Genomic DNA, 72,089 nt, shown 5'->3' with positions numbered 1-72,089 from the left:
AGAAATAAAAACTTTGAGGTTCGCCGATGACATTGTAATTCTGTCAGAGACAGCAAAGGACTTGGAAGAGCAGTTGAATGGAATGGACAGTGTGTTGAGAGGAGGATATAAGGTGAACATCAACAAAAGCAAAACGAGGATAATGGAATGTAGTGGAATTAAGTTGGGTGATACTGAGGGAAATAGATTAGGAAATGGGAAACTAAAAGTAGTAAAGGAGTTTTGCTATTTAGGGAGCAAAATAACTGATGATGGTCGAAGTAGAAAGGATATAAAATGTAGACTGGCAATGGCAAGGAAAGGGTTTCTGAAGAAGAGAAATTTGTGAACATCGAGTATAGATTTGAATGTCACGAAGTCATTTCTGAAAGTATTTGTATGGAGTGTAGCCATGTATGGAAGTGAAACATGGACGACAAATAGTTTGGACAAGAAGAGAATAGAAGCTTTCGAAATGTGGTGCTACAGAAGAATGTTGAAGATTAGATGGGTAGATCACATAACTAATGAGGAAGCATTGAATAGGATTGGGGATAAGAGAAGTTTGTGGCACAACTAGACTAGAAGAAGGGATCGATTGGTAGGACATGTTCTGAGGCATCAAGGGATCACAAAATTTAGTATTGGATGGCAGCGTGGAGGGTAAAAATCGTATAGGGAGACCAAGAGATGAATACATAAGCAGATTCAGAAGGATGTAGGTTGCAGTAGGTACTGGGAGATGAAGAAGTTGCACAGGTAGAGTTGCATGGAGAGCTGCATCAAACCAGTCTCAGGACTGAAGACCACAACAACAACATCATGTCCTCTGTAACATTGTATCTGTAATAAATGTGTTTTGAGGTACTATATGTTTACTAGGTAATGCAGGCCCTCCCCACTTCATTATATATCTTATCTCATCCGCACCATTTCAGTGGTAGGAGCTAGTGTGAGTTTGAATGTGGGAGTTATGAGGAGTTGATTTATGGTCAGGTAGGAAAAAGTATTTAGATTGTGGGTACTATTCTGCATGTAAATTTTCATATTTTAAATGGAGTTGATAATGGAACAGAGGGAAGCGTTGGGAGTTTCATGTTTAAATAAGTCGCAGGTGCAGTAGAAACCAGCAATCAGAAGCATGCTCACGGAACAGAAACTGGCTGAACTAGGCCAACGGTTGCGTGGCGCAGTGAATGAACCCCTAACAACAACATGTATTAGCCACGTGAGTGACGCTTGCTTTGTTTCTGACAGTTTGCTCTACAATGCGCGTATGGAATGCGGAATTATTGTAAGATAGCCTTCCCACCTGAGCTCAAGTTTTCGAATCCATGCTCAAGATTTAGATAAGTTTAATAGGAATCCAATTTAAAACCGCATGTGAAGAAATTGCGTGTGGGAAGTAATCAGTTACAACTGCAAACGAATTTACTTAGTTGGGGAAGTTGTGATAAACCGGTAGTGGGTTCACCTCCAATGCAGGATAGATTGTGAAGGGAGAAGTCGTTTGAGAATGAATAGTGATGAGAGGCTGGGTTCGGGAAACTGCCAAACCCGACCTACTCTGTAGTGCAAAAATTGAAATGTTATCAAAGATATTGATGGAAACATTCGTGCACGATTTGTGGTGCTCTGTGCAATTAGAAGAAGAGGCTATGGCCTTGTGCTTCGCTGGCTGTACAGCATTTCAAGCTATGTATCCATTAGATCAGTGGTGATAACGAAGAGTAGTTACTTTAGTTTTAAATAACAAGAATCATTGGGTTAATACCCTAAAAGAGTGTTAACGAGTGAAATAAACTGACTAATCAGTAAAATTATATAGTGCAAGAGGCGAATGAAATACTTGCATACTATAGAGAAGATATTAGAACAGTGGTTTGGATACTGTGTTTACAACAGATGGAGTCAAAGTTTATCAGTCACATTCTAGAAGGAATGCGTCCAGTAGATCGATCTCGTTTTCTTTTTGTTGCAAAACTGGATAGTTATAACGATTAAAATAGATTCAGTGACGAGAATCCCCCTGTGGGTTCGGGGGTAAGAATAGGCCCGCGGTATTCGTGCCTGTCGTAAGAGGCAACTAAAAGGAGTCTCAAATGTTGCGGCCCTTATCCAGTATGTCAGCCAGTCCTTTGTGGTGGGGCCGACATGTACCCTGTTGGTTGTAGCCCCCTGACAACACAGGGTTCGCTCTACTGATGCATGTGCCATTAACTCCCCACATAATCCAAGGAGTAGATGCCTATCTCCCTGGGGCATCGGGACGTCCGGCAATGGCCATCCTGTCAGGTTGCCCTTGCTGTGGCTGGGTGGCGCCTGTGGAAAGGGCCTTGGTTGGAGTAGGTGGCATGACATGCAATGAAGCGTGGCACATCTTCTCTTGCTGGTGGCCAACCACCAACAGTATCTAAACGATCGAGGGCCCACGTTAATTCAAGCATGTATGACTTCAAATAGTTCCCTTTCCTTGCCACACCATTGGAGGGACGAAAGGCTATGAACGAGGAGAAGACTTATTCGCTCCGATATCTAGTCTGTACAACAGCTGATGGGGAATCCTTTGTCTTCATGAAGCCTTTGTAGAGCATTTAGATGACAAGTTCGGGGAGGTGGAAGGCTTGTCAAAAATGTGGTCCGGGTCAGTCTCAATATAAGCAGCATCCTCTGCCCAGTCACGGGTATTACTCGCTTGTAAGAAGCTGGGGGATGTTTCTGAGTTTGTGTATCACTGTCCATGTTGTGTACCTCCTGATGTAGCCATGTCAAGTTCTAATTTCATTTTATTTTATTAGTTTTGTTTATTAATAGAAACTGTTATGTAGGCATGCTGTTTTTATTTTCTGTTCAGATGTTTCCAGCCTACAACATTTTTATTTATTTACTGTTCAATTTTTTACTTTTTAGTTGCATTGTCATCACATTGTAAAAGATGTTTCCAGAATGAGATTGTCACTCTGCAGCGGAGTGTGCACTGATATGAAACATCGTAGCAGATTAAAACTGTGTGCCGGACCGAGACTCGAACTCGGGACTTTTGCCTTTGGGGCAAGTACTCTACCAACTTTTTTTTATCTCATTTTGTTCGCTGCATCTGCTCGGGGCAGACGTCGTAAGACAGCCGTTGAAATTCGTTGTTGATCGATAAATTCAGTTTTTTTATCACGCAGGGAGCTAATCCTCTGACCGAACACGCTGAGCTACCGTGCCGGCGGAAGTAAACTTTTCACTCCACGGAAGACTTGAACCAAGGACCTCTCACTCAGCAGCTGCTCACGCTAACCACAGGTCCACGGCGCTCCTACCGACAGAGCTACGCAAGCACGACTCACTCCCTGTCCTCACAGCTGTACTTCTGCCAGTACCTCGTCTCCTACCCTCCAAACTTTACAGTAGCCAACCTTGCAGAACTTGTGAACTTAATCTGCCCGGAAGTTTCATATCAGCACACACTCCGCTCCAAAGTGAAAATCTCATTCTGAAAACACCCCCCAGGCTTTGGCTAAGCGATGTCTCCGCAATATCCTCTCTTTCAGGAGTGCTAGTTCAGGGTGTAAGTCATGCTTGGGTAGCTCAGTTAGTAGAGCACTTGCCCACGAAAGGCAAAGGTCCTGAGTTCGAGTCTCGGTCCGGCACTCAGTTTTAATCTGCCAGGAAGTTTCATGTCATAGATGTTACTTACTGTATGGTTCTGCTTCAGTGTAGACGTGTTTCTCCTCTTCCAATGTTGTTTGCAAACAATGTAACTTCTTTGGTAACAGTACTCTGTAAATGTCTGAAGAAGGCATTGTAAGCTGAAAACCGGTTAGCATAATAAAAGTAATATTCCAGAGGAAAAGCAATCAGTAATACTCCTTTCTTCACGAGCTGGAACTGTTGTATGGTTGTCTACTCCATACCTTTCACCTTCTTTTATATGTTCCTTAAAACTGGGCTCAGTCCCGTTACTCCACAATATCCTTCAGAGATGCCGTACTAAAATTCTCAATTGCTACCTCCTTAGTTTCTGTTAATCCTACTGGAGTCCGACATAACACATCATCCCCAATGTTTATTACACCTCCATGTGTGTTACTGTGAAGCGGAATTCTGACAGACGTACTACACATAGAGCTAACGTTTGGTATGTTATTTTCACCATCGTAAAACATCGTAATGCCTGAGGCTCTAAATTTTTTAATTCCCCATTCCTTTGGAAGCCACGTCTGCCAAACTCTGTTATGTTTGTGATTGTCTTTACTGCTTCTTCGCCTTCTTCGAAGGCAACCACACTGAAGACTGCCTTTGAGATGTCTGTTATCATGCAGAATTCTCTAGACTGATACGAGTGGGATAACATTGGCGCCACTACCATGGCTGTCCTTAGTGCTTGTACTACTGCTCATTCACATCCCATATGTAATTCCTAATTCGTCTGGATCCTTATCACCTGACAGTCTCTGCTTGGTCACATCTTCAAGATACACAAAATGATTATCAAGGTCTGAGGCCAAGGCTTCCAAATTATTGTCACTTGGTTGCATATCACTGTACTGCTTGTAACATGTGAAGATGTGTAGAGATCCTTCACATGTGTATCGTGTCTCCTAAGAATTTGACTGTAGCAAAGTCAGACTCCGATTTCTCCATGTTTTCCGTTAAACCTTCTTATTTCAATACTGTGGGCAGGCCCTTCAAAGTGCGATTGTGTTCTTTCCCTGAAGATTCAGTTGTTAGTACATCATCCACATATCATACGGCGCCATTGGGAGTCAGCTAGTACTCTGTCAATGCTTTATTAAATGCCGCTTCTTATACCTTAAGACCGAAAGGGACGCGTTTAAAACTGCGATGTGTTTCCCGCAAGACGGTTACAATTCAGTCTGCCAGCTAGCTGCCCTATGTCCAAGGGTATAGCTATTTGTACACCATGAATCTTGTTCAGCCACTTCTCTAGTTTATCTGGTCGATCTTCTCCATTTCAAATAATGTATTAATTTGCCTGTTGTCCAGTAGAAGATAAATCGTAGCATACCTCAAATCCACAACTCTCAAATGCTTCTTATGGGGATAGCATTGGTTCGATCACTCCCTGATCCAGCATCCTCCATACATCGTCACGTGCTTGGTTCTTGAATGTCAATGTGATCACTGTACAACATACAAAAATGGTTTACGAGGCTTCGCCATAAACATTCGCTTTAAATTGTACAATGCACCTACTTTAGTTGGAAATGCGTTCAAATTGTGGTTTAAAGTGTTAACTAACTCTCGTCTAGCACACAGATCGACCTCCTATATTACTTACAGTTATCCGCAATTTGTCTCCTATTTTCTTTTGTTTTTCGGTGACCAGATTGAAAATTCTCTGTCGTTTCGTCCTCTTCTCCATCCTATTACTTGGTTGTCCAACTTCACACAAGATTTCAGATAGATCTGATAGCCACACCTCCACACACCATAAGAAACTCAGGACGGTACCAAATCTTGTGTGTCGATAGAATACAGCCGAAACACCGATTTAGATCGTGTTGTGTACGTTCGTACAGTATAAGATGTGTAAATAGTAATTGAAAGTAATACCAGAACTAAGTAGTCTAGGAAACTAGTATCTGTGAGCGTGGACGCGAAGAATTATGGTCGATGAGTTGTTGGAGTGCCAGATCGTCGTACAAAAGGTTCAGAGTTTGAAATCTGCTAATGGCGTTTTCTCTTTTTAACAGTTTGCGAGTGAAATTGTTATATGGAACAAATCTGTCTGACATGTGAAGGGACGTTTGGAGTTTGTAGCAAAGTTCTTTTGACAGTTGCTTTCGCTTCCTATCTATACAAATGTACGCTATTAGTTTGCTGCTTTCAGCTAACGAAGCGAAGGTAGAATGCTAAAAGAACATTGCTAAAAACTCAGTATGGTCCTTCTACATGTCGGAAAAAGGTTCTCCAATGTATCAACTCGACGATATGATGCTCTACCGACACACCTGCCACAGATCTACACGTGCACAGCTGACAGATACGATTTCCCTACAGTCCGTAGTTCTGGTGCTACTTTTATTTATTGTTTAGGTACATTTTCTGGACGACAGCACACAACACGAACTAAAACAGTGTTTTTAATTGATGCCCTATCGACACACAACGTTTGGTACTAATATCATTGTCTGACATCTGGAGGTTTGGGTGTGAGATATCTTCTTCCTTAAGCTATGCTCTTCAGAATGTCCGCAAATTTCAGCGTCTTTCCGTAACATTATCTCGCCTCTACCTGTATCCATTACTGTGTGGTACGATTACATGAAGTCCATGTTTTGCGAAAAGTAGTGAATCACTTCTGGGGAAATTTAGAGAACCAGCATTTGCGGCTGACGGCAGTGCAATTTTACTGCCACCAACTTACATTTCGAGGAAAGGACACAAAGATAAGATAAGAGAGATTAGGGCTCGTGAAAATGCATATAGGCAGACATTTTTCCCTCGTTCTGTTTGGGAGTGGAACAGGGAAAGAAGATGCTAGTTGTTGTAAGAGGTACCCTCAGCCACGCACCGTATGGTGGATTGCGGAGTCTGTATGTAGACGTAGATGTTTTGCACAATTAACATGTTTCACTCAAGAGTATTCGCTTGACACACAAACTGCAATACACTTGAGGATGCAAATAAGTACTCCCTCCTCTTAACGTTTCCTTTACTATTTTCTCCAGTGAAATTAGCACTGCCCAATCTTTTTCAAGCACACATCCATGAAATAAACCGTCTGATACCACCGACATTTTGCTGGCGCTGTTGAGAATGACTTCGAAACCTGTTTCTCCTAGCAGTATATTTACTACCAGGTGTAAATTTTTAGTCTGGGTATTCCTTTTGTCCTCTCATTAATTTTCATGTACTACACAATAGATGCTTTCCTTACATAATTTATTCACGTGTGTCGTGTTTCTTATGTCTATGATGTTCTTCATTCGCTGTTGTGATGATGGCTCTGTAATCAATTTCATACGTAGGTTAGTTCCATGCAATTCAATAATTTCTTAAACTTGTGGCTGTGCCTGATCATTCTACTCCCATATATTATTCATAAATATGTTATTATTACAGCTATTGCAACTGTTCCTTCGCTGGCCATCCAAATGATTCCATCATTCACAGTGCCGTTGATAAGGCCGGACTGGTCCTCCACAGTTGTCTTCCGCCATTTTGTGTTGCTATGATAAATTTATGTACATTACTCACTGTCTGATTTCACCAGTGATCATCACAATGCATAAATGTAATTTCCTGCAGAGAACCGCTAAGCCAGCCGAAGTGGTCGTGCGGTTGTAGGCGCTGCAGTCTGGAACCGGGAGACCAATACGGTCGCAAGGTTCGAATCCTGCCTCGGGCATGGATGTGTGTGATGTCCTTAGGTTAGTTAGGTTTAACTAGTTATAAGTTCTAGGGGACTAATGACCTGAGAAGTTGAGTCCCATAGTGCTCAGAGCCATTTGAACCAGAGAACCGTTACAAAATCTAATCATCGCATCTGAACACCACAGTACCTACAGACATTTATTCCTTTTCACGATCTTTTCGAAGAATTTAAGTGGACTCCTCCGTGACGACCCTACGTAGTCACATCTCATAACAGTTTCATTCTTGACCTGGGCGCGTGTATGTGTGGGTAATTAATTTGCAAAAAATGCTTCCTTGGACTCAAAATACACTCCTGGAAATGGAAAACACAACACATTGACACCGGTGTGTCAGACCCACCATACTTGCTCCGGACACTGCGAGAGGGCTGTACAAGCAATGATCACACGCACGGCACAGCGGACACACCAGGAACCGCGGTGTTGGCCGTCGAATGGCGCTAGCTGCGCAGCATTTGTGCACCGCCGCCGTCAGTGTCAGCCAGTTTGCCGTAGCATACGGAGCTCCATCGCAGTCTTGAACACTGGTATCATGCCGCGACAGCGTGGACGTGAACCGTATGTGCAGTTGACGGACTTTGAGCGAGGGCGTATAGTGGGCATGCGGGAGGCCGGGTGGACGTACCGCCGAATTGCTCAACACGTGGGGCGTGAGGTCTCCACAGTACATCGATGTTGTCGCAAGTGATCGGCGGAAGGTGCACGTGCCCGTCGACCTGGGACCGGACCGCAGCGACGCACGGATGCACGCCAAGACCGTAGGATCCTACGCAGTGCCGTAAGGGACCGCACCGCCACTTCCCAGCAAATTAGGGACACTGTTGCTCCTGGGGTATCGGCAAGGACCATTCGCAACCGTCTCCATGAAGCTGGGCTACGGTCCCGCACACCGTTAGGCCGCCTTCCGCTCACGCCCCAACATCGTGCAGCCCGCCTCCAGTGGTGTCGCGACAGGCGTGAATGGAGGGATGAATCGAGACGTGTCGTCTTCAGCTATGAGAGTCGCTTCTGCCTTGGTGCCAATGATGGTCGTATGCGCCGTGCAGGTGAGCGCCACAATCAGGACTGCATACGACCGAGGCACACAGGGCCAACACCCGGCATCATGGTGTGGGGAGCGATCTCCTACACTGGCCGTACACCTCTGGTGATCGTCGAGGGGACACTGAATAGTGCACGGTACATCCAAACCGTCATCGAACCCATCGTTCTACCATTCCTAGACCGGCAAGGGAACTTGCTGTTCCAACAGGACAATGCACGTCCGCATGTATCCCGTGCCACCCAACGTGCTCTAGAAGGTGTAAGTTAACTACCCTGGCCAGCAAGATCTCCGAATCTGTCCCCCATTGAGCATGTTTGGGACTGGATGAAGCGTCGTCTCAGGCGGTCTGCACGTCCAGCACGAACGCTGGTCCAATTGAGGCGCCAGGTGGAAATGGCATGGCAAGCCGTTCCATAGGACTACATCCAGCATCTCTACGATCGTCTCCATGGGAGAATAGCAGCCTGCATTACTGCGAAAGGTGGATATACACTGTACTAGTGCCGACATTGTGCATGCTCTGTTGCCTGTGTCTATGTGCCTGTGGTTCTGTCAGTGTGATCATGTGATGTATCTGACCCCAGGAATGTGTCAATAAAGTTTCCCCTTCCTGGGACAATAAATTCACGGTGTTCTTATTTCAATTTCCAGGAGTGTATGTCCTGCACTGTATTGCTATCAGCCACATCTTCGCAGAAGGTTCTACTTGCAATAAGCTGCATATACATTATACCTCATGAAATGACGTCCATGAAGGTGAATTTAAATGATCAAACTGTTAATCCTGGCTAAGGTGTGCAGCATGTTCCCATTCCACTTGGACGTGTGGAACTTATGAGTGCTAATAGTGGTGTTCAGACAGCTCGTTTCTTAATCTCTCCACTTGACCGAGTCACTTCACTGCGTATACGTCAATACACCGTCAAACTGATACACAGTTGGTAATATGCTCCATACTACAGCTTGTGACCATAGCGCCCAACCCTCGTTATTTAAGCTCATTATACTGTTCCTCTGAACACTCCTTTTTTCAAGTTCCTTGTTAATATTTTCTTGATTCTCTAAATACCAATAGCAACTATACTTCCTCCGTTCCAGCTCTTGGTATTGATAGCATGTCCTCTGATTCCACACATTCCACACACACCTTCTATATTTATTCTCTGATAATATTCCTGTTCTCTACACGCAAATTATCTGTTACCTTACATAACGGCATCATTATTTTTTTTTTCAAATTAGCCTACTTTATCTTCAGCCGTACTTATATACCTTTTTTACATCTGTTGTCTTATCCTCCTGCTCCCTGTGCCTTTCGTCTATCATGTTAACTTTGTGATTTATTATCGTAAGTTGCGCCGAAGTTACTCCATCTACTCCTTCTGTTTCTCAGCACTTGATTCCTCCTCTTTCCTTACTTTGACCTCCCACTCAGCCCAATTTTTTTAACCACTGATCATGGGTTCCCTTATTCCTAGCTCCCATTTCTCCCCACAATAAAAGCCATGAATTCCCTCAATGTTGGTTTCATTTCCTTTTTTACCCTGATGATACAGTTCTCTGATGTAAGGAAATCAAATGAGTGCAGCGACCAGTGTTGTCTTTGATGTCTACTCTGAAGATATAGCGCTCGATTTCAGTAGAATAGCGACTTGGTAATATAGGTAACCCACTGTATCTTGAAAAAAAAAAAATGAACGGAGGGAATGTGGGTTCAAGTTTTATTTCTGATGTCAGCTCCATGCTAACAGGCCTGAATAAGACCTTCTTTCCACTTAAATGATTTGAGCTGTAAGGAGAGTGACGTCTACGGAACTTGCAGAATGATTTATAAAATTTCTATTGAGGAATGCTATCCCATAAAACAGTATCAATGATGAAACTGTTTAAATTACACAAGAATGAGGAGATAAGCAAGGCAAAATACTGTCAGCATTCTTTCCAAATAGGACAAGAATTTCACTAAAATCATTATCACTGATGCACAAAACTGTTACATTTCAGTCAAGGGAAGGAACAAACTGGATTTGGAAGCGGATACCGCCCACATTATGATTCATGTATGAAATTATAAGATGGAATGCTGGGTATAAGCTACATCTGCGATTAAAGAAAGATTTCTTTCACTTCCAACAATATCATTACTAACAGTCCTGGATGAGCAATGCAACGGATTAACATACGTTTGTACAGAGATAAAAGTCATAACAGTAATACATGAACACGAAAACTGATGTACCGATTTTTAATATAAATTATACAGTGGGGCAATGGAACTTGTATTCTTCGACATGTACTTTGCCATATACGTGCACAAAGAAAAAAATCATATGTATGTAGCAATTAAGATTGGTAAAAGAAAGTAGATGCTTTTATATTGATGGACCTGATGATACCTTATTTATTATGCATTAAAATCCCAGGTATCTGAAACCAGAAAATTTAAGTGTTACCAACTTCGGCCGTGTGTACCGATCAGGTGCTACAGTAGAAATGACATGAAAGTGACGTTTCGTGAGAGTGCAGTAAAGGGATGTTGATGTTTTCGTGGTTCATTTGCAGTAAAAGACGCTTACTGGGCAGCTACAATGCGGCAACCGCTAGCATGATGTCTGTAGCGGAAATCAGAATATCGTAGTAACGAAGTCTATAAATTGCGTTGTATAATGGCGTCGTTAATTCGCCTTTTTTTCTGTGACAGTAGTTCTGTGGCCTTTTGCCGCAGATGCCAGTAAGTTTTATGCAAGTTGTTAATTTTCAGATTCTTCATTTTGAATAACTAAGACTTCTGACTGCTCGTATTATGAGGAAGCTATGCCTATTGTAGGCTATGACCGGTACGAGAACGCTAATGGGCCAAAGTGAACGATACAGAGCTAGACAGACCCAGTTTTTGCGTAGTTAAAATTATACGAAGATGGACAGTCTTAATGATATGGCCACTGTTTTAATAAATGACGCATTTCGTGCGTTGAAGGTAATCTTGTATAATTTTAATAGTTATCATTGGGGTTTGATAAATTTATAATACTTTTATTGTAAATCAAAAAAATTCTCCTCAGAGGTTATCGTATGTGGTATAAGTTATTCATATTGTTTTTACATAAGCAAAAAAAATTAATTTGCAGACGTTAACACAAAATTTATTTTTGAAAACACTTTACCAATAATTCAATTCAAATGATCCAAGAATTCAAGAAAAATCTAAGAATTATTTCAATAATGTTCGTAGATAGAATGCAAAATCTGATTTGGTCAATCCTGAGGACAGAATTTCAGATACGTTTTTACTTGAGGTGTACCACTTCAAACCTGGCCGGAGTGGCCGTGCGGTTCTAGGCGCTACAGTCTGGAACCGAGCGACCGCTCCTTTCGCAGGTTCGTATCCTGCCTCGGGCATGGTTGTGTGTGATGTGCTTAGGTTAGTTAGGTTTAATTAGTTCTAAGTTCTAGGTGACTGATGACCTCAGAAGTTAAGTCGCATAGTGCACAGAGCCATTTGAACCATTTGGAACCACTTTAAGATTAGACGATATTTTTAATCATAGGTCATCTCCAATACTTCTATATATGGTCGTTAAGCATGAAGGCGTTGTTATATTTTTATGGCATCGATACTGCTGTTCACTGTAGAGTGAAAAAATGGACAAATCAGCCACACGGTAATGATAACAATATAATCCATGAAATGGCTGTCAAATGTGAATTCGCTAATCCTATTGTGCGTTCTTCCGCTGCAGTGAATGATTGTTGAGCAAGATTGGTAAATGAAAATAGAGATATTTATGTTTTTGTTACATTTGAAGGTGAACCACCATTCGAAAAAATAAGGTGTGTTAAGAAAATGAAACTGTTACAGTCACAATCATCTCGGTGTCAGATTCATGACTGAATGCATTTGTATATCCATTGTTATTTTCTCTTAGACACACTGAGTGGTATACTAATTTCTTCCATAATATATCAGGTGATCCACTGTGAGGGAGACTAGAAATAAAGCTTCAATATTGCTTCATGCATCCTTTTGCCTTTCAGTTGGAGATGATTTCAATCTCTTACTCCATTCACAGAAATTGTTTTTCAGCGGATTGTGGAATTGAATATAAGTATTGAAGGTACAGTGTTCCATTCCGTTCAGCAAAAAAAAAAACCTGTTCTCAGAGCAGAAATTTATAATAGCTTACATGTTTGTTTACAACTAAACCAAATATTGGAGATTGAGTTTTTTTGCCTTATTCATTTAATGGTCGTCCAAGAAATATGTATGAATTACTTGGATGCAGTTTTCATTATTTCACCTTTTAGTAAACCTTCACTATTTATTATACTGAATTTCAATCCTATTTGGCCAGAAATGATTAACAATGCAAATCCAAGTGATCTGGTGCTAGATTTCCAGCTAAATTATAAGTATTAATTGATGCAGTAGTAATTGAAAGTATTTTCTGTATATTTCAGATAGTCAATTACACAATTAATTATAATAATGGTGGTTGCCACATGTCCATATTTGAACACAAATATGTTGCAAGAAACGTATGTTGCAAAACGTATGATATGTGGACCACATGGTACACTAAATCACGATTACGTGTGGAAAATGCACAGAAATATTTCTTAAGTATTTCTGTGATGTCACATGACAATCAGTTAATGGATATCCAATATAGAGATTGCATGAGAAGTTTGTTAGCGTTAATGTATGAGGATAATCACATGTAAATTGTTATGTTGCACCATACAGTTCGTATGAGTATCCCAGTTGTAAAAGCTGCTAAATGCATTTTTTGTCGATTTGTAGTTGAGCACACTACGGTACAGATTTTATCAGCGCCGAGACGATGAAATCGGTTTCAGGGTGCAAAATCCGCTACAAACCGCAGCATCTGGTTATAGAAAACTTTTTCGGTGGCAAAAGCCGATAACTGCATGTAATCCTCGAGTGCAAAGACCCCAAAATATCCAACGTTTGCAAAACCCACGTCGTTCAATAAGTATGACGGTTATGGTGCCATGTCCGGTTGCAACGAACGTAAACTAACGTCAGTCTTACCAATCTAGAGATTCAATGTTACCTTTCAGTTTCTTACGATTCGAAGGGATATTTTTCTTATTCAGTTGTGTTAGGTGCGCTGTAACAAACGCGTACGCTTGTATGAAGCTCTCGCTGACGATGTGTTTTTGAAATATGCGCCAGGAAGCGCAGTTCATCTGATCAGTAGTATGTTTAATGATGTATTTTCCTAAGTGTTTTTCAGAAAGCAAGTGATTTTACGGACCATTTAAATGCAGAAGATGGTACAAACAAAGTGGGAGTAATTGATACGGGAATTCTACAAGAAGTCAAGCCTCTCACGGAAAAGAAAGAGGCGTCCTGATCAGTGGGAGATCAATGTTTCCAGGACAGAAAGGTAAAAGATAAAAAGAAGTATTAAAGTAATGCTGTGAAGTGAATAATTGACACTAATTGTTATGACGTATGTGGAAGGATTAGGGAATGTTACTGGTAACTGGAATTTCCAGAATCATAAAAGCCAATAAAATCGTGTTCACGGAAAGCAAAAACAAAGTCATTGTCTAGTTCGTAGAAAGCCCTCCAACAGATTTGAAGCTGTTGATGGGAAGAGCATCCTGCAAAGGGGAAAAAATTCAACAAAGAAAGCAGCTAATGGAAAAATTGCAGAAGTGCAACAAAGAGATGTCAAAAAGCTTTTGGAGCTCCACTTTGCTGAAGACGTGGCTACCATCGACATAATCATATTCTACATCTGGGTGTTACACGAGCAGGAAGGTACTCCTAGAGTTGCTCCCGCGGCTGCAAATCGTGTGAAGATACCGGAACCGATTTTGAGTTGATGGGCAGTGTTGAGGCCGATGTCACGTAAACACCATTTTCATTTAATTTCATTTTCTAGAATTATTTTGTTGCAATTTTAACTAAAATGTAACTCACCGCCAGTTCCACTATTTTCTAAAATTTTTCGGTGATTTACTAAGATGCAATTTGGAGCTTGTTTTATTTTCTACAATATCATGTAATGTCAAAATATCGATCGTGTATTATTTCTAAAGAAGAAAGCACTATGTTGGTCATTCATATCTATTCTCTTTTTAACATTAAATAAGTCACGTTTTGCTGATAAAATAATGTCACCTTCGTATTTTGTAGAATTTTCAGACTTCTGTTTGAAATAAAAGGTATTCTGATTATATTTGCAGTATATGAATGTCACCTTTATGATATTCCTAACATATCATCGAAAAGCAGATTTTGTAGTCGAATGCTTGTTTTTTGATTGGATCGATACATTTCCAAAACCCGCTATGTACATAGTATTCGCTTAAGGTTTTAACATATAAAACATAAACACTGAATTCAGCTATTAATATTTTTAGAAAAGAAATGAAGTCTTCAAGTTTAATTGGCTGAGTTTTTTGCGAAATTCTCAGTTTTGCCTATCAAGCAGTTAGCAGCTTTTACATCTGGGTTACTCAAATTTACTTACTATATTTAATTCCATATGAATGATGTTTTCACATCGTTTAATTTTATTAAACACGTTTTTCAATACGTTTATATAATCTATGATAGTGCAACTATAGAAGTAGGCAGTGAAAGGACACATGGGAATGAAGAGATTCAGATTGATGAAGTGACCAGTTCTGTGAGTGACTATTGTGTGCCAGTTGGAGGGCTATTTGGTGCCTGTGAAACTCCAATGCATTTCCAATCACACACTATCATTAGGCTTCATATTCATTCACATTTGGACAAAATGTGTACTGTAAAGTAGGATAAGAATGGGATTTAGTGCAAAATGTAAAAAAAGCACATTATTATTATTCTTTTCATTGAACGACACCAATGACTCGGTAAATCTTTACCATTGTACTGACATTACTTTGAACTACATTTAGGTAGATACTGAAAAAAAAACTGAAGAAGAGTTTCCATGATGGTGTTAAAATTATTACACTTATATATGGAGCCTCTCCAAGGACACAGAAAGTTTTAATTTTTACTTGCTGTTATTCCACATTTGTGGTCGAAAATCATTTTTAGATTTTAGAAATTTTAATAGAATTGTGTACAACACATTTAATGAAGCATATCATACTTGTGGTATTGCTTCAAATAACAATGAATGTTGTGAATATTGAAATGAACAAAAGGAACTGAAAGCAAGTGTGTCATTTATTTGGTGTTACTTATGCACTGAACGTACCAGTAGATGTTATAACATTGTTTTTTTAATTAAGAATATTTCTTGGTAAAGATTTCTTATGGAACACAATGAAGAATTTTCTTATGACATAGTACTATTATCATAACATGACATGTGTATTACTAGGGTTATGTCTTCCAAAATTAATGCCAGTATTTCCTGAAGCAGATATTTTGTTACCAATTCATGAAGAGTTACATTTCAGCGACTTCAATGAAAGAGTGAATTGTGAACAGTGTACTACCATTGACCATGTTATTCATTATGGTGACACCCATGTCACTGGCTCAAATGTGCTTTTCTTAACAAATCAAGCAAGTTGCGGTAAAACATTCATACAAACTGCTATTATTAAGACAATAGATTCGCTAAATGTTTGTTGGATTGCAACAGCATTTAGTGGCGTAGCTTTAACTGATCTAGTTGGATGTAGAACTTTGAACAATGTCTTTTAATTGCCAATTCCAGATTTTGAAATTTTTTAACTATTGTCAGTACATTAATTCATGCTCATTGATTTTTACAGCTAAGTTCCACAGGTACACTTCCGGTATTGAAACTTATAGACAGGTTAATTAAAGATTTGTGTAATTATGAATGCAATAAACATAAAACGCATTTGGTATAACTGTTCTTTTGTGTGATGATTTCCGACAGATTTTACCAGTTATTCCACATGGCTCACATGCACAATTACTTTAGAATCGCAGAACAAGTTGAGTTTCATAAATTTCGTTGGACAGCTTTAACTCAAAATACGTGGGCCTTGCTACATGAAGTAGAGTTTTGAATATTTAGAAACTATTTGATAATGAAAAAGCAAGGAAATTTCCACAGTTTGGTGACAATATTACATAAAAACCACACCCATTATTTAGTGGTCGGAATAATATCATTAATGATATTGATGACAATATTGTAGAAAACATTTTATCACACTCTATGCTAAATTCAGTTATTCTAGCACTAGAAGATGAATACTATGCCACAATAAGTAACAATAAACAACAGATATGGTAAGAGAATTTGTGATTAAGAATACAAGATTAATAATTTCTATACAGTAGAGTTTTTGAGTTCTCTGTGAGTGGTTTGCCAGCATAAAAATTACAATGAAAAATTACCTAAACAGTTCTTATTACAAATTTAAATACAAAATAAGGTTTAGGAAATGCTACCAGAATGTATGTGAAATGTTTATAAAGTATTGCCACTGATTGTTATGTTTTAACTGAGATTACTAAGAAGTAGAAGAATTTTGACTTTGTGTCTACATATGACTTGTTTGGGTACTATTTTACCTTTTCAGTTTCAAACAGCACAATTAACTATTATTTCTGTCCTTGTGTCTATCATTAATAAGGCACAAGGACAAACATTCCAAAAAGTTGGAATTGTGCTAAGGTAACCACTTTTTGCACATGGGCACTTGTACGTTACAATCAAAATGTAGGGATTCATCATTCGATGTTTTGAAATGTATTTGTGAATCCAGTGGGGGAGGAGATTCAGTGACCGATTAAACAATATTTAAAATTTTTTTGTACTAAGGTTTGTAATGGTTAAATTTTAGAGTAACACCAGAGACAGAAATAAAGTTATATGCCAATGTCGCCAATATGAAGATTGTGGACACGAAATATGTGATATGGATACAAGTTTTCGCATTTACACTAATAAGTGCAGGAAGTACCTGTGTGTTGGTAGTTGACCTACGCTGCACCATTTCAATAACGTGTTGCTGTTCCTGCATATGCTGTTGAACTACACTTTCAGAAGGAAAATGGGATCTTCGAAGAAAACAAGTTTCACGCAAATTGCTGAAAACTCTGATGAGCACTTTGCGATCAGGAATTTGATGTTTCTGAGAGCACGACGACATTCTTCTATCACAAAAGTTAAACATACAGTATATTGGTATATTCTTCATAATTATAGAAGAGGTGCTTCTTTCTGCCACGCTGTTCATCCCTCGTACAACTTTACTCACAACACACCATGCATAATTTCCCTTTCAACGGACTACCTTAATGGGAGAAGGAGGTCCAGAACTTACATGTTGTAGGCTGCGAGGTAGGTTGGGATAGAATAAAACGCAAAAGAGACTCGCGGCGTACGTGTCACTAGTCCAAAAACAAATGTACATTTAATGTGTAGTAGCTCGGAAATCATTCCGGATAGGGAATACGTCGACATAAAGGCTATTGCTTCAACTGAGTTTTCCTCTCATATCGCTGAATGGTCCTTCCTCCAGGGGCACTCTGTGGAGCAAGTCATGAAGTAGATATAAGATTAATGTAATGTGATATGAACACTTGGGAAGAAAATAGTATACATACGTTATGAGGTCATAGAACCTGATAGCATGTTATTGTATGTGGACAGCTGACTTGGACAGTGAAAGGAATCAATAGAAATAAAAATGGCCTGAAAAAATATTGTTAAACGGTACAGAGCTTTCGAAACTAAGCTTTTTGGTTATCTGAGCCGCAATGTTTCCAGTTGGAATCTATCACCAATTACAACTTTCTACTGTGAAAAAAGGAATTGTAATTCAAAACCAATTACAAAACTCAAAACTCGCAGTTTCTCAGTGAGTAATGTGTAAACAGGTCTTGGGATTTAAGGAATTAGCAACAGAATAAAGGGAGCAGAGAACAGACTGGACTAGGGAACTTAATAGTGACTGATGACAAAGGTATGTCTCTATGTGGATCACTTCACGAAGCTATACGCTCGCAGACGGACGAAAGAACTTTTTTCTGATTTCCAAGACATAATAAATGGAAGGTGGGTACGTTACATTCGGAAAAGTGCTTAAGTTACGTAATGAGTTTAACTGAAGGCAGTAACGCGTAGAGAAATTTGGAGGCTTTCAACGAGCAATGATGGGCGGCAAAATGTGATTAGATTTATTAATTTTTCATTATTTGGCTAGAAACTCTTTCGGCTTTCACAAAATTTATTACACTATTTGAGGTCTTTCGTTATTACGACAATATTAAGGAGGATTTCTGTTACATATAGTAGCCTTCGTTCTAACTGCGTAACCATCTGTGCTGCAAAAATCGTAACAGTATAAGCAACTGGCTAGAAATTGTGTAGTCACATGATAATATGCTCCTGCACTGTGCAACTCTACACTTGCTCAGTGAATCGCGGTCTCTGAACAGCCTTTACATAACGCCTGCATCTGGCATGTAGGTGCCTCTAGTCAAACTAACTACAGGCAACCGGATCCCGACGAGGTAGCTTTATGTAATCTCATGACTCACTAGAGTAAGCCTACTTACCTTTTCGCTGTGAACTCTACACTTCATATCTAGTAGAGTATCGCACTCAGTACTGCAGTCAATAGCTACTTCTTTGAGTTATCAGTTTCTGTACGGTTTGATGCACCCCGCAGCGAATTTCTCTTCTGCGTTAGCGCCTTCGTCTCAGAGTAACATTTATAGCACGTACTCAATTATTTAATGACTGTATTCCACTCTCTATCTTTCTCCACAGGTTTTACCTTCTACAGTTCCCTCTATTACCAAGGAGCCCTTCCCTGATCGCGTAACGCTTGTCCTATCTCCAAGTACCGTCTGCTCATAAGTGATTTCAAAAGTTACTGTCTTCATAATTCTACGGGGAACCTCCGAATTCTTTATCTCGTCAGTCTATTTAATTTTCCAATTTCTTCAGTAGCACAATTTCTCGAACACTTCGATTCTCTTCAGACCCAGATTTACCACCAACCAAGATTCACTAGCATACAATGCTATGCTCGAAAGATACATTCCCAGAAATTTCATCCTCATTTCAATGGCTGTACTTGATTCAGATAGCCTTCTCTTGGACAGGAATTTCTCATTACCTTTGATAGTCTGTTTTTATTGTCTTTCTTGCTTCGTCTGTCATCGTTCATTTTGCTGCCTAGTTATCAGAATTCTTGTACTTCATCTACTTCGTGATCATCAGTTCTAATATAAACTTTCTCGCTGTTCTCATTTCTGCTACCTCTCACTACGTCTGTCATTTTCCGGTTTACTCTCAACCCATAAACCGTGCTCATTAGATTGTTCATTCGAATCACAAGATCCTGTAATTCCCCTACCCATTTACTGAGCATAAGAATGTCATCAACGAATCATACTGATAGTTTTTCACCTTGAATTATAATCCCTGTTTTCTGTCTTTCTTTTGTCTTCGTCATTGCTTCTCAGATCTACATACATAATAGTAGGAGGAAAGACTGCATGTCTGTCTTATACCGTTTTTAGTCGGAGCATTTCGTACATGGTCTTCCAGTCTCATTGTTCCCTCATGGTCCTGGTACATATTATATGTTTCGCGTCTTTCTCTAGAGTTTACTCCTATTTTTATTAGAATTTCGAGCATCTCGCAGGATTTTACATTGCCGAACCCTTTTTCTAGGTTGACAATTCCTATGAGAATTTCTTCTTTTTTCCTTCACTCTTTCTGTCATCATCAAAGACCACGTGAATACTCCCTCCCTGGTCCTTTAGCTTTCCTAAAACGAAACTGACCTTCACCTAAATCTACCTCAAAATGCTTTTCTATTCTTCTGTATATTACTCTTGTCAGAATAGTTTCTGCACTTAACTTACATAAAGCCAGACTGAAAGTCTTGTAAGTCATCCGAAATTAGCTTTCTTATTCTTCTCTACTTATTCTTGACAGCATTTTGGACGCGTCAGTTGTTAATCTGATTGTGCAATAGTTTTCACACTTAGCTCCCATTGCTATTTTCGGAATTGTGTGGTTGATATTTTTCCAAGAAACTGATATTAGGTCACCAGCCTCATAGATTCTACACACCAGCCTGAATAATTATTTTATTGCCACTTTCAACAATAATTTAAGAAATTCCGGTGGAATATCATCTATCATTTGTGCCTAATTTGATCTCAAGTTTACCGGAGCTCATTTCAATTGTGATTGTAAATATGGATCCACTCAGTCATCAAGATCGACTACACTTATGTCAAGTCATCGAACCAGTCGTCCCAGATCATAGAACTCTTGCATAAATGCTTGCCACCAACCTGCTCTCTCTGCTGTTGTCAGTGAGACTCCCATTGCTTGGTTCATGTTACCACATTTTCTCTTTATTTCAGTTAGGGGTGCTTTGATTTTTTCCGTATGCTGAGTTATTCCACTGACGATCATTTCTTTCTCTGTTTCTTCACATGTTTCACGCAGAAATTTCGTCTTGGCTGCCCTGTACTTCATGTTTATATTGCTGTACCTTTCTCATTCCCTTAAAACTTTTGTAGTAACTTCTTTCGTCCCTGAATGGAAGTATTTCATCTTTTACCCAAGGTTTGCTTTCAGTTAGCCTCGTTATGTCTATGACTGTGTATCAAATACCGGTGATTGTTGTTTTTAGACATGTTTACCCCTTTTCAACTGAACTGCCTACGCTGGCGTTCCTTATCGCAATAACCATATCCTTAGCAAATCTGAAACATATTTCATCATTACTCATTACTTCAGTGCCCCATTTTCTTCCCCACTGATCCTTTCCAACGATTTTATTAAACTTCAGTTTACACTTGTTCATTACTAAATAGTGGTCTGAATCTATATCTCCACTTGGGTATACCTTACAATCCAACACCTGATTCCGGAACCTCTGTCTGACCAATGTGTAATCGAGATGGAATCTTCCCATGTTTCCGGCTCTGTTTCACGTATATTATCTATCGGTTCACAGTAGCTGACTCACTGCCCTATATTCCTATTGATAACGAACCCTATACCCGCTGTACCACTTTCTGCTAGCGTTGATATTACCATACATTTGTCTGACAGGGAAAATTTTCATACTAGATTCAAACTTCTTTCACTCGATGCTCCTACTCTATTAATGTTATCCCTTTGTTGATTATTCCATCTTAGTATGATGGCCGCCTTCCTCTTTGCAGTTTCCTTCCGGAAATTCCAAGGGGTACTAATCCCCTGTCTTTCACCAATGGACAGATCATCATGACACTTTCCCAGTTAGAGGCTACATGTCCTGTGGACACACATTATTTGTCTTTAATGCAGGGACTTCCATTCTCTTCTGCATATTCATGCCGTTGACCATTGTTGTTTTTTCCGCCTTTTTAAAGACAGTCACAAATCCGAAGGGAAAGAGATTGCCCATTCTTCAAAAGGATCTGAGCCTTATGGGACTTAACTTCTGAGCTGATCAGTCCCCTAGAACTTAGAACTACTTAAGGACAACACACACATCCATACCCGAGGCAGGATTCGAACCTGCGACCGTAGCGGTCGCGCGGTTTCAGACTAAACCGCTCGGCCACTCCGGCCGGCGCCTATTCTTCCTCCCACTATGACAGTTTGGTCTGAAGGGCGATGGTGACTCCTTATGCTGCAACATTTCATCCGCCATTGCTAATATTTTATTTAAAATTAAAGCAGTCCCTGGGTTCCAATCTGTGATCCTGAAGGTTTTACTTGGCTATCAAAGACCCCACCTCACCCCTTTTTTTCATTTTGGTCGTCATTTTTCATATCATTTGCTCTCGACGGACGTCACATGACACACCAAGTTCGTCATTGAGTACTTCACTTTGTTCTTGTTACTCTAATTTGTAGTTTGTATTTTCTTTGCAAAAACACTGGACATCACAGTGTCAATGAATGCATGCTAACAGAAAATACGGGAATGTAACTAACTCAACGTACTAAGTCATACCCCATGAGGTAAAGTACTCCAACAAATTACGGACATATACCCATGATCTAGGCATACCATCTTCGATCAGTATTAAGTCCCCAGTTCAATCCCACACTCTGGTAAAATTTGAACTAAAAAACATATAAAATGGTGGCCGAAGTCTTCTGGCGTAAGAAATCACACTCGCTACATCAACAGACTTGTCAACTTATGAGGAGGAATGGATTTGGTTTAAGGATAGCGTCCTCATTAGCAACACGCCTCCAGTTCAAACCCAAACTCTGGTTACATTTCGAATAAAAGTCATTTGTAATGGTGGCCGAAATCTTCCGACATAAGAGTCACATTCGCTCTTCCTATGGACTTTTCGATGTGGGTGGAGGATCGGCCAGAGGTTCGGTACATAGTCCTCTCGTTGAGGTGGGAAACTACCTTTAAGAGACGAGAGAGTCAGCAATGATCAACGTCATGACGAAGCAGTAGGCACGTGGTCTGCTATTGAAAAGGTGTTATGATAATCTCCTCACTGGCAAAGGATTGCTCCACCGTTCAGATCTCCTTGAGGACGCTGCATAGGAGGAGGTGACTACGGGAAAAATGTGGAACAGGCAACAACGGGATGAGATTCTAAGAGTCAAAGAATGGAATGTCAGAAGTTTGAAAGTAATAGGTAAGCTAGAAAATCTGAAAAGGGAAGGGCAAAGGGTCATTTAATATGTCAGGTATGCAACCCACAACCTCTTAAACACCTCTCTCACGTGATGCCTACAATGTTCCAGGTCATTCCTGAACACACTTATACATTCCAGGTTGACTAGACCAGGCGAAGCTTGTGTCACTTCAATACTGAAAGGTTGCAGGAGCATTCTTTAGTCCAAACGGTATCCTGTGATACTAAAAATGACCCAAGGCAACTTCAAATGCTTCGTTCACTCAGTCCTCCAGAGCCACATCTAACCGAAGCTATGTGCTACATAAATTCATAAGAGAGAAATATCGGCACTGTTACATGTTTCAGTAGCCTCTGTGATGTGTGTGGGATATAAATTTGTTACTGTCTTATCACAGCAGAACTTGTGCTTGTTACAAGAGTCTATATGCTCCTTAGGCAAAATCATAAGTCTTGTCCCATACCCCCTTGAACTACTGCTCTCTTCGATTATCACATCAGCCAACTTAAGTACTTCATTATCAGCTGTAAATATGGAGGTATGCGATATAGTTTCTGCTAAACCAGTGCTTCATTTCCCATCGTTACTCTGTGCTGTGTAACAGGCATTGCTAGTTACAGTGCCAGAAAAAGAAACAGACCTTGAGATCCCAATATCTACTGCAAATCCATACCCCCTCTACTCCCTTCGGATGCTCCATCTTCTTACTTAATGCAGTCTTAGCGGCGGCTTCTGGTTGGCCATTTTTTACACCGACTGTGCACCAGATGTCATCCTCCGGAAAGTCCAATCTTGCTACTAACATCCCGTAAGGCAGGCACACCTCTTCGACGTCAAAAGTGTCTAGATTCACAATTACTGGCTTCCCATCTTGTCTCTCTTGTACACATAGTCAATTTATCAAAACAACTCGCTGCATCATTCCCTTCCGGCAGCTCTGTTACACACAACATATCGACACGTTAGTCTGGTTCCTCGAAGGCGACTTTCCAGTCCCACCTGGCACACAGTCATATGACTCAAGCCTTAGGTCGTTTGTACGTGGTTCACTTGGATTACCCATTACGCAACAGCTCTACCCTGTCAACAGCTTCCCGTAGCAGAAATGTTTTCCTACTAAGTTCTCAAAGGCATCACCGATGGACAATTGTGGCATGATGTTGATACAGGACGTCCAACTCCAAGATCACGCTCTAACCCTTGCTCGCTTAGGTAGCAACCACCACAATCTGTACTGCCTCTGTTTGAAAACGTAACTCCACTGACCACAATGGCCTCACATAGTAACCCCCCACACCACGATACGTATGGTGTGGCGGGTTCCACCGCCCCCTCCCCACTGTGCGTCTATAGACTACTGACACATCTGCCCCTGTGTCCAACAAAAACTTATATTTCTCCCCTCCGACAACACTCATTATTGTATCCTCTGCCCCTGAATACGAGTTGGCTGCATCCAGCAGAATTCTGGTTCCCTCTTCCATTTAACGTCCCCGCCCATCACTGGTATCGTTACCATAATTCAGTAGCTAATATATATTACCTCTATCCCCCTGAGGCGGCCGCGCTGCAGCTGAACATGTCACGTACGCCTACAACTCACATTTGTGGACAAACCGCCAAGTGCATCACATACCGCTATTAATATATATCCTCTCACATTTCATTGGTAACATAACATCAGAATGTAGAACCCCAGGAGCATTCTCATATTTCTGCTGATAAGCCACTTAGGAAAGCGTCGAGTGCTCTTTGTTCAGCTCCCTGTAGCAGAATTTTATTTACATTGTCATTATATCTCAACTCATATGTATGTACAAGGGCGTGCTAAATTCTGATGCCTTCGAATTAAACAAACTTCACTAAGATTCTATAACTTTATTCTTCATGTATGCCTCTTAATTTCTCAACGTGGGCACCCCGCTGATAAAACGTTTCCTCGTAATGGAAGACCAATTTGTTGATATCGTCACTGTAGTATGTTTGACATTGTTGACCGAGTCAAACTCTCACCTACGCTTGTGTCGTTTCTCGCCGTCAAAGTGAATTCCCCAAAGGTATTCTTTGTTTTTGAAACTAATGAATATCGGATGGGGCCATGTCGGGACTATACAGCAAATGATAGTGAACGCTATTCGTCGAATTTTTTACATATGTCACAGGCATCGCATGTGCTCTAGCATTGCCATGCTGAAGGAGGTGGTGCTCTACGTGTGTAAGAACTCTTCGAAGTTTTCTTTCAGTTTTCTGAGGCTTTCTCTAGCACCGCTATGTTACACGCAACAATTTGAAACCCTCTAGCAGACAGAGGGTTGTAACTTGCGTCAGCAAAGCAGGTAAGTCAGTGAAGTAATACGCATGACATTTAATACCTCAACCGATCTTGAGAATACAGTAAAAAATTCGGAGGTTTTTGCTTCATCGAAGTGACAGAATTTCACCATCTTTAATAACTATCGCACCAAGCACTCTTACTTGCTGACATCGTCAGGTACTCCACGAACGACACCACATCCTCAGCCGAGATTTCAGAAAGGATCTGAGTCTCGAACAGTGCAGTTTGCTATTCACACCCCATAGTATTTGCAGACATCTGTGCTACCTTTCCCAACAACAAACGTACCACTTCCGACTTGCAAACGCACCGTGACTCTGATTCTGCCATTTCGACACCTTACCTGTCATTCACATACTATACATGCATTGCAAATACGCAACGATACACAGACAGAAAATTTCGCTGTGCGCCTTGCCATTAACAATATAGACTCACTAGATTATCTCGCAACATGATCGTGGCAGTGGCACATGAGGCTGGTTACATATATTGAATCAGTGAAATGCGCCGAATGACCAAGAAGATTACACTTTGGGCAGCTAACGGGCCCAGTACTGCTCCTTCTAGTTATCCCATAAGTTAGATAGATCAGGCGGTTCCTCTGGCCCAGACAACGTAATACTCAAATTAAGGTGACACCCCTCCTAGTTCCTGTGCCTCTCACACACACCACAAATAACCCACAGCTCTCTCTCATCCCATTGTGTTGACACAGCAGGCTGTGGTCTTGACGTTCAGTTGTGTGGATGACGAAACGTCAGCTGCTGACTGAAGACGACGTCATCAGACCTCACGACGACTATAGCCGATCCCTGTGGTGAAGGGGCTGCTACCATATAAGGATGACAGGTGGCGGAGGACTGAGGTGTGATACCAGGTCTGTAGAGATTCACAAAGAGGTGTCTGTCAAAATTAATATATTATTTTCTAATTGTCAATTAGCGCTGCATTCGTGATGGACAACAATGACGCCGCCAATAAGCACAACAGGACAAGGGGCCGGCAAGCTGTTTGCCTGAATCTGGCTAGTTGGCTTTAACATGCACATGTCTAGCTTTGCTCAGTGAGTGGCATATGGCGCAATTGAATAAGTCGTGTTACAATGACTTGGCGTCAGCGTCACATGAAGATGGACAACTCTGCAGTGAATCAGTGTGTCATGGCGAGTGATGGTGTGTAATGTAAAGCTTCTGTGCAGAAGGTGCGAGACTCTACGCCCTTGGCAGCAGTGTGGCTCACCGCTGGAGTGAGTACGGAAAACCTGCTGCACTGTGGGACTATGTCTAGAGAGCAGACTTATTGTTAGAAGCAAGCTATGTTGAGATATTCGAATTCTTGGCGGCTCTATGAGGTGCTTTCGCCTAGCGTCATGGCAGCAACGTGATCTGGCAGCCACCAGAAGCTGCTGTAATACCCTTTCACATATTTCCACAAATTTGTCCATAAAAGCCTCGCGGAGCAGCAGCGTGGCCTTAGGCGACCTGTCACGGTTCGCGCGGCTCCTCCTGTCGGAGAATATTGGTTGAGAGTAAAATGAAGAAAGTCGAAAGTAATGAAAGTAGGAGAAATGAGAACAGCGAGAAACTTAACATCAGGTCACGATGTAGATGAAGTTACGGAATTCTGCCTCCTAGGCACCAAAATTACCAATGACGGATGAAGCAAGGACATCAAAATCAGACTATCAATGGAACTAAGAGAAGTCTATTAGTGTCAAATAACGGCCTTACTCTGAGGAATAAACTTCTGAGAATGTACGTCTGAAGTACAGCATTGTATGGTAGTGAATCACGGGCTGTGGGAGAACAGGAACAGAAGAGAATGGAAGCACTGGAGATGTGGTGCTACAGACAATGTTAAATATTAGGTGGACCGACAAGGTAAGGAATGAGGAAGTTCTGCGCAGAACCGGATAGGAAAGGCATATTTAGAAAACATTAATAAGGAGAAGGGACTGGATGATAAGACATGTGTTAAGACATGAGGGAATGATTTCCATCATAATAAAGGGAACTGTAGGGGGAAAAACTGCAGAGGAAGTAATAGACTGGAATACATCCGTAACTGAGGACGTAATTTGCAACTGACACTCTGAGATGAGGAGGTTGGCACACGAGAGGAATTCGTGTTGGGCCACATCAAACCTGTCAGAAGGCTGATGATGACCCAAAATAAGTAAACTAGTAAAGTTGCTGGTTCACACTTGTTGCAACTAATTCTACATACTCATATCAAAGAGAGAATTAGAAGTTATGGGAAGGTGTTTCCTAAATGAAAATATTGTGGCTACATGAAGTAGGAGAACAATTTTCGTTATGGTGCATTTCCATAGTGCAGATTGCATAATTCGAGGGCAAGATACATTCAGAGGAAACCTAAGTGTAATTTCTCCCCCCCTCCCATTAACTTATTGTTCTTCTAAGTGGTTTATGACACACTGAGTGCTGATTTATAGCTCCTGAAGACAGACTGTCCATCTGAGAAACCCTCCAACCCTCTCTCTCCCCCTCCTCTTCCTTCATCCTCTGGGAAATACCGCCAACACCTCCCCCCTCCTCTCACTGATACAAACACACTTCTGGTATCAAATTAATTGACTAACTAATTAAATAGATCAATTAATTATTCAATCCCGATCTGGCAAATCCTTCATCCCTCCCCTCCCATCCACCGCTTTCCTTGGCTACACCCATCTGGAAATTGGTGTAAAAGGAACTCACTCTGCACTGGAGAGAAAGGAGAACAATTATGGCTCTAAATGTTCATAATATATTTCTAAACCCACAATGGAGTGTGAAAAACACAGACAAGAGCAGATTGGACGCTTAAAAGATTCTCCTCCAGATCCAGAAAAATGGATGGAATTTTCGATGATCTACAACTGCTGCCCTGGGGTGTTCTAAAGACACAATGGCAGGCAGGGGACGGCATCCCACTTCTCCGAACCAGAGGAGGCTGGTCTGTCCACGAATAGTCTCTGAACACTCGAACAAAGAAGATATTACGCGCGTGTCGGCTGTTACAATACGGTACATAGATACCTTGCTCTGTCCCCGTCTTCTTCGAAACAGTCTTAGAGACTCCTATGCCAATCCCCCCTCCCCTCTCCCCCTCTCACACAGAATGCCTTGTGGCTTTCTGAAGTTTTTGAACTCCCGCCATTTTGTATAGGTGGACAAATTACGAGAATTTCAACAGCAGACTACTTAGTACAGATCGGAAAATATACAGAAGTCGTATTGCACTGACAGGTAAACCCTGAGAAAGTGGTCCACAGATCATGAAATACGAAAATTACCCCCAAAGCCCCTTTGTTAATTACACTTCTCTGCTGCTGTCGAGGAAAGCTTCAATTTTTCGGCGTGAAACTGGTCTCCAACACGCTACATCACCGCAAACGACTTTCTCTCATTAACATATCATTGTAGTAAACACAATTATTATCCTGCAGCAGGAAAAATCAATACTTCCGCATCCTGCATATAGCTGTCGACACTCACATATGTACTGCGAAGACAGACGTGTCAGAAAAAGCATAAGCACATTTACCATATAGAGTCTGAACACTTTGTACAATTCCTCGCGATGTCGGTCGGCTATCCACCGGCGCCATCGGACACGAGGCAACGGCCCCCACACTAGCTGGCGTGCTGCGCGAACAGAGCGCCCTTCGAGGGCACCATCCGCACTCAAAACTGGTGTACAAAAGCTGGGCTGATTTTCCCGGCACAAAGACATCTGCTTACGGTACTGCTTCCAGTCTGGCCTGCTTGCCGTTGTGGCTTCTGCAACGAGTTTCGATCGTCTCCTAACTCTGGGCGTACAAGAATATTTATTTTCGGAGCACTGTGCATGGGGAAATCATTAGTCAAATGCGAATTAATTTACCGATGTCGAAACCGATATCAGTTTCATTCGATTCTACACACGAAAAAGCGACGTATTTCTAACACTTTAAAGCTGATATCATCCAGTAGCATTTGAAATTTTCCGGAATCTCATGTATTTTTCACATGTTTTGCCAGAATATCATACTAATTAGCGGAAATTATGTATCGAGAGACCCGAAACCAAAGCGAAATCATTATGAGGGAATTGCTGCATATCACTGAGTAACCAGAAACTCATACTGTCTTCCAAGATCTTGATGTAAGCACTTGAAAATAGATTAAACTGGTAGTTCCATTTGTAATTTTTAACGAATACCGATGGCAGTGATAGATTCCATATCATCCATGTACTACAAAAAGTCAAATAAAGCTTTAATGCTTATAATTGTGGGTGTTAACAAAGTCTAGAGAACCAGAAGATGTCTCATCCACCTGTCTTTTGCCATCTAGGTGCCAACAACACATTTCAATCGATGGTCTCTCAGCCAAAAAAGAGGGACAGGGGTAGAATGGCAACATAGTCACCCGACCAATCTACTGGGGAGGGAGTAATTGTCCTGCGTAAAACACTCGTCATAATTGAATCTTATCAAATTTCCACATAAAAATCAGAAAATATTGACATCACGTGCTTTCGTGAAGGCTAACCAACACATACTGAGTATTTCTTCGTTCTCATGGAGGGCGATATGTTGAAGTCAGTTTTACTCTTGCACCCTGCCTTTCCAGTGCGGGTGGTGCAATGGCGGCTCGTACCTTAAGTTGGAAATGTCAATTTGCTCCGGTCGTAGGCTACCTCCACCAATCATCCAAAAAACGAGCATGGTCGTTCTAAGAAACCAGCAACATATTTATTCGGCAGTGACTGAAGTATTGCAAATACCTCTTCTTGACGGCAGTTGGTGTGGGACAAATCCCACGTTGAAATGTCAGTATCTATATCCGCCTTATATCTGGATATAATTTTGCACGTAAAATCTTTCATCCTCCCTAGCCTTCGATGCGTTGAAATCGCAATTTTCTACGTCAAATGCAATTCAATTGGCCCCTTATAGACATTTTCTTTGCTCATGTGGGGCATGGCCACAGTTACTTTACACCTCAACATGTACTTTAAAAGCCTGGCGATCACAGAAAGTCTATCACACATCCCTTACTAAACACAATGCTTCGCCTATTACTGATGCTGCTGTCACGAAGCAATAATGAGCAAAAATCCGCGGTGGTGGACATGCCTCATCTTTATTTCTCACTGCTGGTATCAGTGTGTCTTAGGAAGAGAGACATAATTGTCTTATAAATGATTAGCCATTAAAAACATCATTTCAACGACTAAGTCACTGTCATCCAGAATACAAAATCAGTCTCAGTTCTACAGGAAGACACAACTATTGCTAACGGCATCCATGATAAAAAATCTATATGCTTGGTAAATCTGAGGATGGTATTGCTACCGAATTAAGTGTCTTCGACACAAATATTGCGACTTTAAATATAGACGCTGATCGCGGGGGGGGGGGGGGGGGGTTTATCAACAGACCGAAAGTGAGAGCGCACGTCGCCAGAGGAGTAATCTCGTAATATAATCACCTTTCTCACCGAATTGAGGAAGTGATTCTGCCAAGAAACTGGTATTAAACAGATATTTGCAGCTCCCTCTTGCCGCTACTCGACCTTTCTCAAGCTCAACAACTATATGTAAAGCTTTCTGTCTCCAAATCCTGTAGCCAGTGTAACAGAGATTTTGCGGTATAGCCATGGGGTTCCTGGTGAGGAAGGACGTTAACTGACTAAGAATTATCACTTAAAAATGCAATGCTACATTGAATTCGTAAGAAATGTGTAAAAACTTATGACAGATTCACTGGCCTTTCAGATCCATAGTGTTACACTTTTTGGGAGTAATTCTGTCTGCAGTTCTGAATGAGATCTCTCGATTTAACCACATACCACCTTTGGAGATGCCTTCTAATGATTGCTGTAGTTGTTGAATCAGATTCGTGGATTCTCATATCTCCAAACGATTTGACCAAATTCCAAAGTGGATTTAGACGTCTCTCAACTTGTAAGGGCTCCTCAGCCTTTGCCCCGCCCCCATACAGTTTAGCCTAGGTGATCGTTTCAATGTAAGTCGGAACTGAGTGGAGGTGGGAGAGCACAATGTCTGCCATATTCTGTATCCAGTGGAAGAGCAGGGTGAGCTGACTTGACGGGACCTCTGTGTTGAAATGAGGACATGTCGTCATACCTCTGCCAACCATGTACAGTGTGTAAGGCCAACACCAAACGAAACTTCCCCTTGCAACATGAGATAGTAGGAAAGACCCTAGGAGTGGTTCGGAGGTGTTTCTTTTCAGGAAAATTAGGAAGACTTCACAACGCACGGAAAGTGGAGAAGGACGAGAATTTTGCTACTGCGTTACGGTGCATTTCCATACTACATACATGTCTGAAGGAGATGAGCATATCTCAGGATGCTTTCAGTTCTGCCACCCAAACGTTCTCTCCACTGTTGTTATTCTGAACCATCCAACAAATAACAACTATGAACAATAAAAACCTCCCTAACATCAACTGGTGGCGAGCTTATGTTGTGGTGATATTGTTGAATATGCAGGTACTGGTCCACTGGAGCAGAGGCCAGTAATAGAAGTCGCCTGTGCAGACCAGTGTAAAGTTTTGTCGCCTGTACAGGAGGAAGACCATATCAACTATCAGTTAAAGGGAGAGGGTTCTTGTGATGCTCTTTCGTAAGCAGTTTGATGCATTGTTGTCCCACTGTAACACATCATAGCAGTGTATGATTACAGCTTCCACGATTTCGGAGTCTGTGTCAGATGCTAAACCGACATCAGCACGTTTTGATCCATTGGCTCTCACAGAAAGCTGGACATCACACGGTATTAGCTATGCTGCTCCCACAACCCACACAACGACAGAAATAAAAGACAGAGTTGGTGCATTTTTTATGAAAATGTGGAACACATGGCGACATTTGTAAATTGGAATAGTTTGCGACATTGTGGAGAGTTTTCAAACAGCTGTCCGATGTCATCACACCCCTATATTAAATCTGACTGCGCGGAATGACTGAATAGTAGACGTTTGGTGTCCATTTTTCGAAGAGACCCTTTGGTTACGCATACTGCACCCAGATATATGATAGCTGCTTCGGTGTCTCAGTGGCAGTTGTCCTGATAACCAAATCTTCGCACACTGTGACCTTCACTTGTAAGATTTACAGTGATTAACTGCATGTGGAACAAGGGGGTATTCTGCAGGACTTAAACTCATAGAGAGCGGATAGTATGCACCATCAGATGGCAATCCCAGCAGTGGACGAATATAATGATTTTCATACACCTAGACGAGCATGTAAGTAACCTCATATACCCACATTTTTCGTCTATGTTCATTAATTTTCAATATTATTTCATCAATTTTCGTAACTGTACATTGTCTTCCTCAATTTCCAAGAATTCCACTCAATTACTCGAGGTCCAAACCACAACTCCTGACGAGTTGCCTTGTGAACAAAACGTCTCATTGCGTCAGTCTCGTGATGCTTTCAGCCAGCAGTTCTCAATTTCTGTATCATTGATAAACCACACCCTCCATTAGTCTGTGATGCTCACATAAATGTGTGCGAATTGCAAAACCTGTTACAGAACTCACGTCACATGGCACAAATACTTTTACTTTGTGTAAGAAGTAGTCAACAGCTGAAAGGAGCTGCAGAAACTATGTTCCTTAGCCTGTACTTTATTACAATTTGTCATCTCTCCCCATATGATTGGAGTGACAAAGAATTCTCCCATTCGTCGGATAAAGTTGGAGATTCAAAGCAATACCACTCACTCCTATATTTCGAAATGAGTTATCCCTTCGTCGAAGCTCTAGGCTAAGTACTATCAGTAAAACGCTAAATGACCTCCCTCTATGCATCTCATAACACTTCCTCGTTAATTAATCAACCTTACCTGCGACATTGTCACCGAATTAATTTGAAATTGACGAGACGTAGGAGAGTGCAGAAAGTATAACATTGGTTCCATACTTGTACTGACTGGCACAAATGATGTAGATCGGTTTTTCCGATCCAGTAGTGCAACTCCCGTTCTGCAAAGATTTTTTTTGTAAAAGTCTTACTCACATCGATCTCCAATTACAAAAAACATGGTTCAAATGGCTCTGAGCTCTATGGGACCTAACATCTATGGTCATCAGTCCCCTATAACTTAGAACTACTTAAACCTAACTAACCTAAGGACATCACACAACACCCAGCCATCACGAGGCAGAGAAAATCCCTGACCCCGCCGGGAATCGAACCCGGGCGTGGGAAGCGAGAACGCTACCACACGACCACGAACTGCGGGCGCTGCAATTATACACGATCTCTCTAGATGCATGTACGCTGTGGAGTTTAGCACTCCGTATTGGTGTATAGTAGAAACGAGCTCTTTACATTTCAGAGTGTTGTGATGATGTATCAGACGATTAAGAAGAAGACGAAGAAGAAGAATAAAATATGATGTGGCCTAACAAATCAGGGTGTTTTAACTTTAGATGAAGAAACCTTTGAGCTATGCATGATGGAGCTGCAGGGCGAAGCAGGTTGAAACATTACACGAAACACCGGGTGATATGGGAAGATTTCAATTAGATTAAATCATGGTTAGACAGAGATTCCGAAACCAGATACTGGATTGTAAGGCATACCCAAGAGCAGATGCAGACTCAGTTCACAATACAGTAATGATGAAGAGTAGGCTGACGTTTAAGACATTACTCAAGAAGATACGGTAGAAGTTCTCTAAGGCTGTAGACACAGCGATAAAAAAAGTAATTCAACAGGCAGTACAGTTGAAGATGAATGTACATGTCTAAAAAGAGCAGTGACAGAAGCAGGGAAGAAAAACATAGGTACAATGAAGGAAACTGTAAAGAAGCCCAGGGTAACAAAAGAAATACTTCAGCTAATTGATGAAAGAAAAAAGTACAAAAACGTTCCGAGAAATTCAGGAATACATAAATACAAGTCGCAGAGGAATGAAATAAATAGGAGGGGCAGGGAAGCTAAGACGACATGGCTGCATAAAAGATGTGAAGAAATCTAAAAACAAATGATAGTCAGAATGACTGTAACAGCACACAGAAAAGTCAAAACAACCTTCGGTGAAATTACAAGCAAGGGTGGTAACATTAAGAGTGTAACGGGGATTCGTTGTTAAATGCAATGAGAGAGCGGATAGACAGACTGAGTACATTTAAAACTTCTCTGAGGAGGAAGATTTGTCTGATGTGATAGAAGAAGAAATTCGAGTCGATTTAGAAGATATAGTGGATGCAGTCCTAGAATTTGAATTTGGAAGAGCTTTGGACGATTTAAGCTCGAATAAGGTAGAAGGGATCGATAACATTCCATCAGAATTTCAATAATCATTGGAGGAAGTGGCAACGAAATGACTACCTACGTTGGTGTGTATAATGCATAAGTCTGGCGACATACCATCTGACTTTCCGAAACATATCATCCACAGGATTCCTAAGGCAGCCAGAGTTGGGAAGTGCGAGAATTACCGCGCAATCTGCTTAACAGCCCATGCATCCAAGTTTCTGAAAAGAGTAATATACAGAAGAATGGAAGAGAAAATTTAGGGTGTGTTATATGTCGATTAGTCTGGCTTTAGGAGAGGTAATGGAAACAGAGAGACAGTTCTGACGTTGTTGTTGATGAAGAAAGCAAGACTAAAGAAAATTCAAGGCACTTTCACATGATTTGTTGACTTCGAAAACCGTTCTTCAATGTAAATGTAAAATGGTGTAAGATGTTTTTAATACTGAGAAAAGTAGGGGTAAGCTGTAGGGAGAGACGAATAATGTGCAATATGTACAAGAACTAAGAGGGGATAATGAGAGTGAACGACCAAGAGCGAAATGCTCGGATTAAAAATTGTGTAAGATAGGGATGCAGTTCTTAGCCCCTACTGTTCAATCTGCACATGGTAGAAACGATGATGGAAATCAAATAAAAGTTCAAGAATGGAATTAAAATTATATGTGAAATGGTGTCAATGACACGATTTGATGATTACAGTGCTACACTGAGTGAAAGTGTAGGAGAATTACATGATCTGCTGAATGAAATGGACAGTCTAATGAGTACAGAATATGGACTGAGAGTAAATCGAAGAAATACGAAAGAACTTGGAAGTAGCAGAAATAAGAACAGCGATAAACTTAACATCAGGACTGATGGTCACGAAGTAGATAAAGTGAAGATATTCTACTACCTAATGAGGAAAATAACTAATGACGAACTGAGCAAGGAGGACTTCAAAAGCAGACTAGCATTGGCAAAAACGGCATCCCTGGTCACGAGAAGTCTACTAGTATCAAACATCTTTACATTATGGAATAAATGTCTGAGAAAATACTTTTGGAGCACAGAATTGTACGGAAGTGAAATATGAACTGTCGGAAAACCGGAACAGAAGAGGATCGGTGCATTTGCATTGGCATTTGAGATGTGGTGCTACAGACGAATTTTGAAAATTACGTGGACTGACAAGGTACGGAATGTGGAGGTTTTGCGCAGAATCGGAGAGGAAAGGAATTTAACACAAACATTGACAAGGAAAAGAGACATAATGATAGAATATCTGTTAAGACATAAGGGACTGACTTCCATATTACTAGAGGGAGCTGTAGAGGGCAAAAACTGTAGAGAAAGACAGAGATTGGAATACACGCAAACAGATAATTGAGGACAAAGGTTGCAAGTGCTTCTCTGAGATGAACAAGTTGGCACAAGAGAGAAAGTCGTGGCGGACCGCATCAGATCTGTCAGAAGACTGATGACTCAAAAAAAAAAGTCCTCTACATATGTCGGTCCTCCACGTTAAACAGCCTACTCTTGTCGACTTATTGCTGTCCGCAAAAAATGCCGGATTGCGTGGTTGCTGGAACTTGCAAGTCAACTTTTCTCGTATTCCTGTTGCTGTCAAATTCCTATTCCCATGTATAAGTATTTTCCTGCACCAAGCAGAGGACATGTAGGTACCCATTTCTACCCCTCAATTTCCCTCCTTTTTGGCGTATGTTCGGTCAATTTCAGTAATTTTACAGCCAGGCCACCTAGTGATCCAAACACGGTCCTAAGTGAAATCCTCTAAGTTCTGACTTAAATTGGGACGATCATATGGACAAAACTAAAGCGGCGGATATGGGGGGGATAAGAGTCTGAGGAGCAGTTACAAGATGCAGAGAGACCGCCTAAAACCCCGTTGAGGGCTTGCTGAATGGAGACAATAGCAAATGCGTTCTAAAAACGTTGACTCGTTTCGCGATATGAGAGTCCACGAATACGATTCAACAATGACTGTAATCATTAAAAGACATCTGCAAATGATCCAACGAAAGTAGACCTCATTGCGAACCGCAAACAGAATTTCATCCAGAATGCGAACACTTCAGTTGAGAAAAGCCGGTGTATTGGTTGCAGGATTTTGTACAATTCTTAAGTCATCAAGTGTTGCATTTTTCAAGTCACTCTCGCAGTATGTGATAATTCTTAATCAATCATCATCCTTCCTCACCGGTAACCCCATGGACATTTCGCAGAACCTCTGTAACACCGTCTACACAGTTTCGATATATAATGCTTTACAAATAAATAACAACTGAAAGATCTAGTAGTGGCATGAGGGAGCTGCATATATCAGTTTAATACCACTTCCTCAGCAGAATCGCTTTCTAAATTCAGCGATAAGGGTTATTTTAATACGAGCTTGCTCCTATGGTGACATGCATTTCCGGTGTGCTAATACACACCGTCACTGGATTTGTGTGGAAGACACTTCATTCGGTAGCAATACGACACCTCGGTTTATGAAGCATGTATTGTTTTTAACAGGGATACCAGTAGCAACACTTGTATGACTGTAGACCTGAGACCGATTTTTTATGCAGGGTGACAGTACCATACTCGTTGAGATTTAGTTTTTAATACCTAATCGCTTATAAGAATTATGCCTCTCTTTCTAAAATACCACTCGCAAGAAAAAGAAAAAGGCATTTCCACCCATCGCCGATTTTTGTTCAGTATTGTTTGGTTGCACCAGCACCAGTTATTGGCGAAGTGTTATATTTAACAGGGGATGTGTGACAGATTGTCTGTGATCGACAGACCTATAAAGTATATGTTGAGGTGTAAAGTAACTGTGGTCAATGTCCCGACTTGTGCAAGTTAAATATTTATGGGCTGTCATTTGGATTGGATTTGACGTGGAAAATTGCGATTTCAACGCATCGACAGGCTTATGGAGTATGAAAGATTGTACCTGAGAAATTATGTCCCGACATAAGAAGGATATAGATATTGATATTTCAATGTGAGATTCGTCCCAGATCCACTGCTGTGAAGAAGAGATATTTGCAATACTTTGATTATCGTCGAATGTCACCAGATTGGGATTGCCATCGTAATATTTAATTGCCATTGCAGTGAGAAATTTGTGGCTCGTTCTTGAAGACTACTCAGTAGTCTGTTCGGATGCGTGGCGGTGGTAACCAGGCATTTCTGGCTTAAGGCACGAGGCACTTCTGCTCAGCCCGAACTGTGCAGGCAGGTTTGTACTATGCGGCTGACATGTGTCGCCCTGGAAGCAGGTGAGTAACGATCATATCTCCAGTATGTTCTGGGTATCTTTCACAAAAGCGTGTATTGCATGTATTTTTGATTTACATGTGGAAAGTTTCAGTACTATGAGTGTTTCTGCAAGACAGTTATTCCCGCCTATGTAAATTGACTGGTTTACTGCCTGAAAGAGAGTATTCCTGTCAACATTGTCAAAAGCTTTCTCTAAGTCTATAAATGCTAGGAACGTAGGTTTGCCTTTCCTTAACTAGCTTCTAAGAGAAGTCGTAGGGTCAGTATTGCCTCACGTGTTCCAACGTTTCTACGGAATACAAGCTGATCTTCCCCGAGGTCGGTTTCTATTAGTTTTTCCATTCGTCTGTACGGAATTCGCGTTAGTGTTTTGCAGTCGTGACTTATTAAACTGATAGTTCGGTAATTTTCCCATCTGTCAACACCTTCCTTCTTGGGATTGGAATTATTATATTCTTCTTGATCTCTGAGGTTATCTCGCCTGTCTCATATATCTTGCTCACCAGATGGTAGAGTTTTGTCAGGACTGGATCTCCCAAGGCTATCTGCAGTTCTAATGGAATGTTGTTTACTTCCGGGGCCTTGTTTCGCCTTATATCTTTCAGTGCTCTGTCAAACTCTTAACGCAGTATCATATCTACCATTTCATCTTCATCTACATTCTCTTCCATTTCCATAATATTGTCCTCAAGTACATCACCCTTGTACAGACACTCTATATACTCCTTAAACCTTTCTGCTGTCCCTTCTTTGCTTAGAACTGGGTTTCCATCTGAGCTCTTGATATTCATACAAGTGTTACTCTTTTCTCCAAAGGTCTCTTTAATTTTCGTGTAGGCAGTATCTATCTTACCCATCGTGAGAAGCCTCTACATCCTTACATTAGTCCTCTAGCCATCCCTGCTTAGCTAATTTTGCACTTCCTGTCGATCTCATTTTTGAGACGTTTGTATTCTTTTTTACCTGCTTCATTCACTGCAGTTTTGTGTTTTCTCCTTTCATCAATTAAATTCATTATCTCTTCTGTTACCCAAGGATTTCTAGCATCCCTCGTCTTTTTACCTACTTTATCCTCTGCTGCCTTCACTACTTCATCCCTCAAAGCTACCCATTCTTCGTCTACTGTATTTCCTTCCCCCATTCCGGTCAATTGTTCCATTATGCTCTCCTTGAAACTCTGTACAACCTCTGGTTCTTTCAGTTTATGCAGATCCCATCTCCTTAAATTCCCACCTTTGCAGATTCTTCAGTTTTAATCTACAGTTCATAACCAATAGATTGTGGTCAGAGTCCACATCTGCCCCTGGAAATGTCTTTCAATTTAAAACCTGGTTCCTAAATCTCTGTCTTACCATTATATAAACTATCTGAAACCTGTCAGGCTTCTTCCATGTATACAACCTGCAAAAAGTGGTTCAAATGGCTCTGAGCACTATGGGACTTAACATCTGTGGTCATCAGTCCCCTAGAAGTTAGAACTACTTAAACCTAACTAACATATTGACATCACACACATCCATGCCCGAAGCAGGATGCGAACCTGCGACCGTAGCAGTCGCACGGTTCCTATACAACCTTCTTTTATGATTCTTGAACCAAATGTTAGCTATGATTAAGTTGTGCTCTGTGCAAAATTCCACAAGGCGGACTCCTCTTTCATTTCTTCCCCCCAATCCATATTCACCTACTATGTTTCTTTCTCTCCCTTTTTCTGCTACCGAATTCCAGTCACCCAAGACTATTAAATTTTCGTCTCTCTTCACTATCTGAATAATTTCTTTTATTTCATAATACATTTCATCAATTTCTTCGTCATTTGCAGCGCTAGTTGGCATATAAACTTGTAATACAGTGGTAGGCGTAGGCTTCGTGTCTATCTTGGCCACAATAATGCGTTCACTATGCTGTTTGTAGTAGCTTACCCGCACTCCTATTTTTTATTCATTATTAAACCTACTCCTGCATTACCTCTATTTGATTTTGTATTTGTAACTCTGTATTCTCCTGACCAAAAGTCTTATTATCATGCCATCGAACTTCACTAATTCCCACTATATCTAATTTTAACCTATGTATTTCCATTTTTAAATTTTCTAACCTTCCTGCCCGATTAAGGGATCTGAGATTCTACGCTCCGATCCATAGAACGCCAGTTCTCTTTCTCCTGATAACGATGTCCTCTTCAGTAGTCCCAACCCGGAGATCCGAATAATTGACTATTTTTCCTCCGGAATATTTTACCCAAGAGGACGCCATCATTATTTAACCATACAGTAAAGCTGCATGCCCTCGGGTAAAATTACGGCCGTAGTTTCCCCTTCCTTTCAGCCGTTCCCAGTACCAGCACAGCAAGGCTCTTTTGGTTAGTGTTACAAGGCCAGATCAGTCAATCATCCAGTCTGTTGCCCGTGAGACTACTGAAAAAGCTGCTGTCCCTCTTCAGGAACCACAACTTTGTCTGGCCTCTCCACAGATAACCCTTCGTTGTGGTTGTACCTACGGTACGGCTATCTGTATCGCTGAGGCACCCAAGCCTCCCCACCGACGGCAAGGTCCATGGTTCATGGACGTTAAAAAACTTTTAAGGAGAAAATTCTTCCAGTATTAGGTGTTAACATTCTTACCAACACTTTGGAGTAACGTCGTAACGATTATTAAGACAGTGTGCTTCAAGAGAAAGATGATATTCAAATTTCTTTTCTATCGTCATTGGATGTAGACCTCCCATATTTTACACAAGGTATTTTCACTTTACTGTCCTTATCTCTAGAATGCAAATGACATCTTGCTTGTAGTTTTCTGTATCTCTGTTCTTGAACTTGAGATCCTTCTTTCTTTTGGTTCCCAGAGAACAAGGCGAGCGTTTCATGTGTGATCAAGCAAGTTTGAATCTAAGATTTTTAAAAACATCTTTTCCTTTCATATGTTGCTGTGATTGTACTAAGAAAAACGTAACAGCATTTATTATTGCGTGCCTGAAAATTCCGTAAAACGAGCGTTGTGGCCAGCGCCGTATATCCCTCACACAGAGTAAGCTTCTACCTTTTTGTCAAATGTATCCGCTCCTCCTTGTGGTAATATTATATAGTTCTGTAATCTCTTTTTTTTTTGTTGTTGTTGTGTGATCAACATCAGGAATACAATGCATTACAGATGAAAGTGTTACAGATTTTCAGTTTTTAGGAGTGAAAGATACAAACACTTTTTATGATGAAATGCAAAAACCGACATTAAAAGTTTCTTCCTTCTGTCGAGTAAAGAATTTGGTTGGATTTAGTTCTTATTTTTCGTCATTGTACCAAGAGGTGCCAAATTTCGTTTCAGCGTCACGTTCGCTAAAGGTGTAGATGGGAACCAATTATCTCAAGGGATGATTCCAAATGTCCCACACATAGTTACATAATATGTTGACATCTTTCGTTTGTGTTTGCGTGTTACCCTTCCCTACATATGGACAGTATGTAACATTGAAAATGTTACTGGCATAAAACATTGTGATCTTTTTAATACCATATTCATCTGATTTCGAGGCAATGTGCATTCTCCATGCAATCTTCTCACAATGTCCTCAGACCTTGGATCATTCTCATTTACAGATTCCATACTTGAAAAGCTTATGAAAGCTAGTAAACAAATTTCAACTATGTAAACTGTAACAGGGATGATCAGCAACCCCAGGGATAATTGAGTTTCATGTAGTGGTTGAAGGCAACTGATTAACAGTACGACTGATCAGTAGCTGATTTACGCAACAATGAGAGAATTAATACAAAGACATGACACAAAACTAATACTGTTGTAGCCAACTTTACAGAAGAAATAAACTATTGCTTGGGTAAATCGACACCCCTGTTACCATAGGAGGGCTACGATTGATCAATGTTGACGTAAACTAGTCTTTCTGAGCGAGGAATCGTGTTCCTTAATGCAGTTTGTATGTAAAATTTAAGTATAAATTATTTTGGCTTCGTTGTGGCATGCATTTATCAGTAAGATATCAACTGTTAGCGCACTTGCTGAAATTGATTGTTTAGTTGATCAACTGACGTTCTTGACTAATAATTGTCAGTTAGGTACCAACGCTGTGAGGCAATTAACAAATTTATTGCAAATGCTTAGCATTTTAGCTTATTTCATTGATTTTATTTTGGTATTCCGACGTTTAGCAATCATTTTTATCTTTTTTAAATTATAATCTTGCATATATGCATTTCAAGGATGGTATATATTTATGATGTGAGCCTTGGCCCTAACTGCCATATTCTGTAGTAATCAGTGTTTCCACTATTAAAGTGTAAATTTTGTCATTATAAACACTTTAATTGTTTCTAATAATGAACTGCTGTTCAAGTATATTTTGTGGCCTCAATACATTTCCAACTCCCAATGAGATCCCTATCGCTCCAAGCTGCATCGCAAGGTTATGTTGTTTCGTCTACAATTCATTTACACTTTTATGAAGCTTATATGTTGTAGTTCCTTCAATCCATAGGTGCTCGAAGTCTTTCACTGTCTCATTTCTTACGTTATAGGTGTATGGGATTAAAAGGATTTGTTGTAACTGATTACCTTTGTGCTTAGCCGTTCTTTTTGAATAAAAGAAATTGTGAAAAAAATCTTTCTTTGTTTTTATTATTGAATACAAGCGAACAATACATGAACTTAGGACAGAACTTACGACTCTGCTGAAAGTGTATTCGCGAACTATCTTGTTTGCACAAAAACGTAAGAACAGTGTAAATGTGTAGCCACACAATGCTCAAACTGTCTTTCTCAGACTATTGTTAATGACGTAATGTGAATGGTGATGTTTCACGGCGCTAACGACGGATTATACACTGTCTGAAAAAAAGTTGAAGCACGCAGAAAGGTACTAGGAAAAAAATGAAACTTCACTGACTGAGAGTGTGTGTAAAGTTTGTTCAGTAGTTACGAAATAGGGTCAGATTTGCAAAGGACTTTACAGTGTGAGCCCCCTTATCAGTACCAGTTAGCACCCCCTCTGGCTTTGATGCATGTACTAACTTGTTTGGGAAAGGTGTCAAAGCAAGCTGACTCACAACTGCTGTAACTAACCCGTCCTCGATATTGGCACTGGGACACGGTAGTCCCATACATGTTCCATTTTGTATAAATCTAGAAACCCTGCTGGCCACAGATGTATGTCAACGTCCCACAGACAGTTTGTAGAGAGAAGTGCCAAGTACGGACGTGCTTTGTGCTGTTGAAATATGGTACCATGATACTGTCACATGAGAAAGCACCTAAGGACGCAAAATGTTCCTGTCGTCTTCATCCGTTATATGAAGACGTAATCGACGGCTATCCCCACCGTGACGCAAGTAGTGATACCACTGTACATCTCCAAAACATCTTAAGAATAGAACATCTCCACAGGTCGCTGCCATATTTGCCAACAATGGTCATTGGGGCTGTGTAGTTAAAATGATTCGTCGCTAAACACAATGGCAACGCTGTCGCAGCTCGCCACGCCACTAGGTCACGACAGCACCTGATTTGCCACAGCTTGTATTGTGGTGTTAAAGGTAGGTTGCGTTTTGGGAGAAAATTACTTAGTACAGTTGCCTAATCTCCAGCCGATGGTGGGGGTGAAGACAAAATGCCGCAGGGAGCCCATTTCTTTTTCTCAGAGACGGGCGCAGATATTACTGCTCTATGATGTGCTTCGTGTACAATACGACGATCTTCTCTTGTGGTGGTCAGACGTGGTTGACCAGGTATTTGATGCCAAATATGCCTGAAATCACGTTCCCATGCGGTCGAACATCAGACGACCGTCGCACCCGAGTGCCCTACAGATTTGGACACTGCGTGCGCGATTAGACCATCTGGCCAAATGGTGACACACAATGAGGCCCGTTTCCGACACGTGTACGCCTCATCTCTGTGTCCTTGTACAGCGATCACTAAACGTTTAACGGTGCTCACTCAGCTTATACACACTTTTAGACCTGATAACAACAGCAAACACGAACAAAACTAATGCACTCTGGTGGTGGCTCTGTCACAGACGATTGCAACTACAATAATCTACATATTCGCTGAGGCCATACAAGTGTACAAAGTTATAGTAACATTTGACCAAGTTTTATCGGTTCTTCACAATTCATTAACGCAGTAGCGTCTTCACTTAATAGTACGAATGCTACTTTCAGAGATCCGTTTTGTAAAGTTTACGAATGGTAATCTATTTTTATCGTAAAATATTTAAACTGTATACTCGAAATACTAAACTTGTACTTTAATTCGCAAATGTAAATAATACAGCAGCACCTTTTCTGAAAGAAAAATATTACCTGTTGACAAAAAAGGAGTTGTTAGAGCTATTGGTGTTGGGTTTAGGCTGCTGTGACGGTAGTACTGACTGTAGTGTCTGGTAGAGAGGGTGTGCGAAGTAGCCGTACAACTCTAATAGAATACGATTTGGCTTGTGTCAAGTCTCACTGTAGGCGTGGAATGTGGAATATTCCAACGGTCCCGACAGTATTTCAGAAATAAAGTTATACAAAATTCAGTCGTTGGTGCCAAATCGGCATCCACAAAAAAAGGCTTCAAACTTCGAAGAACAGAAGTATAGCCTGGATGTATGTCTGTTCGTTCCTGTTATGTTACAGACGCTGAGAAAATGTTACTGGCTTAACGTAGACTTCTACTTTCACAACTTGTTTTGGGTGAAGGTGAAACGTTTCATGACCTCGTTCATATAACACGTTCCGTCCGGTGGTGGCGATCGGTGCCAAACGGGACCGTAGCGGCACGCATGCTTTTAGAATATGCTTTTGGAATACTTGGCCTCAGCACAGCAACGTCAACTTTCACAATACATACTGTTCGTCCTCGCTCTCTGTAGTAACAAATTCTCTCAAAATTACTGCTATCCCGTAGCGTTGGTATAATTAATAAATGTACTGTTAGCTGGACTTGTGACGAATGGAAAGCATTCACTGTGCGGCCATTTATATCACTGATGACAACACACTGCGCGTGCGTGGTTGTTGTTTAAGTTCTATGTAGGGGTCGAGGAAATCATATTTTCGCAGCAGTATCTTCCTGTACATCCGCAGCAGTTTTGAGTGTAGCCGTCATTCAAGCATCAATGGCTGAAATATTCTTTACATGAAAAGTTTCGAAGTTAACCGTCATATACAAGGTACTAAGTAAAAAAGTGAGAAATTATGGCTTTATGCATGATCCTGCACGAAGCAGCTTGACAACTAGCTTATTTTGGCCAGCATCATATAACAGACCAACATTTTCGATACAAATCGCTCGAGTAAATGAGTCTTCTGCTGACTTTATCTGGTTCTGGAGCTATCTTTTCGATCCCAGAATCCTTTTGGATGCTGATTGTAAATTTCGCATCTTACTCATTGCAATATGAGGTTGATAGACCTGGAGATTATGTTCCAATTCGCCGCTGTTTCCGATAACATTGTTTACGTTACTCTCACTTTCGATAGTCTTCACAATATTTTTGTGGATCAGTCCTGCACTAGTATCTTCTCTTTACATACCACGTTACAAACTGCAGATGCCTTATGGAAGATATAGAAATACTTATTGATACATTCTCGTCGAAATGTGCCAGTCATGTTTATAATCACTCTTTTCATGTAACAAAGGAACTTACTTTCGATTACTATATAATTAGATGAGATTTCTTCTGTATGGTATAAAGCAAACATTGCTGTACATCTGAGTGTTGTGAAAAATTGGAGTACAGGAAATGATTAGAAGCAGCAAGCTGTACCAATTTACTGTCGTTTTACAGCCCGCATCTCGTCTTCATGCGGTAGCGTTCTCGCTTCTCACGCCCGGGTTCCCGGGTTCGATTCACGGCGGGGTCAGAGTTTTCTCTGCCTCGTGATGGCTGGGTGTTGTGTGCTGTCCTTAGTTAGCTTTAAGTAGTTCTACGTTCTAGGGGACTAATGACCATAGATTTTAAGTCCCATATTGCTCAGAGCCATTTGAACCATTTTTTGCCGTTTTACAGTACATTGCTCTATTGTAACGTGATTGCAGGACTCTAAGTTACACACAGTCGTGTGTCACGCTTCGATTCGGAACTCTGTCGCGGCAGACGGCTGCAACCTGCATCAGCGAAGCACGAGAGACTGCCGATCAATATGCGTGGCGTGTAATACCTCAACCGATACTGACAATAGAATAGATCATTCCGACGCCATTAATTTTCATCATGCCGTCTTGCGTCCAGTGAGAAATATATAGACCGAAGTCGATTGCTTAAGATCAGTGACTGCTGAGCTGCTGTTCCGCATCTGCTAATAGGTGACCATAACAGGATGTGGAGGCTTTGAACTTTTCTCACTGATTTAATGTTTACACCCACATAGGCAGGCACGTACTGACAAGAAAAGCTGGAAGTTCTCAACTATCTGCGTACCATCAGATGCTCGGGTTTTTAGAGTGTGTGTGTGTGTGTGTGTGTGTGTGCGTGCGTGCGTGCGTGCGTGCGTGCGTGCGTGCGTGCCATTGCTCAGCCAGCAAACATTTGATTTCTCTACTTTCGTATACCTATATCAATCCTCGTTTGAGGAAACAGCGGAAAACGAACCTTAGGATTGGTGGAGATAAGGATTGTTCGTCCCGGAAAAGCATTGTGTGTTAAACGATGTGCCACCTCCCTGTGCTTCAGTCGCTGACGCTAGCGAGACTGGAAGTAATACGGTGGAAAACGTTAGGCGTGGTTGTTGAGGAATTGTGATTCACAGTTCACCTATGACACATAGTATGGTGCACTTTAATTGCAAGATAGCATTCTAAGTACTCTAGATCGATTAGAGCTTCCTTACCTGGCATTCTAGGGTCTTAATCAAGACTCAACGGTTGGAGATTAATGGATAATCGTAAATTAAGGGGCAAAACGTTACTCTTCCAACTTATTTAGGTATGACTAAACAGATAACAAAATAATAGAATTCGAAAACAAATATCAGAACCAAATGAAACCAATATTTCTGTGCTCTCAGTACACATAGTATGTAATGACTTCGCTTTTCTTTGTATGAATACTCGTACTATCGGTACAAACCCGCTTAGGAAACTCCGCGTTCAAAAAGTTGTTAGTAGCAAGTTATGCATTGATTCCTGTATGCACGCTGCTTCTAAAAATGTCGCGTAAAGTTGTTTCAAGTCAAGTTTACATAGATCTAAGCACTTCCAGGAAGTGAGTCATTGTGTATGGCATGTAGCCTTATCGCCGTGTTGTGTGGTTACGTGGGATGTGGAAGTTCACCAGCACATTAGTTTTCATTACTTTTCCCAAGATGTTTCTATTTTTGTTGAATAACACATATTTATCGGCACCTTACAGGCCGTGTAACTTACTCAATCTTTTTATTTGTTTCATGGAGTCTTGTTAGTCGCGTTTTTGTTTCCTGTCACGAAACACCCTGTATTGCTGCATGTGAATCATCATTCAACAATGCCCACCTCGACTTGTACTAAGAACTTTCTTTATAAAATTATTGTGACATTTATATCTTTGTCCCAGAACAGAAATGAAGAAAATGAAATTGAAAAACTGAGAGTTTCAGTAATGGTTTTATTGCTATAGGAAACAGTCAGAAGTGAGGAAGCTAATATACGCCGTAGCTCAGAGAGAGTCACCCTTTTATCGTGTACTACTGCCCAGTCACCCCGATCACGTACCTGCGTCACTCGCTGCTCTGCACTCTGTTAGCACTTTTCCGATGTAGCACAGCGTATTGTCATTGGAATTGGCTTCCAAACCTCAATGGTAATCTTTTCATAATACTTTCTTAACGTTACCAATGACCTGAAGAAAGATCTGAGATGACGGGAAATTTGTTGAGCCTACAGGCCTACAGGCACAATGATAATGCACGAACTATACCCATTTAACGATAGTGATGTTTAATCTGGGTAAGTGAAAAATTATGCACTGTTATGTACATAGAAAATCTCTCTTACTGCAAGCTATTATATTGGAACAGACGGCGAAAGCGCTTGGGTCTCCTTTCGTCTATTATTCTGGAGTTGCCGATGGTGATCCGGTTCACTCCCATCGTCACTTTTCTAGAAGCTATTGTTAAATAAGTAATGCGGTTACTCGTAATAACCACTGATACGTTTTTGAGGTATGTATGAAACACACCTGTCTCTGTCCTTTGCAAAACGTCAATCAGATTCTCGTTTCCCGTGATAATTGATTTAACGTTTGACGCCTTGTATGCGGCGGAAACGGGACAGACTCTCACGATATTTAAGAAGATCCAGCACTCGTCAAACTGTGGTGTACAACGTACAGCACAAACAGCCATTCTAGCGCTCAAATTGTGATCATGTACCGAATAGGACCTACCTGAAACTTCTAGTAAACACAAAAAAATCTAATTGTTATGAAATCTCTACACTACTCTGAGTTTTTTGTCATGTATTTTTCAATTCTTTAAGTAATGTTGGTTGCATATAGGCTCAACGTTTATTTTGTAAGCTTCATGTAATAATTTACAGATGTTACGCTGACAATCGCAAACGTTGGTAAGTCCTATGTTAACTAAAACGATATTTAATTATGTCGGTCAATCACGTACACGTATTATTAATTTGGTTCTACGTGGGACTTATCAGTTAGTGCTTCCATTATGTTCAACGTATAACAATTTCTATTTATTAGCACGTTTTCTGTTACGTTTGCTGACATTCGAAATGTGTGGTCACCATTCAAACGGGATACTATAAGGGTTATACTTTTGAAAAAAGCGATTACTTGGAATTTTGTGTTAGATTAGAAAAGTTAAGTATTCGAACGAGAAGCAAGGGTCACTACAATGGAAAATATGCTCACTGCACCCAAATAACAACTTCTTAATAGGAAGGTAAGGACTTCATACGAGCCTCGATTGACTAGAAGCAACAATGTTATAAGGATAAATTTTGAAAAGGAATACAACACCGAATAGAAGTGAAAAAATGACTCGCCAGCTAGCAGAATTAAAGAAGGGCAGATGGTTTTCCGTGACATAACTCATTCCATAAGCTGTCGTTCTGGTCGTGAACTCAATGTAGAAATAACAAAACGACACTTGTTTTGGCATTGTGCCCATCATGACCTGAATCTGCACTCCAAACTTGTTATTCCCGCATCTTGGCAGTAGAAAGCTTTCAATACGGCTGGACAAAGTACAACTGACCAGTTTACAACCTTACCAGTCATCCCAAGAAACAGGCAACGGTGACTTTACAGCTGCCTCGCACACCACGTGTGAGAGAGAAACAGAGGCGTAACATTTCAACCGTTGGAAGCTGGCCTTTGGCGCAGTGAGTAGAAATTGACAGTTGAGAGCGACATTACCACCGTTACCAGGCCATGAAAATCAGACATACTCTAAGATGTTTAACTTTGTTCTGTGAGTGTGCCAATAATTTGATGGCAATGAGACAAATTGTATTCGCACTCTCGAAGCGAATCACTGATGCATCTACAAGCTATTCGCAATTGCTAACAGACGAAATGAAACAGCGACAGGCACACGAGGTAGTTTTCAACTATAAAGAGGACGATTTAACAACTCGACAATTAGGCTGCATAACGACATTATCATTAATCTATCTTACCACAATATTATTTATTGTAAATTGTAATTAACGTAGAGGTGGTGGCATTGTGAACAACAGTCACAAACTTACCCCTGAGTCCTACTCTGGAGCCCAATTATGGTTTCCTGTCAATTGCTTGTCAGTGTACACACTGCTCAGCACATTTTGTGGCAATAGCCATACAATAGGAATACTTTTCTCTGATAAATAACTAATTAAAAATGTTTCCTCACTGTTGCTTCGATTTGATATGTAAATTGTGATAAATTTTCTTTTTGTTTTGTGTTTAGTATTTGATAGCTGTTGCGTTACATGGGGTAAGGTCTCAGGGATCATAGCAAGCCAAGTCTGAATATCTTCTCTTTGGTGCAGAGTCTTGTGCATAGACTGCGACTGCCATATGAGTGTAACTGCTAACAAACACACTATCAGCAGATAGTGCTGTACTCATTGTCACATGGTCAAAACACCACCCAATGACCACAAAAGTCCCGTATCTGTTTTTACATATGTTCATTGTGGTCAGTTGCTACTCTCTGACGAGTCTGGTTCAGTTGTATACTCTGTGCCGTGAATTCCGGTACAGCCATCTGTGTCACCGCTGGCGATGCAGGTTGAAACTGAATTGGCTTGCGCAACACCCGATAGGTAGCGGCCAGAACGCGGCAACATCTCCGAACGCCACCACCGGTCGTCAACAGGCAGCCGTGGCTGATGGGAATCAGCCTGCAAACGGAACACTAGTGGCACTTAGGAGGGAGAGAACTGCCTCTGGGAAAGATGAAGCTGGAAACGTGTGGCGGAGCAGTGAGGAACCTGGTGGACGACCGTTCGAGGCTGACAGTCATTTGCAGTCAACACGGATTTCGTTCCAGCTGGAGCAGCCGATAGTGCAGGGCTTCGAGAATCCAAGGAATGCAGCTGAGCAGGGAGTGAGGAGCTGGTTGCTGTGGCTTGTTTTGTGACATGACTGTTTGAGGAGAGCTGTTTCTTGTGTTAAGTGTTTGTTGTAATGCATATGAGTGACGCAGGGCATATTGATAACGCAGTGAAACACAATTCTGAGCTTGGTGCATTCAACTGAAAGTGTGCCAGCTGAAGGACGTGTCGCAAGTGAAACTTAAACTGAAATTGTTGTTGAATTTAATAATTTTGCCGTCCTGATATTCTGTGTGCTGTGCAATGTGGAGATCATCCGATCATTTGTGAATTTTGTCCCTCTAACTTTGTCTGCTTAGTACTAAGAAGGCTGTCGGATTTAGTAAGGTATTTTTGACTTTGGGTTCAGATCTGGTATTGAGCGTCTCGTATCATTTTCATGTCATTCATCTTCCTCAGCGAAAATGACCTTATCATCAGTAAAATGCTGGGCGAACAGGATGTCATGACCTATTCTAGTTTCCTTGTTTTTTATCTTTATTTCCTACTTTTCAGTGATTCATTCAAAAATACTGTAAAGAGGGTAGGAGCTAAGCAGCATTCTTTTCCCAGTCATTAGCTAACCTTAAGATTCTATGAAAAACTTCCGTGCTTTAGCACAACAGGTGTTATCTGAATATAGCTTTCTAACCGCTTGTACTATGCATAAAATTTATGAATGTTCTGGTTGTTCATTGTTTTACACATCTTTGAAAGTGGTACAGTGGTACAAGTGTCTCCAAAGTATGTGGCATTATGTTGTTAGTCATCTGTCTATATATTATCAATATCAAACCTCCCTGCCGGGAAGCCATTCTGTTCTTAGATTTCCTGAATTTCTCTTTCAATTATAGTTTAAAGGATCTTATCATGCAATGTCGACATAGAACTAAAGACTGTGATGCCTCGCTCATTTGTCAGTCATTCCTGCTTCCTCTTTTGAAGACGTTTGTGATGAACTCTTCTTCAGGCCCGATGAGGATATATTGTCCATTGAGAATAAGAATATTCAGCTTCGCGAGACGTTCAAATACTACGTTTTGCCCGACTTTTAACATCTCCATGCATACACCTGCATGACATGCTGCTTCGGAATTTTTGAATTGTTTCACTGTCTCTTGTACCTCAGCATTTGTCACCTCCTAAATTTATGTGTCATGTTCGTTGCCTATAAAGGAGCATACATCCTCAAATTCGCGTCGCTCTTCTTTAACAGTCCCCAGTGAGAGGCGTACGGCATGTGCGAAGGACGGTCCACCTATTTTAGCGATTTCGGTGGGAAAAATTTGTGGGCTTGTTGTCTGCGTTTGATGTTTGAAGGTGACATGTACCACGCTGCGTGATAGGTACTAGTTCGGACATACAGTTTTAGTCGTTTTCACGTTGTTGTGTACTCGTCTGTTGGCAAGTTCCACGCGAATGGAAGGGTCGTCGGCATTTTGTTTGTCCAGCGCGTATCTGTAACGGGTAACATTTCAGAAGACTTCATCGACACGTAACGTCATTCTGACGTCACGCAAAGTTTACGAAACTGGAAAATCTAATATCGACTTTGGTTATCGCTCGATGTGGGGTGCTTGTGAGTCGCCACATTGCACTTCGTAGTTAAAAAGTTTCCTATCATAACTTGCGTGATAGTATACTGATTCAGGGCAATGGCAAATAGAAAATTCATAAAAAAATACGTCGTTGTCGGTACGAATTCTATAGTTTAACGTCACATAATAACATATCAGCAGTTAAAGTTTTCGTCAGATCTAAGCTACAGCATAGAATATGAGATTCCGTGTGGTCATGATGGTGTAGTAGCCGTGTGTGTGGAGCTATGAAGTGTGAAGCTGAGGGTTCGTGTCCACTCTTCGCCAATTTTTGTTCGCCTTGGACATATGAAAGATTCTGTTACTTAGTCATTAATTTAAAAGAGGTACGTTTTGTAACATTTGATATTATATACATGCAAGACAATTCTCTCAGGAGTGATCTGTCATGGTCAGTAATCAAAAAGATTAAGTATGAGACACCCAAGTGCGAGTAACTATTAAAACGACGTTGGCCATCTGATGAAACAAACTACCATTCAGAATAAAAAACATAGAAAGACTGAAACATCTGCAAAATAATAAAAAGGTGAAAAGTATAAAACAAAATTTACGAGTTAGTTCTTTTAGGACACTTCTTTACCAAAGAGGAATATCATCAATTAAAGTTATTTTTTAAGCACCATTATGACGGTTTTTCATCATTTTATTAGAAGAAATTGTAGAAATGCCGATTTATTTTTGGGAGATCCTGAGTGTTCTGATATTTTGAAACATCATTTATCTATATAACAAAAGTTAACATAGCTATGGCTTTAATTCGTCGTTTGTAATGCCTGTTTACTCTTTTTAGTAACTAGCTGACTCTTGAAACTAGCTTTTTGAGTTTTTAAATATAAACTTACGTACTTGCGGCACGTTAATGTACAATGTTGATTTTACTGGGTGGTGATAGTCAGAAAAGCTTGTAAGGGTTTTCAAGGGTAGGTTGTACTCAGAAATAATTGTTAAGAGAAAAATTGGCCACGAAGAGCCGTTTCCGAATCAGTTAGCATTAATATCAGAGAGTCAGGCCAATGCGCTCGGAAATTCAAGGTGCTCGCCAGACACCGTGTCGCCAAATGTGTTTTGTTTCCTAAAACCGAACAAGTGAGCGATACAAAACCTGAAGATGTAGTAAGGACCGAAATTGAGCCAAAGGCTGTGCAGTCTCGCGGGCTATAATCTACGCTATGAGAACTAACGGTAATTGCATCTAGCGGGCCACTTGATTTCGCAAGCTAATTCAATGGTAATTAACTCGGAAACGATTTTTTTCCCTTAACGTTCATTTCTCAGACAACCCTGCAACATCACTACAATCGTGATAGACGGTTTCTGACCGCTCTGCGTACCTTAAAATTATTCAATGCTGGCTTTTTTCAGCTTGTTCTTCGGTTTTAATTTAGCATATTCGAAGGTGAAACAGAAGTATTAGAAAACAGTTAGTTCAACTCTTTCAGTAACTTTCGGAATTAATTCTTGTAAACACCTTAATCTCTCCCGCGTCCATGACCCAGTTAACATGAGTGCAGAAATTCATTTATAAACAACGTAAACGTGTTTTACGTATCCTGCGGTAAAGAAGCTCATGTTCTCTCTAAATGAGGCGAATGCTTTTGTTTTAAACGCTTTGTTCGCATCACGTGCTGTGAATCGCAAGATCACGAAAGTCGATTGACAGCTCTTTTCGTATTCGATACAGCATTTGAGATTAAAATGGCATCGTGTTTGCTCCAAGGCTTGTGAAACTAGTGTTACCCATCAGTCAAGTGTGTCAGCATTGTCGGTTCCTGCTCTCAGCACTCGGCACCTCGCTTAGCTACGCTAAGTCGTGCATCACGTAGACGTCAGCGGTGGCGGTCACCAGCTGTTCTCCTCGCTGCGACGACAGCAGCACCACACTCGTGGCGGCCAACGCAAGAACGAGGCTGAAAAGTAGGACACAGAGAATTGTAGGCCCTGGCATGGATATCCTTCCTGGAACCACTACTGGGGACGTAGTCCCTGGCCTTATGACACGAAGACAGAGTATCAGTTCTGAAGATAATAATGAACGACATTTCTACCGAATTCAAGAGCAAGCACGTCTCCATAAGCCCTGTTACTCTCGTTAAGCACAGACTATACCTTTTTCGTTTGTACTGATTAAACGCGAAGGTAAGGCAGACTTCTCAAAAGAAGAGAACGAATGGCTAGCATGCTCAATAGCTTCTGCAAAGGACGCGGAAGTAGAGCAATTACAAAGCAGTATCACCCAGTTAGAGTAAGAGAACGAACAACCAGTAGCTTAACTGGGGAAACCTCAGTCACTGCCGAAATCGTATGCGGCAGTTTTCAGGGATGAACCTAACATTAAGGACAAATCAATGATACAAGAAGATTTCCATCAAATCAACAAGCAATTAACACTCGAAATCGATCAAATACCCAATAATAAGTAAGACAGATCCCACCAAATAGAAACATAGAATTAAATCAGTGAGAACAAAAGCTATGGAGATTATGTCCCAGGGAGACTGACAAAAGCTGACTGAAAAAGACAGCGTAATATCAGAAGTGAAGTGTCAAGGTTCCTGCGAACGGAATGCACAACATGCTGTGCACTGCGTTCCTGACGTAAACTTTTACAAAGAGTTCCTGGAAGCCCTATATCCGCTGAACATAAGTGAGGGCATTTAAAGTGAAGAATTTAACAGCAAAGTAGATAAATAAATCATGTTCGTGGTGAGGCCATCCGCTAGGATGCTACTAGGCTACTATTACTAAGGAGTGTAAGACGTGTATATTTCTATTGTCTATCGTCAAACCACAATTTATGAAAGATTTTTATATTTTATTAATACTATTAAGTAGGAAAAATTAATATTTATCATGTTACAAATAATTGTGGTAGCAGGGAATGTCTGCACTAAAGTATTGTTGGCAAGAGAGACCACATATTGATATCATTTTAAAAACGGCGGGAGAGAGTGCGTATGGATACATTATAAGAAAGGAGCGGGAAAGACCGCTAATTGATACATTTTGTAATGGCAGTAGGGATTGTCTGCACCAAAAAGCATTGTTGGCAGGAGAGGCAGCACTTTTGCATTCGTAGAAAGTCAGTAGTAAGCGAGACGTGAAGGGAGTCGGTAGCAGGTCTGAAGCGAGAGGCTGAGAGGAGAGATGTGACTGCAACCCACTATCTATGATTTACTAGAGATTGTAAACGGATGTACAGAGACATCAGCTAACTATTATCATAAGAGGAACTAATATTATTGAATTAGTTTTTTAAGAAACACAAGACTACTGAAGGTATGTTTGCGCATTGCTAATTGTAAGATTACTGTAAAACGTAAGTCCACTTTGAACGTTTGTCAAATCATATCATTCAGAATATAATTAATTTTTGCCAGAAATATTGCATTACTGATTATAATCTATCTCAAAAACCATCAACATACAGCTTCGTTAAATTTTATTGAGGTCAAGAAAAAGTTTAATTATGAATTGCTTAACTTCAGTCAAATTAGTTAAAGAATAACGCCAGCTTTGGTAATAAAGCCACTTATTATGACAGCCCACCAGCAGCTAACAGAGTATAGTAAGACAGAGTTAGTATATTCATGTCGCAGTTCGATGTAGTAGTCAGATGGCGATCCAGTAACAGTAAGGTAAGGAACAGTTTGCGTTATTGCAGGTAACGACTGAGGGCCACGACGACGACACATTGTATGTTTCGTCGAAATAAAAAGAAAATCACTTTTAATAAGTAACATTTAAATTTGTGTGCGAAGATTGAGAAAGATAATTAATTTCAAAGGGAAGATTTCATTTGTTATTCCTAAGCAAGAGGTACAAATCCGAAGGGAAGGTTTCATAGGTTATTGTAGAAGGGAAGGTTGCGTATGAAAAGAGATGTAGAGGAGACGGGAATGGTTTCAAGAGCGTAATCTGTGTTGAAAATCAATCATTATTGATCAAAGAATTAGTGTTAAAAATGTGATTATTCCGACAAGACAAAAACCTCAAGTAACAGAGGTCAAATGTGCCTGGAAGAGCCGTAAGAAGGCAGGTTGTAGAGACCAAGGTGAAATCGTCTGTGTCCGCTGAACAAAATGAATCACGGGAAACCAGTGCGACAAGAAGGAAATTTCCTTCCGCATAAACAGCTGTGCAACAGAATAGCTGAAAGGACAGACTGTGGCCTTTAGTGTACCAAAGCGTAACAGTTGGACTAAAAATTTCACACATGAGGATAATTACTTACATAACAAGGCAAAACACACAAACATCCTCCACAGTGTAGTTGAGCCGCAAGAGCAACATCGCCAGGCCCCAACATACCGGCCTCCTTCACTCGAACTTTGAAGAGGCAACTGCGCTGCTGCTGCGATCCCCCGCATACACCGAAGCACTGAACAGTAGCTACCTAAGGACTGTAAGATTCATAGACGACACGATGATTTACGTAACAATAGAACCTACTGCAGCCTGACAGCTAAAAAGACAATAGTGTTACTTGGCAAATTACCAACGGCACTACATCTCGGGATACAAGAGCTACAAGACGACCTATTTTACAGGTCGCAGAAATAACATACCTTAAGATAGAGGCCAACGAAAATGAGCTGCCACACAGAACAAAGCACAAACAGTCGCATGGTAGAGACCGAGCCTATGGAAACTCAAACAGCCTGGTCAGTCCTAAACTAGCAATACGACGTAAGTAGATCTAGTATGTTTTGCTAAACGAGTATGCTCCGTCTCCGGAGGGGATTATCTCCTCGAGAAACGGATGCACGAATACACTATACACCGCAACAATGAGAACACCAGACTCAGCGAACACTGGGGATATTCCCCCAGAGTTAGAGTTCAGAAGGAGTCTGACCACAATACCCAATGTAATGAAATAACAACCATACACACGATCGTATACAAAAGTATACTTATTACTGTAGACCCTACAACAGATAAGGGCTACGACAACTTGTCACATAGTGAAACGAAGAATGTATGTGGCATATGCAGGACTCTGTGTGTCTCAGTTTCCCCATCAGCAACACCCGACATAACGACCTAGCCAAATGATAGTGCGGGCGAAAACATCAGGAATATTATTGTGATGTTTAAGAAGAAAAATACGAGTGACATCACAACTAGCTTTTTTCAACATCACAACAAGCACAACTGCAATTAGCATCGGCATGTCTTCAACTTGTCGGCGTGGAATGCAAACTACGACCACTAAGACATAAACTTAAAATTAAGTGGGTAAGAAAAAACAGGAAACCTGCAGGCAGTTCAGTGTATGCTAACAAAAGTGATGAATCCGAAGGGCGGTTCTGTGTGCTTTTCAAGAACGGTGCACACAGATAATCCTGAGGACAGAAAATCTGGCTACTCTGCAGATGATCTAATTTAGTAAGGATGCATGGGGAGATCCGGACACCATCACCCACATAATATATATATAGATCACTTACGGCACATGGCAGGGTTAATTTCGAGTTATCACATCAGATTAAGGACGCTACGTGTACGTAACACACTATTGAGAGTTCCTCGGCTTAATGCTATGTACAGCACCCTAGTTTCCGATGAACTCCCAAAAATAATAGACTATCTAGAAATAGACATCGTCTAATGACAAGAGCCCTACATCCAAAATGGGAAGCTAACTAATCTATTATCTAGGTTAACAACGGTCACAGGAAATCCAGACGTCAAGGTGGCTATAGCAGTCCTGAAACCTGAATGGGGAGCTGTGAAGGTCATCCAGATATGTGAGGAACAGCTTGTGACGGTTAAATCGAACGTGGGTAGTGACATCCAATTACGCACAGTACTCCCATAGGATTGAACCACATGCAGGGTGTATCAAGGACATAACAACAGACACACACACACACACACACACACACACACACACACAAAGAAAGAGACTGATTATAACTCTAGATTAGCCCAGTTGAAATCTAGCTTCGCAGGACAGAGCGGATCAGGTTGTGGAAAGGGACTAAGATCAGTTACTGTTAGTTACGCAAGAACACAGAACTTTATTCCTCGAAAACCAATGCAGAGTTTTCTCTTTAAAACAAAAGCGAGAGCCTAAGAAAACTTCTCAATAGTAAAGTTTAAATAATTCCTTTTAAAACACAAGGATTTAGAGAAACAGCTGAAGGCCTTACTTACGTAAAATTGAAATATCTTTAAATAATTTAAACGGCTGAAGGCCTTACTTAAGTAAAATTAAAACATCTTCTCGGCTAAAGGCCCAAATAATATTTCAGTTCAGCAAAGGAAATTCTTTAAAAGGCAAGCTTTTACCAATTTCGGCCAAAGGCAATACCAAGGCAAATATAATTTCATTCCTGGCTGAAAGCCCAATAATATTTCAACATAATAAAAGGGAACCTTTAAAGACAAGCATTTACACAGTACAACAGATAACTATCTTAAGAAGTTGAAATAACTTGACGGCTGATGGCCCAAACAACTATTCAAAATAATTAAAGACAATCTATAACATAATCATTTACACAGTACGGCTGAAGGCCATTTTAAGATTTCAGGGTAATTAATGGGAAACCTTACAGACAGGAATTTACACATTACGGATTAAAGCCACACATTTTAAAACAAATGTGGTTGAAGGCCTAAATACAGAGCAAATAAGATTAAAAAAATTAAAACACAGCTGAAGGCATAATCTTAAAATAGTTTACATAAGGTACGGATGAAGGCCACGTACTGAACATAGAACAGAGAAAATTAATGCACAGCTGAAGGCCTGGCACAGTACTTGCGACAAAAGAAAATCACAAACAGCAGAACACTGCTGCACAGAAGTGTTCCAAGGGTCGGCCAGGGGAGAAAACTCTAACAACAGTTTAGATGACACAGGCAGCCTAGCGTAACACTAAATAATCGGGAAGCAGCACAACCTAGGGACGGATCAAGAACCACCCAACAATCTAACCAATTCCCTTCCACCCATTTGAGTGCCCTCCATCGCTGCTTTGTCGCAATCGACCGACTACCTACTATAGTACGCAGACAGGATTCATCTGCTCAATGAAAATCGCAGAAGCTACATACAGTTCCACGTAAACACTTACACCAAGAACTCGATCAATCGGAAAAGCAATCACTGTGAAACAACAAGGACGAATACCAGTTCGACACACACCGAGTACCACAAGCGGTCGGGGACGAAATATACATTGTCCGATGAAACGCCCGACCGAACGACCAACCATGATCATCCCTACTCAAGTTGAGAGTGTCGGTAACAGTCAGGCGAGTCTTGGCTGTCTGGAGCTCACTGCAACTCCAACCTGACTTAACTCTATGTCCGTTCGGAACTCGGAGACACGGCGACCCGGATATACTGGCACAGACCCACCCATGGAGAGGTAATTCTTGCGAAGACATCTCTGCACGACAAAGGAACCGACCCACTTCCGGCAAGATGACCAACTGACGACACACAGAAAAGGTCAAAAGATCAAAAACACGTCGCCCAATGAGACGACCGACCGAACGACCAGCCGGCGGTTGTTCCCGCTCCAATATCCTTCCGGCGGACAGTTCATGAGTGTGGCCAGCGGTCGGCAAATACTGGCTGTCCGCGCCTCACTACCGCTCCATCCCAACTGCCTTCGGACCCACGCCGGCGGTGAGACACTGACTCGGACCCAATCATACAGAGGGAACACTTGCCCATTGACCACCCGACATCTCTGCACAAGAAAGGAACTGAACCACGTCCGGCAAGATGACCAACTGCAGGAGCCCCCAAACGGCCAAAAGATCAAATACTCGTCACCCGATGACACGACCTACCCTGTAGATCTCAGACAAAACAGATGACAAAGGAAGAGTAATTAGCGACATTACTTAGGAATGTGGACTGCACATAGTACACTGGGAAGGACAATCACCAGCATATATTTGACGTGTTGAATCAACGAGAAACCTAGATATAACTTTAGTCAATAACGCATAACCTATGCTCATTACTGACTCTAAATTACAAGAACTATTAACGACGAGCGAAGAATCCAGAAAAGAACAGGAAACAAATTTAATACTGGCCACAGTAGATTGGGAGAAACAGACGAATGGTAGAAAGCAACAATCTAATGGGAATTCGGGGGCTATGATATACGGCATTCAAACTAACTGAAACACCACAATCTGCACAGCAGGAGGTAGTTTCAGCAACCACCAACAAAAGAAAAGAATATCAGTACTGAGAATGGAATTACAGTTAAAAGTGATATCCTTCATACCGAACAGTGATTACCGGAAGTGAAGGACAAATAAATTTAGCTGCATATGGACTAGAAAACAAAACTTTTAATACCATGCTGATATAGACTACGAAAAGAAGTGGTGGAATTTCGGAAACAAAAACATAAGAAAACATCTGGAGAGACGCAAACAAAATTTTTGTCCGAGAAAAATTAAAAGTCCATTCGTTCTTGCCACGTTAAGCCAGGGACATAAATCCATGCCACAAGAATGGAAGCAGAGCGTACAGTACCAAAAACAATGGTACGATACGACATAAATCCATGCCACAAGAATGGAAGCAGAGCGTACAGTACCAAAAACAATGATACGAACATATCACTGTACGCTCTTCAATTCAGAATTGAGCTTTTCTACGAGCGCAGGGACACACCGTCTAAAATGCGTTATGAACAGGAATGTGCTACTATCTGGGGCGTTTGGTAACAAGTCAGCGAGTGCATTATATGTGGTACAAGCAACCCAGTCGATATTACGATCATAAATCGCCCATCATGATACAGTTAAGAAATGGGCAGATCCGGTAAGATTAATCAAATCACTGGAGAACCAATTCGCAACAACTAAAACTCTGAGGAATGGGGACCTTGCAACAAGAATGAAAGGTTTGTTATAAGAGGCATCGCGTGTACAAGATACTCCCTGATATAAAGGAACAGCTGAAAATGAGCCACGTGATTTACGGCAGCGACATAGTTAACTTTCTAACGAGACACGCCTCTTATCTCACGCACTTACAGCACGTGACAGGGCCTCGACTCAAACTGCACATGCTGGGCGACTAGAAGCCCTGAACACTCCGTCCTGACCTGTAGGTTGATCAATAACCTAGGGCAAACAGGGCAGCACAGAAACACCGTAGCACAGCATGCTGTGCGCTGGGTACCTAAACAGACGACCACACCACTGACTACAAATGATGCTCCACTCGGACGAAATCTGCTGGGTAGGCAAACAACAACGAAAGCCGAATGCGCCGAAGTAAATACGCACATGAAATTTAATCCAGACAAGCAATCAACACACAAAGGTTAGGTACGGCAAGCAACTACAAAATGAACCTAATATTCGCCTAAAACATATGTTGTTTTTATTGCAATTGTGTTCTTTAGCTGCAAAACTCGTTAGATGAAGCTCTACATTCTACTCTGTTCGGTGCAAGCCTCTTCATCTCCGAATAACTTTCCCTCTCCCCCACCCCTTCCCTCCCCTCCCTCACCCAACACATTCATTTTCCTCCAGTACTAAATTGTTGATTCGTTAATGTCTCAGGATTTGTCTTATCAGTTTATCTCTTCTTCTAGTTAGGTTGAGCCTTCAAGCTTCTTTTCTCCACAGGTCTATTCAGTACCTCCTCATTCGTTATTTGATCCACCCCTCTAATCATCAACATCCTTCTGTTGCACCACATTTCAAAGGTTTCATTCCTCTTCTCGTCTAAACTGTATATCCTCCATGTTACGCATCCATACATGGCTACACTTCTTACAAACACTACCATAAAATGTTTCTTAACACTTAAATCCATATTCAATCTTAACTAATTTCTCCTCTTCCGAATCGCTTTGGTTGCCAATGTCAGTCTACGTTTTACATCCTCTATATTCGTACATCATCATTTGTTTTGTGTGACCTGAGCTCCTCCTGGCGTAAACTATATTCAAAGTACTTACGGGCATTCAGCCAGGTTGAATTTTCGACAACTGCCGATATTTCGGCGGATGCACCCTCCGCCATTTTCAAGGCTTAACTGCAACGACCAGACAAAGTGCAGAAAACACGAGAGCTCGGTTCTGCGAGTCTAACAGAAAAGATAACACACACCTAAACAAAAGCCACCAAAGATGAACGAAGTCAGAGCTATCGATAGTAAGAAACTATGGACTGGTAGTTGAGGAAACGTTAACTCTGTCCCTATGTTTTTTAACAAGTGAAAGAGCAGGATTCCAGGCCGAGTTAAAACAAAAGCCTCCATCCCTATTCACAAGGTTGCTAGCCAATTTAATTTCAACAGACTCCTTAATCACACTATCCCAATAGCCGGATGTGCATGCTAATATCTCGGTATTATTATACCACATGGGGTGACCAGTGTCCAAAAAATGTTCGGCAATAGCAGATTTGCTAGGCTGCTGTAGTCGCGTGTGCCGTTTATGTTCAATACACCGGTCCTCCACGGTCCTGATGGTCTGACCAATGTATGCCATGCCACAGCTACAAGGAATGCGATAAACACCTGCCTTACGTAAACCAAGATCATCCTTAACAGACCCGAAAAGCGCTTTAATCTTAGATGGAGGTCGGAAAACACATTTCACATTGTATTTCCGTAGAATACGACCTATCTTGTTTGAAGTGCTTCCTATGTAGGGAAAAAAGGCAATAGATTTAGGAGTCAACTGAGAATTATCGTCAGTCACCTGGCGCACAGTTGGTTGATATCGCAACGCCCGTTCAATCTGTCTTTCACTATACCCATTGTGGCGGAAGGTAGCCTCAAGATGGGCCAGCTCAGCAGGCAAAGTCTCAACGTCGGAGATGACATGTGCCCTGTGTACCAGGGTACGAAGTACCCCTTCACGTTGGGCCGGATGATGACAACTGTCCGCCTGCAGATACAAGTCAGTGTGAGTACGCTTCCTATAAACTGCATGTCCCAACGATCCATCCACCTTCCTCCTAACCAAAACGTCAAGAAAGGGAAGGCAACCATCCTCTTCCACCTCCATGGTAAAACGGATGTTGGGGTGGATCGAGTTTAGATGTTCTAAAAAGGCATTCAAATTCTCCCTGCCATGCGGCCAAACAACAAAAGTATCGTCAACGTATCTGAAAAAACAGGCAGGTTTCAATGGCGCCGACTCCAATGCACGCACCTCGAAGTCTTCCATGAACAGATTTGCAATCACAGGAGATAACGGGCTACCCATCGCAACTCCATCTGTCTGCTCGTAATACTGGTCATTGAATAAGAAATACGTGGACGTCAACACATGTCGAAACAAATTAGTTAGTTCCAATCCAAACTTCACTTCAATTAACCGCAACGAATCAGACAAAGGAACACGAGTAAAGAGCGAGACCACATCAAAAGTACTTTGAACATCATTTGTTTTGTTGCCCAAATAACTAAGTGCCTTGTTTCCTAACGTAATATCCTCAGCTTCACCTGATTTAATTCGACTAAAATCCATTATCCTTGTTTTTCTTTTGCTGATGTTCATCTTACATCATCCTTTCAAGACGCTATCCATTGCGTTCAACTGCTCAACCGATTCCATTTCTATCTTTGACAGATTTACAATGTCATCGGAAAACGTTAAATTTTTATTTCTTCTCTCCGACTCTATTTTCTATGCCTACCGTGAATGTACTGATTGAATAATATCAGGGACCGGCTACAGCCCGGTTCCTGTCCCTTCTCAACCACTACTTCCTTTCACGCCCCTCGACTCATAATTGCTTTCTGGTTTCGTACAAGTCGCAAGTAGCCTTTCACTCCCTGCGAATTACCCCTGCTATCTTCAGAATCTCAAAGAGAGTACTCCAGTCAAAATTGTAAAAGGCTTCCTCTAGGTCTGCAAATGACATAAGCGTAGGTCTGTCTTTACTTAACCTAAGATAAGTCCTAAGGAGTGTTCCTACATTTTTCCACAATGGAAACTGATCTACCCTGCGGACAGCTTCGACCAGTCATTCCATTCTTCTGCAAAAATTCGTGTTAGTAATTTGTAACCATGACTTATTAAAGTGGTAGTTTGGTAATATTCACACCAGCATCTGCTTTCTTTGAGCTGGAATCATTACTTTCTTGTTGAAGGCAGAGGGTATTTCGCCTGTCTCATACATCTTGCACGTTGGAGGAAGAGTTTGGCACGGCTCGCTCTCCCAACGCAGTCAGTAGCTTTGACAGAATGTCGTCCACTCCAGGGGACTAGTATTAACTTAGATTGTTCAGTGCTCCGTCGGATTTTTGTCACAGTGTCATATAAACAGTTGTAAGTAATAGATTTAGATAGTGACTGGTGATTTCACAGCACGTCACGTTAAACCTGATGTAAGATAAACAGTTTTATAAAAATGGCAATAGCTCATTACCTCAACATAAAAGGCACATAACGTAGCCAAAACAAACATAACTTAGGTTTTAACTACAGTATTACAACAATTAACAGTATCAACGGCGACCGGAATTCAATGGCCCGTGGAATCATAATGGGGCTTTCATCTCCGGACACTTAATATATTGGGAAAAAGCTATCCTCTCTACTCCATTCTGGCATATCTTAATTCATGTTTTAAAACTCAAACATTATAATTTCTTCTTTCACATTTAGGTACATTTTTTGTACAATAAGTCAAAGTACAGGAGGTACATTACACAAACAAAAAATAAGACCACAATAAAAGGTAAAAAGGGTCGCCTCCAAGTGACTGGGTCGGGCAATGGTCTTCTGAAGGTTTTATATTGGATGTGACCTTTGGGTAACCCCTACGCATACTAACAGAGGCAGCGACTAAGTGCCAGTAATACCCGGCAGTAAGAAATTAGACAGATGGCAACAAAAAATTATAGCTGACAAAAAATCAACTACTTATCATTGTATGTCTTCCATCTACTAAGATTTATCAGCTGTAAGTTTACATTAATCCTGTCACTTATTCTTAGCTGTTTTACCACCTTCTATCATTCTTTCCATTTTCAACTCCCTAAGCAGCTATTAATTTAGTTAAATTTAATTCCTACATATGATTATTCAACAGTTACTGCTTTCCTTACCTCTCCCCTCAGTCTTACATACCCACTTTTTCAACAGGCTCATTGCTCATAAGCCAAGTGTTATAGGTCTCCTTTTTCTCCCGCAACTTTGGTCCAATGTTATCATCCCAGCAATCAGTTTTAGTTTTGCCAGACGTTTTCTCAATTACCCTGAGCCTTTCATAGGCCGTTTCATGAACAGCACTAGCAATTTTCTTATTCATTGCTTCCGCTTTCATATCATCAGTCTGATGTAGCTTCACACTCAACATAAGGTTATATAAGAAGGCAATAGTAGGATCTTACAGTAAACGTAATTTTTACAATGGATTGTCCAGTTCATCTCGATTCTCATTACAATTGTTTTGGCACCTACTGGGTTTTTGAAAAGGAAACGAAAGTGAACGCAGAAGCAGGAAATGGTCAGATCCACATTCTGTCTGGTAGTCTCTGCGACCCACAACTTAAGTACGATTACTTCTGTTTCACAGCTTAACCAATTAACGAGTGTAAGTTCTCTGTAGGCTGCATCCACGTATATTTATGGAACTTTATGTGTTGAAAAAGAAAAGAACATATTTAAAAACTGCACTGTCCACACGTTTCTATCAGACTGTCTCCATTATCTTTCGCAATATCCTCCACACATTTGCCTACAGTATTGCTAGCATCCTGATGGTCTACACTGCGATTAAAGTCTCCTGAAATATAGAGCTGCTTCCTATTGCTAATGCATGTGCTGCAAGGATTACTATATCGAATCATATTAGGTACATTCCATGCCCAAGAGACATCCGTTCACAAATCTCTGTTGGTCCATTATGGTCAGGGGACATCGGCTGGTACGTACTTCTCAATGTCAATAAATTTGACCAACAGCTGTAATCTCTTTAAGATAGTTTATTTTATTCTGAAAGCAACCAGTTTTCGCAAATCACTTTACCATCTTCAGGGCCATTACGATAATTTCGTTGATCAGAAAAAAAACGTATACAATAAGTTCGTTTATTTGAAAAAAGCGTAAGGGGTCGAAGAGAGCAAAATAAATTGCCGAAATTAGTTGCTTTCAAAATCAAATATCTTTAAGTGTACGGCTGTTGGTAAAGTTTATTGACATTGAAAATAGTCCAATTTCTCAAGGCAGTATTTCTACTTCATATCTACAAGTACGGATATTTCCTTATATGCTCTGAACCCTTTATTCACTTCACTGTAAATGAGAATACAATTATTTATTTCACCTACTCGTTCATCTTTCTTTTTTGCTCCTGTTAGTGCTATAAGTTCTAAATTGCACCGATGGATTTCTTCGAATCCTTGTGTTTCCGTAGTTTCAATACAACGAACGTTCCATTCACTGAATTCCATATACTGTTTTGGTTTATTGGGTCGTTCCGTTCAACTCTGCTTTGGTTCAGAAGCTTTATTCTTGCATTTCTTACAGGTGGTAACTCTCCGAGCGATGGAGAGCAGGCTTAACATCTCAAGTTCCGACCTCGAGATCCCTACTTTATACAGATTACCGTTCTTGAGTTAGGGGTTTGGTACACCATGTACCGAGTGACCCACAGACTATACTGTAAGACGCAAGAGACGCTCCCAATGACCCTGTGTCGTTGTTTGAAACATTGGTTTCTAACACACTTTGTACTCTGCCATACGTACTGTTTTTCTGCCACGACTTCGAGGTCTGTGTCTGATCCTAAACTGACACTAAGACCCTCTGATCCACTGCCTCTCGCAGAAAACTAGTCATCGAACGGTGTAAATAATTTTGTTACTAAGGCTATCAACACGCGACACACGGTGGATGATTTTAAATAAAAGACGGTTACAACATAAGCAAACTAGAAGAGTTTGGCTGCGTTGTGGAGAGTTTCCAAACCGATGTCCGAAAGTGATTGACGACCTCTACATTTAAACTCATCTGGCACAGTTATGGAACAGATGATGGCTCTGCGTTCCCTTTCGAATGATTCCGCATATTGCACTGATGCAGGCGATCACTGTTTCGCTGCTGGCAACCCCCAGGAGGTGTCACTCATCCACAAAACTCATTCTCCAACTCAAAAAAGTCTGCTTGATTTATTGCCTGTTTCAATTAAGGATCCTCCTCGTCGACTCCAGTATACCGACATTGGAAAATGAAACACACTTTCAGGCCTCCAAATGTAATACAGTTGAAGTCGAAAACAACAATATATGTCAAATGGAACTCAACAGAAAACAGAAGTAGTCTGACACAAATAAGTGGAAGTAAGATCAGACTGCCGGCCTGTGTGGCCGAGCGGTTCTAGGCGCTACAGTCTGGAACCGCGTGACCGCTATGGTCGCAGATTCGAGTCCTGCCTCGGGCATGGGTGTGTGTGATGTCCTTAGGTTAGTTAGGTTTAAGTAGTTGTAAGTTCTAGGGGACTGATGACCTCAGAAGTTATGTTCCATAGTGCTCATAGCCATTTGAACCATTTTTTTAAAAATCAAACTAGGGACCCACGTGGATGGCACCTGTGAACTCCGAGGAAAGGAGCCCCCTATGGTACTGTACTGTACTATGTCTGTATTCATCAAGTGCTTGAGATGTCACGCCAAAACAACCCACCAGCCCCTTACCAATCCATTAGTAACTGCACCGCAATCCAAACTGTTTCTGATGATATCTGCTCGATGTTATAAGTGTGGAAAAAAACTGCTAGCGCAACAGTTCAAGGACAACCGCATTTCTTGAGTTAAAGTATATAGGACAAATATCTTTCGGTCATGTTCGTGTCGTATGGACGAGATCACAAAAAAGGTGGGGTAGGGTTTAGCATCATGCCGATGAAGTAATGAAAAGTGGAACACGAATTAGGATAGGTCCTGGATGGGAAAGTAAACTGGCTGTGGCCTTTTCAAAGGATATGTAAGGACATTCTCCGCTAATTTGACAAATCCATGGGAAACTTCAATCTGGAAGAGTGACCCTAATAAAAGCCTGGTTTTGTCGTTATGAAGTCCATAACCTACACCTACTAAGTAGATGTAACAATGGCTTTCCAACAAAAGAAATTTAATTAAGGAAAATACCTTACAACAAATATATCTATGGTGAGATGCAGACAATACGCAACAGTCTCTGTCAACCATTATGCTTTTGCCTGGCAGTATGTAACACTATTTTAGCAGTTCTCTCACTATTCTGCAAACCTATCCTCGGGATCGCCTGTGGTCCGAAAGACAGCTTTAATTCCTGTAAGAGGAAGTGCCTTAACGCATAGTTTTCAAATACACGTTCAGAATAGTCTCCGTGATTCAAGCAGTGCAACGAATGTTGTCACACTTGATACAACGTTTTGCTGCGTTACTGCCACAAACCAAACCTTAATCACAGAATCAACAATGGTCTCGGCTAGCAGATTGCGCACACGCCATGTCGTTGAAAGAGTGAGTCATGTGGTTGCAGTACACACTATTGTTGCGGCTTGTCGGGGGCTACTTGCAAGAGCAACCGCTATTCTGGATTGAGCCGGTGTAACTGACTGTGTGAAAAAAAGTTCATGATGATTGAGAAGCTGCAATATGATATAATTTGTGTAGACACTACATTCGATGGAGTTATTATCTTCTGGTCGACAAGACCAAATCTTACTGTCTTCCAAGCGAGAGCCGGTTTCATCATGAGATATTAACCACTGTTTATACAGGGAAGGACAAAAATATGGAAACACCAAAATCGCGACACATTACCATGTCTAGTAAAGTGTCAGAAAACTTTTGCCACTGAAAATAGCTTCCAGTATTCTCAGAATAAGTAAGAACATATTTACGGGAATCTGGTACTGTTTTTCTTGCAAAATAGTGCCAAGTTCACGTAGCGACGATGGAGGTAGGTTACCATAAATTCCCTACTCTACAGAGTGTTCTACATAGACTCAATAATATTGGAATCTGGTGGTGGTGACCAGTGGAGAGGCGACAGTTGATTCTCGTACTCACAGATCCAGGGTCAGTTGTGCCGTGGCGTTATTTTCCTTCTTTCAAGCGCAGGCTGAAGCTCAACAGTTCTCTTATTTACCTCCAGCCGCTGCGGTTTCCCAAGTTCCCGCCCATCTTCACGTGAGGTGTCGTCCCGTAACGCTGTTATTACCAGCAGCCAAGACGTCGGAAGTAGATACCCGTCTCCTCTGTTCACGTTCGCGGATCGCTATTGCCTCTCTAATCATTCTTCTGAAAGTAAGATGCTGTTTCGCCCGTACGCGAGCTTCACGAAATCAATCTGTCTGCCGCACTCATCCTGCCATTACTTGGTGTGTTGCCTTAGTCGGATATATCTTCCGTGTTCAGATACCCGTAACCTGATGGGTCGTACCGTCTCGCTTACATGCACTAATCCACATTCGCACCTGATGTGGTAAAATCCAGCAGCAAGTAGCTTGTCAACTGCATCTTTCGTCGTGCGAAGAAAATCTTTTATTTTGTTGCTGCTTCGAAACGTCGGCTTGATGCCTGTTCGACGTAGAATTTTGCCCACTCATTCAGTGAGGCCTAGAACATATGCTAATAGAGCGACGTTTAGTGCTTCCTTCTGTTCTCCTGCTTTCATTCTTTGTCGCCAAAGTCTTATGTATAACTTTCATTTTATAACCATTAGCACCAAAAATTGACTTGAGGTTTTGTAGTTCACCTTTTAGATGTCCCGGTTCCTTATCGTTTATCCTATGAGCCCTCTTGGTTAAAGAGCACAGGGCAGACCTGCGTAGGGTGATGATGAGAGGAGAGGTGTAGGTACATCTCAGTACTGACTGGCTTCCTATATACTGTAGGGCCCAGATTACCATCAAGCTTGTTGTCAACTTCCACGCCGAGGAAAGACAGCATGCCGGTCTCTTCTAGCTTCGTAGTGAACTAGATTCTGCTACGCTGCTGGTTGAGATGTTGGTGAAAGTTTCGTAGCTTTTCTTCCCCATCCCAGAAGTTGCACAGGCGCCATAAAGATGCATTTATTTTGTGGCTAGTTGTGAATACCACTAATACACCGACGTAGAATCTAATAAAGGAAATGGCTCCAAAGCTCCGACATTTGGCACACCACACAAATTCGTAAGGTAAGGAATGAACCCATTTTGTCTCATGGGCATGGAATGTAGCTAATAGGATTCGATATAGTGTATCTCGGCGGCAGGCCTGATGGTTAGCTTCGACGTGAAGCCTTCATTCTCAGATTTACCAGCACAACACACCATGAATATCTTAGAGAAACGCACGGTACCCGATATCTGCGGCCTAGGACGCCACTGTTTAACCACCACCTGCTTCAGGAGGAAATGGGAATACTATCTGCTGACAGACTGTGTAGTTAATGGCTGTCATCTCTCGCCTATTGCAGCAGACATCTTCATGGATGCATTTGAAGAAACAGCTCTCCAGTCCGCACCAGTACGACCAGACTGTGGGCTCCGATAGGCTTATGATACCTTCATTATTTGGCCACAGAGGAGGAAGAGTTACCAGACTTCAGCAACACCTCAAACAACAGCACAACAGGATCCGATTCACTATGGAGGTAGAAGAGAATGAGTGGCCGCCTTTCCTCGACGAGAAAGTTTACAGAAAGCTTGACGATAATCTTGGCCATACAGTATATAGTAAGCCATCTGGTTCTGACAGGTACCTACATCTCTCCTCTCATCATCACCCTACGCAGAAGAGATCCGCCTTGCACACTTTAGCCAAGAGGGCTCATAGTATCAGCGATAAGGAACATCTAAAAGGCGAACTACAAAACCTGAAATCCAATTTTGGTGCTAATGGCTATGGATTGAAACTAATACATAAAACTTTGGCGACAGAGAATGAAAGCATGAGAGGCCGGTAGGAGGAAACACTAAACATCGCTCTGTTACCATATGTTCAAGGTGTCACTGAATGGGTTGGCAAAACTCTCCGTCGAGCAGGCACCAAGCCGATGTTCCGAAGCAGCAAGAGAATAAAAGATTTTCTTCACACGACAAAAGATGCAGTTGACAAGCTACTTGCTGCTGGAGTTTACGACGTCAGGTGCGAATGTGGATTAGTGCATGTAAGCGAGACGGTACGACCCATCAGGTCACGGATATATGAACACGGAAGATACATCCGACTAAGACAACATACCAAGTCAGCTCTGAGTAAGATGCCAGGATGAGTGCGGCAAACAGATGGATTTCGGTGAAGCTCGCGTACGGGCGAACCAGCTTTCTACTCGCAGGAGGAAGATAAGAGAGACCATAGAAATGGCCAAGCGACCCGACAACATGAACTGAGAAGACGGATACCGACTTCCAACGTACATGGAGTACTGGCGAGCAGCATTCGGCGCTAGGAAGCAGGAGAACAGCGCCTGTAGTTGTTCCATTCGCCGATTTCCACCAGTCACAAGCAGTAATGTAACCACAAACCAATACGTCGGGTCCCCACCAATCGGTAGTTTAAAAAAAAATTGACAATGCAGTCACAAACCCAGAAAATTTTTATTGATAGTGACAATGGCCGCGGGGACTAACGTTTATATAAAGAGCACTCTACATAGGGACCTAAAATTACTTTCCTTGGTCCCAAAAAAAAGGTATACTGCTCAGGAACACACATTTTCAATAAATAGCCAGTAATTATGAAAATATTTCACATAAAGCACAGTTTATACAGAGCTAGAAAGACCTTTTGATAAGCACTTCCATTTACTCTGTAGATGCCTATCTTACCATGGAGTGTTATACCAGCTGAAGAATAAAATTTTCTCTTAAGTCTCAGTTTTAATAGGACTTGGCCACAACAGTTAAGATTAGGTATTTTGTTTGTGATAAATTTATTAAAAGTTCCTAACTATGTTTCATTCTGATAGTGTATTAATTCTGTAAATATTATTAGTTCCAGTGTACTGTAACGCATTGGCGTATTTTGGCAACCTCTTGACAAATGATCAGGGTACTGAGTATTGTATTCAAATGTTTTGTGTTTCTTGTATTATACTTTTGACTTATCCTACACCCACGATAATCACA

This window comes from Schistocerca gregaria, chromosome 5 (assembly GCF_023897955.1).
Source record: "Schistocerca gregaria isolate iqSchGreg1 chromosome 5, iqSchGreg1.2, whole genome shotgun sequence".
Lineage (NCBI taxonomy): Eukaryota > Metazoa > Arthropoda > Insecta > Orthoptera > Acrididae > Schistocerca > Schistocerca gregaria.
The sequence above is the reverse complement of the archived record's forward strand: the minus strand, read 5'-3'. Positions refer to the sequence as shown.